This window comes from Megalops cyprinoides, chromosome 10 (assembly GCF_013368585.1).
Source record: "Megalops cyprinoides isolate fMegCyp1 chromosome 10, fMegCyp1.pri, whole genome shotgun sequence".
NCBI classification, from domain to species: Eukaryota; Metazoa; Chordata; class Actinopteri; order Elopiformes; family Megalopidae; genus Megalops; species Megalops cyprinoides.
Genome location: NC_050592.1, coordinates 12,983,774 through 13,035,498, shown reverse-complemented (window position 1 = coordinate 13,035,498; position 51,725 = coordinate 12,983,774). Strand labels below are relative to the sequence as shown.

Below are 51,725 nucleotides of genomic sequence, written 5' to 3'. Positions count from 1 at the left end.
ATTAAGATAATATTGTCATTTAATTTACACCTTTTGCTTTTTATTCTTTCAGTGCAATACATAAAATCATGATCCTTTCACAGGATATCGGTGTTCGGGCAAATCAAGAACAGCAACACATTTTAAACATATTCTGCTACCACCTTTGCTGGTGGGAAGTAATAGCACAAATAGTCCAACAAGACTGGCAATGCGTTATAAGTTAGAATCCAGATACTTGCTTTAGACTATTGATTAGAAGTTTTTTGAGGTGCATTGCTTACTCTGTTTTCTCTCAGACATCAGAAAATACAATAATTTTCAATTCATAACACATGGCTCAGTCGCCATGTACTGTATAACGTCTGATTGTCTTTATCGCTCTGAAGATGAGAAACCTACCTTTCAAGTTTTGCTTGGAATGCATGTCTGGACAACAAACCCTCCTGTTGGCCTATGTGACTGAAAATGTACTTAGCCCTGCACCTTTTTAGTTTTCCAGGGAGGAACTTTAAAAAAATAACCCAGGACATTGTGTAACTGGTGTGATTAGAGGAGAGTAGGGGATTTTAACATCAACAACATTTGCAGTAGCATCATCCAGCTGGCTATGCACAAGAATGCTGTAAATGGAATGCAGTCACTTTGACTCTTTACTTCCTTGACAGTAATACTATTGCAACATTTGTGATTCGTGTCACTTTTCCCATGGTGGTGTGTATTGTTCTCAAAAGGAGCTTTGTTTAGCTTTGGATGTGAAAGACCAATTTCACCGCATTTATGATCTACAGCGTCCTGTGGGAGAGGCTTGACGAGGACACACCCACAGAGGAACAGACAGGAAATGTAATGTGAAGCAGGCTTGCCAATTTATTCTCATTGAAACTGGTTTACTCTCAGGAAATTCACACATACAACTGCCCTGTTTGACCATGAGTTTTTTTTTTTTAAATGAGTCCTCATGTAGAAACATATTTTAGGTTACTTGCTTACATGTTTTATTTGTGTAAATGGAGCTATTTGTGTAAATGGCTAAATTCCTCAAAACTCTGATGGATTGATTGATGAAAGGAAAGCAGAAAACCGTTGAAAAACACCAGTATACAGCACGTACTGTAGGATGAAATAGCTGGGTATATGTATGTGAATGAGTCTGGATACTATATTCAATTCCATATGATCCATGTAGTGAAATAACTGTCATAATTATTAGGGTTGTTATTGTTCAAGTCTTTGTCAATAATATTACCATCTTCACGTAGACAAACAATGCAGCCAAATGTATCATATTTTTTTTTATTCATCTTACATGTTCAATAAACTGAATCATATGGCATAATTAATTCAATTCAGTACATGTACACATATTTATACTGTATAATGAATGCTGTTCTCCGAAAAAAAAAAAAAAAAAAAAAACATACATAAGTATGTGTAATGAAGGCATGTTTCAATATCACAAGCTTTTGGCGCATATTGTTTCGGAGGCTACCCACGGCAAACACGACTCTAGCCTTTGAACTCTTCAGAGCACAAGAAAAAAGGATGGATCTCCTCTTTTGGGGCTCGGAAGTAGCTGCCAACAGTTTTCTTAATCTCCAGTGCAAACATATCCTTCAATGCAAACCAGTGTAAATCAACAAGTACATAAATTGATTGGCCAAATTTGGCCCATGGCACCTTTTGGTTTGACCCTTTCCAGGGGAAGCACACTTGGGCATTTGGTTGTATCAGTCATGGTACTGCATGGTGGTACAAACACGTACAGTCTTGTTCATGGTCAATAGAAGGGGTTTACAAAAACTAACCAGGAGAACTGGAAAATATCTAATTATTGAACTCTACAGCAACCAGATTAATTAATTTCTTGCTTGCTTGAATAAATGTTGCCCGAACTCTTGAATATCTTGGTCTAAGAAGAGATATATTGGACACTGGATGTCAGGAGTTGTGTGTACTGCTGTAGAGCAGCGGAGCTCAAACTATGGCCCAGGACTAAAACAGACCTGTGACACTTCTTGGTTTGGCCCTCTGAAAGGAAAGCACACTTGGACATTAATGTCAGTTTTTTGGCCGGACTGTTGTGTAAATTCTAACATATTTCCTCCCCAGAAAAACATTAATCTGTCTGATTCACAATTGTGGAAGAAAAGATTTCATGTCTTTGGGCAAGGGAGAAACTTCTAAACTGAAAATGGGCACCGCTGCCTTGGAGCGACTAGGATAATTGCAAATAGTAGCCTGTTGCATTGTACATCATGGTAAAGATTTGCAGCTACAAAAGCAAATCTGTACACAAATAAAGTGCTCATTGTAAATTCTCGCCCTCTCAATTGCTGAGTCCTTAAAGTTATCACAAGCACTGTCAAAGTCAGTAATCATGTTAAATGGTGATCAATTTTGTTTTTAGGTCCTGTCATAGACAAATCAGTTGTATTTTATCTCTACACTATTATCTGAAACATGATCTTTGCCCTGGAAAATCATGTAAGGCTTTGCAACTGGTCTTGCGGGTGGGTTTGCCAGTTGCACAATGGTTAGTCTCTTATGGTATCATCTTTTCACAGCTTTGCAAACACTGGCTTAGTACACAGGAAAAATGGCACAAACAACATTGAGCAATCCAGGGCTGTGTGTGAAAGTGCAGGTGGAATTCAGGTAATCAACAGCAAATAGAGAAAGAGACTTTTAAAAAGTGTCTGTGTGTGCATATGTGGGCGTGTGTATGTGTGCACACGTACATGTTTATTTCTGTGTGTGCAGGTGCTCTGCAAGTATTTATGTTTGTGTGCGCGCATGTTTGTATGTGTGTGTGTGTGTGTGTGTTTCCACAGTTTTATCCAGCTGGCCTGGATAAAAACATTTGACTGGCCTGCGTGAATGCATGTGTACATGTATGTTTATGAGACTATGTGCTTGCTTGGGTTTGTGTGTGTGTATGTGTGCATGTGTGGATAGCATGACAGCAAATTGGCAAACAGGCACACAGAGCAAAGTGAACTGAAGCAGCAGGAAGATGAGGTGATTTGACATAGTTTGGATTTGGAACATTGAACTGCCTGCCATGGAGTGCACTTAATGTGATACCCAGACAGGGGAAACAGCAACACAAGGCCTTCAGAGAGAAAGACAGAGTCAGACTGCCTAGTGTTTTCCTTCCAACCTGGACCCACTCCAAGAATGTTCGTATCTTTTGGCATAGGGTGGGTTGCGCTATCTCCTTTAAGTATAAACATATAAATTGAGAGTATGATACCAGTTGAGCAAACACTGCAGTTTTGAAAGTTTAGTTAAGAATACCTTTGGCACATAGTTGGGTCACACCAATTGCTACCTCATGCCCAGGGGTCAGAAAATTCGTTTATGGATAGGAGATAGCAGCTGCTGATTCTGATCACTGAGTATCTTCTAATTTCCTCTTTTAAACCCTACCTTACATTCCACAAAATAAGATACACAAATGTTGCCCTCACTATGAAAAGATTGACCAAAAAATTATACATTCAATAAGACCAACAGGCCAAAATGCTTTATAAAAGAGGATAACCAGTCACCCGAAATATAGTAACATTTTTACCAGCTACTTTTTAATTTGTCTGGCTGTAGTCTTTCTCCCCAGAGTATGGCTGCTATTTCCTGTGCTCCAATTAAAAAATGATCTTGTTGAAACTTACAGAGCCTTTCTTTCAGCATATTAATAGGCATGAGTATAATATCTATTTCAGTAGAATTCCACTATGTAATGTTTTCCCCTCTGAATATCACTATGTAAGTCAGTGACTGTTTTCAAGCCCTGCTGTCATCTTAACAGCATTAGCACTGTATGACACTTGAAATATATAAGTGTAAGCATCACATAAGTAGGTAGCAATGATGGTATCAGCACTTGCATGATAATCAGTTATTTCTACAGCATATAACTGCAAGTCACTTTTTACAGTGACGACAAAACGCACATCTATATGTTATCTACACATGTTGTTTATTTGGCTTCAGCTGCCATTTATCAGTGATTTCATGTGTTATTGTAAATGCTGCAGTGTATGAGTTTTATTACATTTTCATCAAAATACGAGGGGGCTGCACTGTTGGATCAGGCCTTGCGCAGCCACATTGCTAGGCCTGATCGAGCCTCTCTGGTTCTTCCATCAGAGTTCATCCCCCGCATCACGAAGATGGGACTCTTGCCCAGGATCTGACTCAGGCCTCATGCAGTGCGCAATGCCAGCTTCACCAGCTTACTGAGCCTGCATCTACTATATTTTGTGCTTGGTAGGTATTTAACGTACATATTAAGGCTTCTTTTTTTTTTTCAAAATGATTGAGGCTCTATGTATTTCAACAGGATTTTTTTTTCCCTTGGAGCAGCATACTAGCAGTTAATATTCCACAAAGTGGCACAGTCAACTTTAACTTTAAATCTGTACAAAAACACAACAAAATAAATCAAACAATCAAAAAAATTTAGCCTGGCAATGTGGTTCACCAAACTCTTCAAAAATTGGCTCTTTTGAGTCTGAAAGCCTTGGTTCGCAAAGCACTCGCTACAGTACTTGGAATCTGATCCCACTTCTCTTCTTTTATGAGTTATCATAGTAACTAGGTGATGTCTGTTTTTTTTTTATTCAACAACAGACAAACAGACACTGCTTCAAGTAATCCCATTGCTTTTCTAGTGACACCATTTTAAGGGTAGATCACTATTAAGGCAACTTTCTGCACTGCAAAAGGACTTTTTTTTTCTTATTAGTATTATCTAAACATCAAAACAAACCCCAAAACCGGTCACCTTCCCTTGTCATGTTTACCAAAGCTGCAGTTTAAGTGCTCTGCGAACCTGACCTAGGCATCACGACTCTTTTGATGGCACATTTCGTAAGTAGGGGAGGGGGGTTGGGAGGTTCTGAAGGCCTACATCAGCCACAGTGTGGCTGCAGCCAGAAGGAGGGAGGGCGCCAGGGTAGAAGCAAAGGAGGCGGGAAGGGGCCCACCATTGAAGACCAGCCTATAGGAGACCACCTCTTCCTTGTAGCCATTCTCCAGGGCCATGCAGCGGAATACGCCTTCCTTGAGGGGCAGATCCGGGGTAGGAGCTAGCACACAGGAGCCCCCAGTGATGGAGCAGGGGTAACGTTTGATGCAGTTGTCCTTCTCCCAGCCGTAGGTGGCGTGGTAGGAACGCACAGGGCAGGGCAGCAGGACTGGCCCGTCTGAGTCCACCACCACCTCCTTGGGAGATGTGCTGTGGACCTTCAGGGCTGTGGTGGAGTCAGAGCTAGTATTAACAGCCTGAGTTTATAGTTCTTAACATGAACTGTTAAGAAGTGCTTAGTAAATATCAATGTAGACATTGATCATATGTAAAACGGAAGTAATAGATGTAAAGATGTAAACTACTATTGTCTGTCAGATTGATTGGCAGCTTTCAACCACAATATGGAATGTCATGTTCCATATGTGAATGTTAAAGGAACCTTGGATTGAACTCTTGACACAGCCACAGACACACCACTGTCCATGAGGACATTGCTTGTAATTCTTCTACGTCTCCTATCCTGTGCCCTTGCTGGATTTTTGTACTGCAGAATAAAGTAAAACATGGACATAGACTATGTTCATGCTGTACCCACCTGTAGCTTCTCCACAGACAGAAGTGTTGGACTGGTCAAGGCTCTGGACAATTGCACTATGGATCCAATGAAAAAAAAAAAAACAAAACAAAGACAATTAAGGATAGACAGTTAGAAGAAGTATGCTCTGACTGTCTGTTGCTGCTTTACTATATTTAGGAAAACTGGCATTTTTGCTGACAAAGCTCCTGCTTGCTGAGTCCAAAGTTTTTCAGTTCTGTACCCAGTGCTGATGTTGTAACCAGCAGGGATGGGGGTGCACTTCTTCTTTGCTGGGTCCCAGCCGCAGTAGGGATCACGTGAGAGGACGCACTCCCGGCAGGTGTCTCCATAGCGGCTGCAGTCAGCCAGTGGCAGGCGTTGGATCTCTGTGGCTTGGCTCACATAGAGATGGCCCTGAGGAGAGACAAAGCTGAACAATGAAATCTCTGCACCTCAATGCTATTGCAGGTTGTGTAGAACATCTGTGAGGGATTTTTAAAGAAAGTATTAGTGATGCAGTGTCACAGTGTGGCTACTGCATCGGAAGGAATATTTTAGTACTTGTGTGTACTGATGGCTTACCCCTTGAGAGTCAATGGCCATTGCGGTGATAGGACCCTCACTGTGGAACAGGGTATATTGAGAGATGATGAAGGCCTCCTCAATGGTATGAAGGATCTTGAGGACTTTGCCCTTTTCTGAGAGGAGAAAGAAAGAGGAAGATAGAGAAGGAGGTCGAGAAGGAGGAAGGAAGAAGTCTTTATGGGGTAGAATTAAAAGATCAACAGGATACAGATAGTACAAGAACAGACTTAAATCAGGATTAGTGTTTGTTTGGTCAAGCAAAGCACAGCCAAATAGACATACACAACATCGAGCCAGCCAAAATTGCATTTTTGGAAAAATATTTTTGAATATACTTTCAAATTACTTTATTTTTAACAATGTGTACAGGCAACTTATGAAATTTCAGACACAAATTAGAAACAACCAAAATGCCTGCCCCTACTCCACTCTGGTTCTCTAGACCATGATGCATGTCATATCTGGCCCTGTGTCCCAGTATATGTCTAGCTCCAGCTCACCTGTTCCCAGGTATAGCACACTGTAGTGCTCATCATTGACTGCCAGCACTGTGTCAGCAGCTGTCTGGGTGAAGTGGTCATCGGTGGGCAAGTTCAAAGGTGCTTCCCCAACTGGCCTGAGTACATCCTCAATCTCTGGGTGGTCCTTTATCACTGCCAGGGTCTTGGTATTTAGTGATGATGTCACATTCTTAAGGACACACTACAGGGGGTTGGGGGGATGAGGTGGTTGGGAGAACACCAGGGGACTGGGTTACAATTGATAAAAACAGTATGTGAAGTCATCAAAATGCATTACTTCTCAGTTATATTCTATCCTTTGTTTTTAGTTGTTGCTGGAACAATAATTAATAATCAACAGATAGGAAACGTTTTTTTTTTCTTGTCTTAGAGAGACTGTGGTCAAATAACTGTTTTAGGTAAAGGTTTTGCTCTTATGATTTCCAGATGACACTCTTCTTGTCTGTACCACCATATGCACATCATCAATCACAGTATATACTATGTTGTGGCAGCTTTACCGTTCCAGGGCGGTGTCCTGTCAGGGAATTGCTGTAGCCCTTTAGTTTAGAGGTGGAGAAAGCCTTGTCAATGTCTTCAATGGAGTAAGCACACACCACAGTGGTGTCCCTGTGAGAGACAGAACACAACACAGAAGTTTAATCATTAAAACTAGCGGTTTTGTTAGATCATGACTTCATAATTATGACTTAAAATTACTCAAGCCTAGCAACAGCTTGAGAAGTGAAGGCTGCTCACAACACAGATTTTATTCACTTATTTAACCTTTTTTGACCAGGTCTCTTGAAGTTAAGAACCTCTGTTTTCGAGAGAGGCCTGGCTAAAAAGTCAGGAGTGAAATGCAGTACAATGTGCACAACACAGTGTAATGTGCATAAAAGACAAACAAAGCAGAAAGCAGAAAAATGACCAGCCCTTAAACGCAGATCAGAGAGCTTAAACATTATGAACCTTAAACAGACAAATGTTTCTGATTACATCACTAAAAATGGAGTAGTTCTTTTTGGTTATGCAATTGAGCCATCCATACTTACACTTACTGATACAGAGATGAAATTAGCTAAGCCCCCACAGACCAGTCCTCCATACTAGTTAGCCCAGGCTATTGAATCCGGGGAGCAGAAATGTGGTCTTACCAGGCATTGGAGAACAGCCCATAAATTATGCCCATTCTCCTCTCTTGTGCAGTCAGCGCAAATGCCTGTCGCAGGTTGTTGTACTGCCTAGGAGTACTGCCTACTCCGCACATCACCCGGGCCTTTAGGAAAGTGGTCCAGGAGTCAGCTAGCATGTTCTTAACTCCCCCCTCATCCACCTAGAACAAACACAGTGTGTGAGCATCAATGGCCTTGCCCCGTGGATCTGTCTGAACATTCCTAACTGAAGCATACAGTGATACACTGCAGTACAAAGTGGTGATAGCAAAGATTACTGTTCACTCTGCATGTGTCTCTACAGTGTTTTTTTTTTTCTAAAATGGCATTTTATACAACTGTTTTGAACATTTATGTTATGTGTTACCTTTCTTAATGTATCTGGGTGATCATATAACTATTGGCCAAAGAAGAGTTTAAGTATCAGTACATAAAAGCAACTGTATTTGCTCCTAAGTGCAGTAGGCAATTACAACAATACTGTCAGAGGTAGTTGTTTCCTTGATTTCTAAATAATGATAATGACGGTTTGTGTACCATGCAGACGCGTCCAATTCGGGCCCTGTAAGGTTCCTCATCAACAACCGCCGTCTTATTAAACTCACTGAAGAAGAAGTAAATCTCTTCCTTGTGCTTACGGGACCCCGGGATCATTGCTGCACCAACAAACTGAGGATCTACAGTGAAAAATGCACCATGTCAGGTAAGGGGTTCAAAAGTATGGGCCTCATACCAGTGTTTGCTCTTAACAGCACCAGACTCTTACACTTTCAGTAATCCTAAGTCTAAAAGGAATTCATTATGGCTTCAGATAAAAGAGCCTGCAAGCCATAATGAAGGGATGGCCAAAAGACTGTGGCTTCTCTTATGCATTTGTGTGCAACTAAAAAATACGTCTTCGGATTTGTCTGCTGTAAATATCATGACACGACTGAGAGATCCAGTCAGACAAATACATTTCAGGCCAGCTATTACAGTGAGCAGGTTGAAATAACTTGCTAGCTAGCTTCAATACAAAGCTGGTTAGCTAGCTGGCTATTTATCTAGCTGTGTAGAAGTGTCATAATTCACTTGCTAGCTAAAATCAGCCTAGCTAGGTATAACCTAGGATAGCCAATTTATAATCAGGAGTTTACTATAGGAACTAGCTTGTTATATTTTGTGATAATATAGCAATTGATGGTAATTAGATGTTGGTTTGCAGGCCAACCATGGCCTGTTACTGATTCCTTAGCTGATTATTGCTCTTTCTTGGAATGCTTGCAGGAACCATTAATCACAGAAATAAACTTAACAGCTTTTTTTCTGATGAAAAAAAATTTAAACCTACCACCTCACCCCATTCTTTACCGATTGTAGACACACTGGCCCACTCAGTGACGTCAAAAAATACTCACATTGTTTTCTGTTCACGGGGATCCAGTAATGTGGACAGGGAAGAAGGCACTGTTTAGGTGCAACCAACATAATTCCACACTCCACCTGCTCCCCTTCTCCTTCCCTCTGCAATGAACAGCTCTCAGCACTGCCTCCCCTCTGACTCATCCCACTCATCCCCTACTCCAAACTCTACCAGTCTCCCCTGCTTTCATTATCCAGCATCTACAACTCTGTCCTGCCAACCCTGTCCCACCTCCACTCAGCCCACATCACCCCAGTCTCCACCTTGACCTTGAATCCTGTCCCACTCTGCCCCACTCACTATGCAACCACTTGTTCTCAGTCTTCAGCAGCTTGCGGGAGCCGAAGGTCCTGCGGATTGAGCCGGGCTGCGACCCTGCGGCTGACAGGGCAGAATAGAGGCTCCCATCTGAGCGGAACAAGCAGAGGACTGCTTAGGGCACTTGTCACTGTACAATCTTAACATTAGTCATCAACATAGGGATTATATCACACACCACAATGTGGAATTAAAAGTGCACTGTGCAGACTTTTTACCCTCATTTTCATTTTACAGATAGGAAGCAGAAGTCATTAATCTAGAGTAACACTGAAGCAAAGAACTAGAGTAGCACTGAAGCACCATCTTGTTACTATAATATTGGATATAGAGTAGCAGGACCTTCCTCTATTTGGAAAATGCGTGTAGAATCAAGATGGTCTATCAATTTGTACAACAATTTCTTATACGAACCTAGTAAACAATCAAAACATATTTGAACTTTTTCTAAAAGTGATTAACAGAGGCAAAAAACTACCTATTTCTGAGTCATTTGTATGTGGCGCTGGTGTGGAATAAATGAGCTTCATTTATCTATCATCTTGTCAGCCTGAAACATGGGCATTTGGGCATAGAAGGCTCTGTGCTGAAAATCATAGGTTCATGCCCATATAAGGGTGAGAGCATGTCTCTTGGGACTGTATATAAGGTCATACCTGTTGACAGACTGACAGACCTCTGGGAAGGAAAGGGTGAAGAGATATCAGATGGTGTCATCTGCTCGCTGGCTACATCAGTCAGCACTGTGTCATTCACCTGAGCAGAGCAAATAACAAAACAAATTAATATGTGCACTGAAACATCTTTTAAGAATTCATAAGCTGCAGACAATGCCCAAGCAACAGCAGTTTACATGAATTAACAAACTGAAGGGTTGACAACTTGATCAGAGGAATAATCATTCAATACCCACCATTTAAGATAAAGGAGAGAAAGAAGGAGGCAGAACTCAAAGATATAGGTATAAAGTCAAACTGTTCACTGTATACTGACAGAAGTGGTAAGAACAAAGAATATTCTAAAGTACAAACAACTTACCAACTGCCAGCATTTAGGGGTGCCTGCATTTGTACCACAGACCACAAAGGCATCACTGACTTTCTGCATGACAGTTATAAAATTGTCACACTCTATCTGCAGAAGAAAAGACAGACAAGGGGATTAACTTGACAAGGGACAGAGTCAGGTTGAATATCATGTAAACACTACCATAATGCATTGATCACATGATACTGTTTAAATGAATATTCACCACAAGATAGTCTATATTTGGCTCAATAATTGGAGCAGCTCAGGCAAGCCTTGCCTATGAGCAAAATTGTAGTGTGCTACTGTAGAAACCTCTTAATTCTTGATGCATGCTGATCATTGCACACTCTACACACTTCTGCCAAAGAATGTAGGGTTTTTAGGGTGATGCAGGGTTTCATTTGCTCTGCGAGTTTACTTTTGTGGTCAATCAATTTCAAATGCTGTGCAACAGCCTGTGCAAAACGTGACGATGTCACACACTTACATCACCCATCATTTGCATTCACATTACATTTAGAACTGATGATGTTATCCTCTCACATCAGCTGTGTTTTAGCATCTCACCCACCTGTGACTGCGATTTGGAGAGGCAGGCCTCCTTTGCATTTTCATCTGCTGGGACTGGAATCTAGAGCATCAGAGCGGAAAGCATTAGTTTACTCCCACATTCAACGGTATGCAATTTTTCTATTACATAATCTGTGTCATTGGGCAAGCAAGATATGCCTTGCGAGAAAGCAAGAGAGAGCATTTTCACCTTGCAAAATTTCAAAATCAACAGAGTGAATAGACGCTGAAAATTTTTGGAAAAGAAGAAGCAAGACTTTCATTACAGTCTTGAGGATCATTTGGATAGCAATCTCTGGCATGATGCAAATGAGGTTTGATAAACAGATTAAACTGATCCATAAACATATATACCCCTGATTATTCAAACAGTGACAGGATAGCACCATTGGCTCACCCAGTCTTTACCTACCTGAGTCTCTTTGACCCCTTTGCCAGTGAATGTCAGCATGTAAATCATTGACTGAGCCCCCACATAGAGCACATCTCCTCCCTCCTGGAGGTACAGGGTCATGTAGTGTTCTGGTTTTACAAAGTGAAACCTAGTCGGCTCTGCAAGAAAGTTCATAGAGGGGTACAACATGTCTATGTATTTCATTCTCAATTTCAAACAACATGGACATGCTTAACTCTATGACACACAGCACATTTTTCCACAACTGTAAGCACAGCTTTTGTCATCTTATATGACTTGAAGCCATTTTTTTTATTTTTTTTATTTGGGCCTGACATACACCACAAGCTGGTGTAGTATGGGCGGTAGTATATTTTAATACATCTTTGGTTATCACTATGAGCATTATAAAGCAGTATATTTTCCCTCTGGTCTTCTCAGGGGCATTAAAACACAGCACATGACAACAGGACAAAAAAATCCAAAAAAGATAGAAAATAGAAGAAAATAAAGCATTAAAGCATTAACATACTGCAACCATAGACGTTCGGTTGCCATGGCAAAAAAGGTCGTTTCAACACTGCATTTCCACAGTGCATTCTGGCACTTTATTATGCAGCAGACATGATTCTGAAACAAATACGCGCTGACCTTACAGGGCTCTTGCCTTGGTACATTTCGCACCGCCTCCAGGTGTGGGCGTCAATAACGCCGAACATGTGTATATATGTTGTTCTGAAACGGCCTCCCGTCTAACGTAAACTGATCTTAGCACTTACCGAAAACGAGATTCAAATAGGGGGCACGAAATAATACAAACTGTTGAATATTGTATACTTTATAAAAAAAAAACAGTCACGTATCAAAGTGACATGTAAAAAGCTAAACGCTAGTCTGAATGGTACTACGGAGGCTATGTAACATTTCTCTCTATCATCATCATCTCAAGTATGGCCAGTAGTAGCCTATTTAACATTTTATGTGCAGTAAACATTCATGTCATACTGTGCGTTTAGAAAAACGACGGTCAACACCGAAAGTTCCAAGCCGAAATGCATGAAATGTAATTTCTATTCAGCGTTGGCGTATCCGAATTAGAAAATTGTCATCCTCTATTGATTTTGAGCATATTGCGAGGCTCTGCAAGGTATGGAGGCGTGCTTTGAATAGTTAATTGCGCTCCAGCTGGAAGTGTGGAATTTTCCACAGCTATGCCGATGCGTCTACGGTCGCGATGTATAATCGAGGTCGCTGATGCCGCTCCATCCTCGCTCAGAGAGCTCTGCTACCGCAGTACCAACCCTATCAGCGCCAGCACCTGCATTGCAGATTTGCAGCGCTAGTTACGTGGATCTCCGAGGCACGTATTTTTACAAAACAGGCTCCGTGCTACTTTCCGCTGCTTGTTTAACGATATATTTTGCTGTGTGTGGCTATGAAATTAATTCACCGCGACATTAAGGTTGTTTTCCTCATTATTCATTATATTTTAGATTTGTTTTGGCGGACTCGAACAATGTGAAAATTACGCATTAAGTTGTTTGAATTACGACGATGGACAAGCGTATGATAGTGTTTACAAGATCAAGACCTGAACTCAATTATCAAACGTCAAAGTTTTCCTATTGGTTTAACAACGAATGTAATCGGTTTCCATGACTACTGCTCAGTAACTGTTGGAGCATTTCCCACATTTGAATCCTACACCCCCTAATAAATAATGGAGATGTTAAAGTTATGCGGCAGGAGTCTGCTGTCTTACATCACATTTTGTCAAGGGTGCAATTGGATGTACGCACAACTGTTTCACAGTTTTGACACGCACGTGATATGTTGTAGACACAAACGGTGATTAGATGACAAGAGCTATTACTGGGCAAAAATGCACGTATCTACATCACCGCACGTAAAAAAAAAAACACTGAAATATACATCTACTTGGCCTTGCTTATTCATTGTCCTAATTGATGCATCTGCATTTAGTGCTTCACTAAACCGCCGTTGCTATAACTGACAAAATCATACATCCTGGATGCTGAAACTGAAAGATAAAGTAGATCAGCTGCGTTAATGCATTCTACATTAAACAGTCAAGTAAGATACTGGGTCCCAAAGTGGGTGATATTTCTCCAAGTACATCAATGCATCGCTCAATAATTCAAAAAATAAGGGCTTCGAATATTAATTTTGCAACGTCACACTTTGACTTTACCAAATGTATTTGGGTTCAAGGTGCAATACCATATCTCTGATTAAAACATAAAATCTGCTCTTAACAATAATCATAATGATCGTCAACCTTGTCATATTTTCTAGTGACCCATAGCCTCATTCCAATTTAGCCTACTACGCCCTATATTACAGCCAAGCAAGCCATTACGAATGCCGCAGCTATGCCACACGCATGTCGAATGCAACATACCAATCTGTAGGCTACACACTTGCTTACACATTGAATGCAAATACACTGTTCATTCATTCATTCATTCATTCATTCATTCAACAGTCTCGTTTAGTTTGCATGCCTACTTCAGTCTAGTAATATATAAGCAAAAACAGTAAGCAAGAAATCGGCCAAAATATTAAATAGCTATTCCTTCTGGTATCAACAATAATGTAAAGCATTACTTAGACACCTACCTTCGACAGTGAATTTTAGCCTTGGTGACGTCTCTGCATAGACAAGTGAGAAAAGCCAAGCTAATATGATATAATTCATATTCGTTGTCGGCAGGTGTTATCAAAGCTGATTTAAAACCGTCCCCTCTGGACGCGATATCTCTTTCAAAAGACGTCGGAGCGTTCTGCTGATAACAGAGGTGATGCAGCTATTTTATATGCCGATATACAATTCGCTCGTCTGTGTCCCTCGCCCTCGGTCGCTTATCTGGTATGTCTTAACCACAGCGAAATCCTAAGAAATTGGGGTAGGAGGCTCCACCTCAAAAACACACACAAAAAAAAAAAAAAAAAAAAATTAAGGGGGGAGGAGGGGGGTGCTAGTGGTGGGCCAGCGACAGGAAAATAGTGCGTTGTAGTGAACATCTACATCAATCAGTCTCATGGTAATGTGAACATAATTTGCATCTTTACGAATATCAATGGGAATGAGTCGATGATATTGTTGCTTTTATACGCATTTCTGTCATGATTCTGTCGTGAATTATAGAGAAACGTTAGAATTTTGTCCAGCACACATTGAATTTGTGGAAAATAGTTGAGAGAGTGTTATCGTTAATTAGAAATGGATTTATAATTTATTGGAGACGTTATGGGCAGAATTTGTTTCCCTGATGCTTTTAGTCCCTTTTGAATGATTTTATGACCGTGTGACGTAAGCTACGAGGTGATCATTTCTGTGGTTATGCTACTGGCTGTTTTATTTGGTCAACTGTGATCAGATAAAATACCCTCCCCATCATAGCCCTATCATTTGCTTTTCTTGCTTCTTCCAATGTAGCCTGTAGCTGTTTATCCTACTCAGACTGAAACATGAAAATGGTGCACATTTATGATCATTTGAAAGAATCTGCTTATAACCTAGAAACAAACTAAGATATGTAGGCTACATAACCGGCACTGGACTTAATCTTAATCGCGATGTGTCATCACTTAAACGGCTGCATTCTGCACTCTCAAGGGAGCCGTTAATTGTAGTCAATCATTATCTGTCAGTGAACTGTTGGACGCTCACAAGAGAGATGAATCGACAATATATTTCTGCCGTGTGTGCAGCTCGCGAGTTTTAATTGACTCGTCAATTTGAAAAGTGGGCTACTGTAACGTGCAATAAATAACAGATGATTCTGTTAACACGTATAGGATAGACATAGGACATTGCTGTGGCAATTTCCTGTTCATACACTGATGGGCTACTATACAAACGTCATATTCTACATTATGTGCTTGTTTTATGATACAGGCGCAGTACTGTTGTTGCTGTTAATAATAACGATTATAATTATTGCTAACAAGTGTCGGAACGAGTGTGGTCATAGTAACTATTAAAGGGCAACGCTTGTAAGGGAAAGATTGCCAGTGTGATTCACTTCTGGGGTAACTACTGCTCTTCTACCACTGATCAAGGTTCTCAATCCACAACTGCCTCAGTAAAAACCCAGCCATGTACGTGGATAACATTGATCAATCCGCATTCTGGATCATACATCTCAGAATCAAAGTGTCTGCAACCAAACTGCAATGTTGGAAGCAATGTAATGTCTCATTCGTCATGTTACTGAGCATCAGATTATTGTTACGATAACTATAATCATAAATTCTGTGAATTGTAAAACATGGTAAACCATTCACAGTATGTGCCGTTAATTTACAAACATACAATTCTGTAGTACATATAAGAGGATCTCAAAGTTATACGAGCAATATTGGAGCAACTCCAACCTCCAGGATCTAGCGCCACCCCCTGGTTGTAATCTAAATAAAGGCTACAGTATTACAAAGTGAAGGAGTGGTGTATACCCAGTGTGAATGTGCAGTAGACTTATCCCAGTGCAGAAAAGTGTATGTATATGGCCACAGAAGGGACTGGGCATTTTGTACACATTTTAGGGACATCTATCACAACAACAATTAGAGATCTTCACCCATAAAACAGAGGAAACAATCAAATATCAGTGGTGTTTATGTGAACAAACCAATAAGGTCACACTACTGGAAAGAATAGGCAAGATTCAGTGACATTAAAAAACAGAAATTCAACAAGCTAAAAACAATACTTCAAGTACTCCAACGTGTTGGAGGGAATGTGGAGAACTCACTGCAAACTACAGTCATATATTTCGATACTGCTCATAGAACTGGTGTAAGGAGACATGGTAAATATATTCTGTGAATATTTAGAATCACTGCTAATTACTAGTAACTGGCATCCAACCTTTTAAACCACAGGTAGTGCAGTGGGGGGAACTGCACGATCAACTAAATGTACATCATGGAAAAGTAAATAAATCTAAATTAAGAGACCAGACTGACACCTTTGAAAAAAGACAGCATAAATGAGAAATACATGTGAGTTGGGGAGAGACAGGACAGTTTATACAGACACATTTTAACTGGTTATGGTAAAACATTCTTATAGATTGCCATTAATGGAAGGATAGGGTTGCTTGGTGTTACTTTACTACCTGCTGTGAATTCTGCACAGTAGGAAATTTTACATGTAGGTTGAATACAATGCTTCGATCTGAAGGAATTGGGAGTGGTGTGGGGCCATGATAACACTTTGTTCACAATGCTCCTGAAACAATGTTGACAATCTATGTTTAAACAATGGATATTTAGTTTAGAATTGTATGGTGTCATATATGACACACTTGTCATATATGGCATCATACAGAATTAAGCAGTGCCAGTCAGCCAATCAGGGATTTATACCCCTGAAAGTTGGTCTGGATTCTCCAACCAACATATTGATTTGCAGGTTACAATGAAGTTGATGCAGAATGTCTGATGCGATCTTCAGAATTCTGTCATACCCCTAAATATATGAATATCACAGCCATGATTTCTATCTAGGATTTCAGGATTTTTAATACAGGGTGGTGAAACCTAAATACTGTAAACATGAGGTGATCCTGTACAACTTTAAAAACCCCAAAACACATTAGATTAACACAAGGCAGTTTCTGAAACATACTGAATAAAACTCCAGGGTAATTTGCACAGATCAAATTCTTCCCTTATAAGCGCTAAGGAAAACCAGCAAAGCATGCATCATCTCTTAATAAGGAAACAAAACATTTCAGGACTGACCAAAAGAAATTGACATTGTTTTTACATTTAAAAACCAAATAAAAATACTTGTGCTGCTTGACATCTCTTTAGAAGTAACCTACCTGTTCCAGACACACTGCTTATACATCCACTTTCATTGTGTGCATCTTCTGAGAATGTAAAATTCAATTTGCATGGTTCCATTGGGTGTATTAGACAGCCAATTGTCCACAGTGGAACAATGAACATAATTTAAATGAATGTAATGTAATGTGAGGCCCAGAAGGAACAATACACTGCATGGTTTTTTCTTCTGTACTGATGTTGTGCTTCTCTGATCAGTAGTACGGAGTAGCTTGGTTTGGTGGTAAAATGATGACCAACCAGGGAGATAACTTTTCCTTAAGAGGTAACTCTGACTTGTAGCTATGTTTATTACCACAAAACCACTTATTTGTGTATTATTCATAAAAAAGCAATTTGTTCCATGGAATGGCGGTAAAAATATTTATTAAAATGACTTTTTGGATTTGCAGCATACAGATGAAGAATTTTACCTGAATGGTGAGCAAGCCATTCATTTCATTGCTCACTCTTCACATTGTAAATAGGCCTACATTAGATACATATTTGCTTCGTCTGTTTTACAACACAGCTCATCTGGCTCAATCTGTGTAAAAGAACAAAACACTTTTATTGTTTATCTCCTGATCTAAACATACATGTAAGCAGCTGTTATGAATTTATAAACATACATTTAAGCAGCACTGAGCCTTGCCCCAGGTCAGAGTATCATCAAAAAACACCAACACAGTGTAATATGTTATAAGGGTTTAAATATTGATTTTTAACATACATTTTTAATTTCAAAAGAAAATATCACAAATATAAATAGCAAATGAAATACAGTATATACATGAAATAAATATGCTAAAATGTACATTATATATAACAACAAATGCAGTTTGTGCATCAGCCACACTAAAACTTTATTTAAGCATTATAAAATATATATATATATATTTTTCTGTTTCTTTTCCAAAACAGATGAGCTTCATGTTTACCATTCTTTGAGACAGTCTCAGAGTGTTAAAGCCACATATGTTAAGTTCAGTATAATAATGTCTCCACAGTGATAAATATTCTTTGTGGAAATATAGGTGCATGCATAAGATAGACAGCTACGACATCTTTGGGGAAAACGCAACTGTATTATTTTATAATAATTCATAATATATCAGTAATTTATAACTTTCCTCATTTTACTGGACCTTTCTGCCAATAATATGATATCTAAGCTGATACAAACAAATTGGGTCATAATAGAATTTGCAGGTTTTATTGACAGAATAAGAAGAGTAAGCCATTGGAAGCACTGTTACTTTTTGCTTATAGAATCAAGAAAATACATTTAAAGAACAGTACATTTGATCTTATTTCAAGGGTGCAAAATGTACTACATCTGCACATTGCATTAGATTCATTATTGACCATTCAGGGCAGCCGGCACGGTGAACTCTATTGCTTTGTCATTTTACTTGTAATGCTACAGGCCCTCTATTAACAAGTTAACCTTTCTTCATCTGACATAGTTCTGTATTTGGTTTACACCATACACCGGTTGCATGAGATACCTTTCTCCTCTTCATTACAAAATAGTACGCATCCTCCCCTTTTTTAAAAATTTCCACATCGTGTCTCCAGCTAAATTTTGTTCATATTTCAAAATAATCTGCTTTGTGTGCATGTAAATATGTTTACTGTCCTGCATTCAGTAAAATGTCCACCAAAACCCAGCAAATGCCACCTTCATGGTAAAACAAGCTGTGACTTGTAGCATTGATATAACAATTTACATGGGACAAAACAGACAATGAAGTAATAAAAACAAAGATAAACTCAGCAGCTGGTTTCCTGGAAACAGGATCTCTGCATGTGTCATACAAGCAGAAAGTAAAAAGTGGCACACTTTTCAATACAATCTATAAGCAAGGATCAGCTGAGGAGTTAACAAGGCCCCTGGTTGCACTTTAAATTGTGCTTCCCATTCATGCCAGTCAGAAAATCCCTAACCACCTGATCTCCTATGCTGCTTCTAAATAACATCAATGGTGGCTGCAGGCCACAGTAATGTGTGTCAATGCACATTTTGTCTTGAGAAAAGGCCACCTACAGCCCAATTTTAGATGAGTTTCATGGTAAACCTGCCTGCGTCATTGTCTCCACCACCGCTACTGCCGCCCCCCTTAGAGGCGCGGGGAACAAAGTTGATGCTGGCAGTGTGCTTGATCTGGCCCCTGCTCTGACTCCAGAAGAACATGAAGACAAAACAGATGATTACCGAGCTGAGGAAGGAAAGGAAGCCCATTGTCATGGCAATGATCAGGGTCTTGGCATCAAACGGGAAGGTGTCAGCAACCTGGGTTGAGGTGTTGGTGGCAGTGGCGCTGGAGGGTGCTGTCAAAACCTCTACAGAGGAATAAGGGGTTGTGCGGTTGAGTGGGAGGCTTGACACTTGCAGACTGACAGAGAGACTGTCGTTCCCAGCAGCATTACTTGCCATACACAGATAAATGCCACTGTCATGCACTTGGGTGTATCGTACTACCAGTGTCCCGTTGGCTAAAACACGGACCCTGCCAGTGGATGACAGGACAGTGTGCTGAGAGGTCATCCAGGTGATGGAGGGCAAGGGGTCGCCATCCACCATACAGTGGAAGAATGCTGTGCTGCCCTCCTCCACCCTGACCTCCTGGGGTTTGCGGTCAAGGATGCGAGGCTGCCGGCAGGTGAAGAGACTTTGCAGCTCGGCCTCGGTGAAGTCACGGAACTCACGGGGTTGAGCCATGTCAGAGGCTGAGCAGGAGGGCTGGCGAGTGTCAAAGTTGAGCCGAAGGCGGCGTCGCACCACCCACAGCAGACGGCAGTCGCAGGCAAGAGGGTTTCTATCTAGCCGCAGGGTTTCCAGATTTCCCACAGAGTGGAGGGCTCCCTCCTCCAGCGTGGCCAGCTGGTTTGATGACACGTTGAGCAGCCGCAAATGGGCTAGTCCCTTGAAGGCCCCTGGTTCGATTGTGAGCAGGCTTCCCCCTGCCAGGTGGAACTCCTCCAGGTAAAACAAGTCACCCAGAAGATTTCTGTGCACTGTCGTGATAGGGTTGTAGGAGAGGTCAAGGTAGCGGAGGAAGACCAGGTGGCGGACAGAGGCATAAGGGACGGCACTAAGGTTGCAGCTGCTCATGGTCAGGGAGGTGAGGTTGAGTCCAATCAGGCTTTTGCTGGCCAGCGTGTCCAGTGAGGGCCAGTGTGAAATGGTCAGGTTACGCAGGCGGTGCAACCGGCGAAAGGAGTTGTTGGGCAGCACGCTGATGTTGAGCCTGCGGAGACGCATCCGTGTGAGGCCCTGGAGCTGCGACAGCGCCTCTGTGGGAATGGAGGTCAGGTTGCAGCGGTCCAGGTTGAGCTCCTGCAGGTTCTGGAGGCCTGAAAAAGCCCGATGCGAAATGAACACCAGGTCATTTTCCCCAACCTCCAGCTGCTGCAGATTTACCAGCTCACGAAAAGCATAGTCCAGAAAGACCAGGATCTCATTCTCACTGATGTCTAGAGTACGGAGGCTCGACAGGCCAGAGAAGATACCCACGGGAATGATCTTCAGCCGGTTGTTCTTGATTCTGAGAGTTCGCAGGTTTTGCAGGCCCTGGAAGGCCTCGACCTCGATCATGGAGATGATATTACTGCTCAGGTCCAGCTCCTGCAGTTGTGCAAGGACTGAGAACTGCCTACGGCTAAGTACTTTCAAATAGTTGTGGGCCAAGTCCAAGTGCTTTGAGTCAGCTGAGAGGTCCTCGGGTACAGCTGTCAGCTGTCTCCTGGAGCAGTTCACCTCCATTATCTCTTGGCGGCACTGGCACCTCTGAGGGCAGAGCCACAGGGGCTCAGCCAAAGATGCTCCCACCACCCACAGGACCAGGATGCTACACACCCCCCACTGGATAACAGCCTCCACAAACATATTGTCTCTCACCTGCAGTGGGCAACACAAAGAGATTACAAATGTGAAACATTCATTAGTAATTTCTCTGCTCTCTCTCCATGTTACAGAATATAACTGCAATTCCAATACCATCCTTAAATCTACTTTACCAGGATCACAGGCAAACATAGTGGCAGATGTCTCAATATTTTTGGAGCTGAACTGCCGTAATGGCTCAAGTTAATTTGTTGAAAATTAACAAATTGTATAAATTCAATTCATGAACAAAGTATACTTGTTTCATACATGGAGTAGAGCTTTGAATTTAAACAAGAAAATGGCACCCTAGAGCAGCACCCACGGCCTGTGCCATCACATTTGTGGATTTGCTAACTGACTCACCTATTCAGGTGACTGCAGGCCCTCATACCAGGTTAATTACAGCTGAGATCTGGCCTGAGGTCAGTCTTCACTGGACCACCCTTTCATTTCAAATAATGTTCATATGTCTATACAAAATACCATAATTATTAGGTAATATTTTGTATGCACATGCATAAGCATATTGTACAGCATGAAGTAAAATGTCCAGCAAAACCATGTAAATGTCATGTTTGTGGTAAAATTTTAAATTTAAAAAGGAAAGTCCTTGCACCTTACAGCACACACATCATGTTTGTGGATTTGCAGGCTCTCATAACAGGTGAATTACAATTCACATCGAGCCTGAGTCTTCACTGGGCCATACCTTCATTTCAAAAAATTTACTTGCAAGAAGCCTGGAAAAGCACCCCGCAGACAGTTTGCTCTCTATAACCTGAATAATCGTCACCAATCAAGCACTAAATGTAACATTTTTATCAATCACATCAGTCCATAAAGAGGTGTTGATAAACATATTTATTTCTCCTATTAACTGTTAAAAGGAACATTTACCTAGATCTTTCTCACCTAGAACAACTATAATTAAAATGATGTTTTAGATGTTTGTGGAGTCAGAATTCATTTACATTAAACCCAGAAAAAGTTTTTGTTGTTGTTTTGACTGTCTACAGTGTAAACACATGATTTCATTACATCTAACATTAACCTTAAATTCATTTAAGTTATCAATGTGATACATATTACAAAGTCACATGTTCAATCAGGAAAATGGAGAAATAAAAATAAAACTCTGTCATAATCATTACAGTACATTTCAAGCAACAGACATTCCTCAGCATTTACAAAGGTCAGAAGATTATAGTGAGTTTGGTGAATTCTGATCCATTATAAGGAAGAAATGTCATGCTTTAGGTTTACTGGATGAACTTCACTAGCATACAACAGGATGACTATACACAGTAAAGCAGACAATAAAACAAGAGACAAAACTCATTACTTGCCTAATCAGGGTCTACCCCATACGTACATATCATTACTTAAGTCAGACTTGGCCTGACAATTTACTGTTGCCATGGGTTTACATATGCTCTTGTGGCATCCCACGTGAACAGAGGCATATCCTGTGGCCCCGTCATATAATTCCCCCTTATCTCCCGCTGGGACAGGACAGTCATCTGGGTATACATTTTAATTGGGACTAGAGCCAGAGCTGTTGGAATGTAAGCCTATGCATCTAATTTGTCACAAGTGGTTACATCTGAGGGTAAGGCAGATGGGGATCAGTAACACTAGGCCTTGAACAAAGGATGATTAAGACACCAACTCCAGGTTTGCAGGTTTACCTTTTCAGAGAAAGTGCATCCTCTCCCGGGTTTCAGGTCTACTTTTTCAGCCGTTAAACTTCAGCGCCCACTAAATGGCCAAAGGAAAACAAGAAGGAAGGAGATGAGGAAGACCAATGGGTAAGACTATTCAGGACAATGCTGGGCAGTAACTCTCTGTGAGGTCAACTTGTAGCTTTGACTCAACATGAGAAAAGGAATCTGTAAACTCTCAAAGCTCAGAGGATATGTTTTGCCTTTCTCCAAAGCGCAGAAACATCCTCAAAGACTTCATCTGAAGTCTGAATCTGAAGACTTTATCTGTTCATGCTTATTCTTGAATGAACCTTTCAGTTGAAAAGTCTGAAACAAGTACAGTCATGCTTACAAATCATTTTTCCTGTGTATGATATATTAACTATGCCCACATAGTGAATGGTTATGGTTATATAATTAGCATTGTAAAGCCACATTGTGACTCATTATTAACATCATTCATTTGTGGAATTGATATTCCTACCAATGTTACAGCTAATTTCCAAGCATTGGAACACAGACATCGATCTTTTCATGATCCTGTCAGTCAGACTTTGTTGAAAGCATGAGTGTACAATTTGTAACACCCACACCGTCTGTGTGCTGCCAAAGAAGCTGCATCAGACTTGTTAAACACAGCCGCCATGCTTCCCACATGGCCCTGCATAAGACACTATGGGTCTCAAATTTATTACATTACAGTGTTTATTCAAAGTAACTGTGAGGCCATGGAGATACAAGCACACTGCTTTCCAGAAAACCTGCTCCTGGATCATCATTTGTCCTTAATATTGACCTACAATTACATAAAACCTCTCCACAGACACAGTTGAAGGAGAATAAATACAAATTATGTGTTCATTGTGAAAATGTAACAATTGTATTCACTGAAGTGAAAGTGAAGGGTAACTGTTGATTGAATTCATGGGTATGAACAGGCAAGGCTATGGTTAGACTGCTGGCAACTAGTAACTTCTTAAGACGTCTGACTACCATTAAGTTATTTAAAACCACTGGACACCACACATGTCGACAGAACAGCTTTCCCTTCACCCCGCTTTGATAGCAAATCACTGAATTTTTCAGAGACAATGAGTAAATATATTACATACTTTTTTGTTTTTTAAGAATGATTACAGGAAAGCTACATATCTCATTGGGAAATTCCAATACAATAATTATTTTATTTGCTTAACAGAGTTTTATTTTTTCATTTTTGATGAGTTTACAATGTGTTTTGAAGACTTTCGTATAGCTGAAAGGCCTGACCACAATAACTATATTATCATCTTTCTCTTCGCTTCCATACACCCCACAGGACTACAGTAATATTAAACTATGATCGGCATCGCAAACATATTAAACATATAATTTAAATCATTAACATATTACCAGCATATGCAGTAGTGCACACAACAGAGTGTGTGTTCTCAAACCTTGGTCTCAGCGGAATATCCTCTCCAACAAACCAACACGAAACTTTTGACTTTTGATGCAGACAAACTTCGATGTGAGGCGCTTGACAACGTCCCCACGACTTTCCGATCTTGTACGTTCAGTCAAGTCTTTCTCGATGGTTTTATACAACGATAGAATCGCTGACTCATAAAACGCTGTAGGTTTGTCAGAGTTCGGAACCCCTTCTGCCATTACAATATGTACTTTGCACGTACAACTGTAGAGAGCTTACATAAATGAAAAGTGTTGATCCCATAGTGGTGACTTGCTAGAGACGGAGACCGGCAGGTGCACGAGATCACCGTTATTATTACGGCTAACGGCACGGCTTTCACGCTCTCCGCGGGCACGGATAGGATTCCTTACGAGGTATTGTTTTACCAACACTGTGAGGCCAGATAATGACTCACCACTTCTATAGTGCATGATCGCTATAAAATTAATACGGAGCAATAAATGAGCAAAGAAAATACAACCAACATTATGTCGTTTCACATTTCACACCGATAAATATTGCACTAATATTCCTTTTCATTATAATTGAATATTTCAACTTTGTACACACATTCAGTTCATTATTCGGCCGTTGTAATATATCGATACTGCATTGTGAACAGCTGCAACCTTGTCTTAACAAAAAAAAAAAAGTTGTACGCCTTCCATCAATTGCTTTTCGCCCGACTGACTGGACGTCTGGTGCTCAAGTAAGCCCTTTGTATAACACCTAAGCTCACCAAACTCCAACACTGGCCAACAACTTATCTAACAAATACACCAATGGCAAAGACAAACAATACCTGAGCCAATCTGATACAATATCCACTTACAGAGCTCTGTCAGATCATCCTGACATCACCCACTGATCTTGTCAGAGTGGTGTAAACAAATAAGTATTCCACTTACTTAATGCTTTTTTCATATAACTTAATCCCACATGATTTACCTGACCTTCTGTTCTTAACTCCAACATCAACACACAAGTCTAATCAGGTTTTTGGAAATTTCATCACATTACATCCAGATCTGTGGATCATTGCTGGCCTTGTTTGAGTGTTTGAATCTTGGCCCACAGAGTGTCCACAGATACTGCACCAAATGATTGATCCATTTATTGCCCATGTTCTCCTTGGTGTTGTATGCTCTGATTAAGCTGTCAATGCAGATCATTCACATTTATTCTCATGTATCAGTCACAAAACTATTAAGTAATTGCCAACAGTTTAATTATATGTATACACATATCCAAAATGTTTATAGTAACTTCCCATATTTTCTTTATAGATACCCTAGCCATTACATTACATGAGTGGATGTTCTTGCCGAATGGACACGTTTAGTCAGCTCTAGCCAACTACATAACAGCAAACATGCAATTTTTGCAATTATGAAGCTTCTCGGGTACACACGGTATTAAAAGCATGCTTGCAGATTTGAGGCTGTTAATGAATGAATTCTGAATGTGTACTGTAAATGGACCAAATGTTTGAACTTTATTATCTTCTGATATCTGGGTAGAGTATGGAAGTTTCATCCGTTTTACTCGGAAAACAACCTCAAACAACGCACCAAAGTAGCACTGTGCCCGTGACACACAGTCCCAATGTCAGTTCCTCTTTTCCCACAGGCAAAGCCTGAATACAATGTGCAAAGCAAGCTGCAGCCTCTGACACTTGCTGAGGGGCTATTCTTAGTTTGCGAGTGAGAAAGACTGGAAGCCCAGCTCAAATCCCCAATTAAGATTTTTGAGATGAATCAACAATGGAAGATCAGTGAGTGTTTGCATGTGAGGGAGGTTGTTTATGACATTTGGCACCTGACTCCCATACTGTCCCGTCAAAAATGTAACACTGTGCCTCAATCTGGTATTAAAGGGTTTTAAAACAGAGCAGCTGTAGAGGGGTGTGTGTGACTGGAAGAGGATTGCTGGCATTGTGTGGGTGTTTTGGTGATTCTTCCTTTCAGTCTCTCAAAGCAATGAGGCTTTGAGATTGAAAGTGCTTGACAACAAACCAAGTGACTCCTCTTGTGATAACACAACCTCTTCCAAAAGCTATTTTATTATTATATTATGCTTTATAATGAGCTTTCCAAAATTGTATTGTATATGTGGTAGATCTGAAGGGGAGAGAAAGACAGAGAGAGAGAGAGAGAGAGAGAGAGAGAGAGAGTACCAGCATGTATGTGCATGTGGTGTATGTGTGTGCAGAATACACGTCTCAACATGTGTGTGTGCCTGTGCGTGTGTGTGTGTGTGTGTGTGTGTGTGTGTGTGTGTGTGTGTGTGTGTGTGTGTGTGTGTGCCTGTGCGTGTGTGTGTGGGTATGTGCACATCTCCAGTCCTTGGCTGACACAAGGCAGCACAAATGACCCACTATTACAGTCCACTCAGACTAGCCTTATCACTGAGTGACTGCTCTGCTGGAGATAAGACTATTTATATTTATGGAGCAAGCTGTTTATTAATCTCCTTTACAATGTGCACAGTATGCAAAAACGACAACAGCAACACCAAGATGAAGTCAATGAGTCATGGCTATATCAATACATTAAGTTTATTGGAATTGGTTTATGAGACATTTACTCAATTAATTTCATTTAGACTGGAATGAGAGACAGAGGGGGGCATGGAAACAGTCCCAGCATGTGAGAAATTTCTTGAAACTGTGTCCAAGTTTTTTGAGCACACTCTTGTATTTAGAGACACTGTAACGATAAATTGATTGTTTTACATCTTTTAAACACTGTTAAATATTCTCTGTCCTAATTGTCATGTATTTGACCATCGTTCAAGTATAAGTGAGCTCCACTACCAGTTTTAGCTGTTTACCTGTTTTAGCCTTACAATTGATTTAATCACCAGAGAGGATTATTTAATCTGAATCATGTAAGTAAGAAGCATCACTAAATTATTTGTACTGAGTGCTTTTGCAGAGAATTTAATTAATCACAAGGAAATGATCATTTTGTTTGTGTAAATAGCTATCCACTTTCAGAGCATGATTTCAGAATTTGTAATAAGATATTTCATTTCTAGAAAGTTTGTTCATAACAAATAATTAGACTCATCTCCACCTATCCCAATTCTCTAACTCATTAGGAGAAGGAGTGTTCTTTCTACACTTGCCAGGCAGGTTTGAAATAATAATAAGACGGGCAGTCCAGAATCATAATTTGATTCCAAAACAGATTGCCACCTGTTTTGAATTAAATTACAATTTGAATTCAAGGCCTCAAAATGCTGATTGCTGTATCATTTGCCATCTTCTTAGGATGAGATGACAATCTGGGAAAGTGGGATATAATACTACATTCATCCAGTCTGCAGACAACCAGTCACTGGAAAGCTGATTGACCAAACTATACTCACATCTACTGTACTGAAGAGGCATTTTTAATGTACAAGCTGTCACCCCACTGATATAGAAGTATTCTCCACAGGAGATCTCAAGGAAAAATGATTCAGCATATGAACATGTCAAGTTATCCATTTATTCATATATTCTTCATATGTCAGTACAAACACGTTTACATCATGTCTCAAAGTATTAGCACAATTTCCCCCTTTATCTAACATATACTGAAAAGACTCTATACGTTACCAAATGTTTCCACCATTCTTTCAAGCAACTTGGCCTTGGAATTTGCCATTTCAGTATGAACAATCTGTTTTCCCCAATACTGTGTAAACTGAGAACAAAATACTACAGCCGGGGAATAACAATCAATTCCTTGGTACGAAGCCAAGGAAGAAGACTTTAATGAATTAGAAATATTTTAATACAACATAATGTATGCTACACTGCCAATATTTGTCCAAAATCAGCTGAATGGATAAATAGTCTGATGAAAAACAAAAAACATTCCACCCTGCTTACTGTGCTTGTAATATTAACCTTAATGTTTTGCAATCTGCAGGAGTCAGCAAACTTACAAGACATTACAATAATTATAAAGGGCTGAATATTTAGGCTATCAAAATAGGCGACATTGGCTACAAAAAATATTATTTCTATCTTTACATGATTTTTACTGCATTTCAATTTTACTGCACTATGGCGCATGCCCCTTTAACCTATAATTGGTGCACAGTATACTTGCAATCCCGATTAATTTTCCTTTGTTCCTGTCTGTAGATAACATAGCTGAACTGGTACCTTTACTTTCCTCATGGGTTCGGTGTTACAGTCCAATGGGAAAAAAATTAAAATATCCCTTTTACTGTTCCATAAATAATAATATATTGATAGTGACAGAAATAAGGGAATTACCATAACACCCAGAGTTTGCTCCTAGTTTTGTCACCAAGAATTGAACAGATCAAAAAGGGGCAGCTGGAATGACCTTGAGTCTGATTTTGGCTAGTACTGTAATATTTTGCATAGATGACAGATGAGAGGGCAGAACCACTGCCCAGGACAGATTTAAATGAGTGCTCCCTCCAAATGGATCCAGTCAGGGCCTGTGAGGATTAAGTACATAAAAGCATATAACAAATTCCTGTCTGGGACTGCCAGTCAAGGACGAGGAGGGGCTGGGAATGGGAATGCACACATGGCTCAAAAGTTTTGACCTTTTGATCTTTTTGGTCACTGATCTGTGACCTTGAGCTTGGTCATCAATAATCATGTATTGTATGTGTACATGTAGGCCTATGCATTAATGAGTCAGGTTGTGCTAAGCAGTAAAGAAGCATGCTCTTTTACGTCACATGTGACTACCCGTGTTTAGGGAGCATGGCAGACAGGAAGGCTGAAAGAGTGAATAATTCTTCTGGCTTTTTAATGAGATGGGTTTCAGGACCTCACAACTGTCATGTTAAAGGGAAAAGTAATTAATTGGACTGTTTCCACTTTTGACACAGCCTGCAGGCTTTAGGTGTGTGATCTACACACAAAACCATACCAGACAAAGGTAATGTTATTGTTTTCTAAATTCTTCCTCTCCCCTCTTGATTGAGTCTTTGTCTCTGGTTGAACATAAAAAATAAAAAGCAACATAAATACAAGGTGAACATTGTCCATGTGAACAATGCCTCAGTAATTAAATTGAACATTTGGATCCTCACCAAACCTCTCTTCCTTGTCAGTAAGATTTAGTGTTGAATCCTCTTTGTCACACTTCACTTTCGGCATTTAATCTGGCACCTTTTTCAAAAGAAGATTAAGATGAACTATTCTTAAAGAGTTTATTCTGATTGAAATAAACTGAAACACTAATCTGAGCTAATCACAAAGTGCTCAAGGCGGAGGTTGTCAAGCCATTATCTGTCCTGAGCCTGTAATTACCTAATTGCTTTTGCGATTTGTTTGATTGGATGTGCTAACCATCGCTGTTGGAAAGCTGGACATGCAGCAGTAAAATATGCATGTGACATTCTGCACAAACAGATGACGCTTTACGAAATATGAGACTTATGCTTGGGTGGCTCAAGTCAATGTCTGTCTGAAGTCACCGCCCCACATCCCTTGGTTGAAGTACTAACCATAAAATATTTAAAGGACCATTTATTTTAGAATGCCCTCATCTGAGCAGAACAGCTGTTGAGGATGTTTGATTATTCTGTTGAGATGTCCAGAGACATGTTTTGCTGTTGATCCTGGGGAAAATGCCTTCCAACTTCCAAATGTGGATGAGTACTAAGCTGCGGCAAAAATTCTGATCTGCCCAATTCCCTAATAAAGGGAGATAGTTAATCTCCTCACCAGTTTACCACTCTGAGGCATATAGGTAGGGCTTGCAGGTACCACAGCAGAGTGAAGAGGATAGGGTTACATATCTTAGAAATAATTAGAGCATGTATGTGGGTTAGTGGAGCAGTTTTCTCATTCAAGGTTACAGTTGTTGTAATTCTCACTACTGTAACCAATTCTAATATAAATGATGGAGTAAATATATAAAACATCAACATCAATTAATCAGTTATTCATTCAAGTAATTAATCCCTAAGCTCTTCACTTGTGAGCAGCTACATATTAAACATTTACACTGTTGCTACCAGGAATAGAATGAATATGCAGCTACACAAAATGCCTCATAGATCAAGGAACTATTCACTATTCTCAACTTACAAGTGATATACACTATATGGACAAAAGTATTCGGACTCTTGACCATTACATTGTAATGACATTGTATTCAAATACATATACTTTAATATGGAGTTGGTCCCCCTTTTGCAGCTATACCAGCTTCCACTCTTCTTGGAAGGCTTTCCACAAGATTTTGGAGTGTTTCTGTGGGAATTTGTACCCATTCATTCTGTAGAGCATGTATGAGGTCAGGCACTGATGTTGGACGAGAAGGCCTGGCTCTAAATCTCTGTTCCAGTTCATCCCAAAGGTGCTTGGTGGGGTTGAGGTCAGGGCTCTGTGCGGGCCAGTCAAGTTCTTCCACACTTGAACTCATCCACAAACTCATCAAACCATGTCTTTATAGTCCTTGCTTTGTGCACTGGGGCACAGTCATGTTGGAATAGAAAAGGGCCTTCACCAAACTGTTGCCACAAAGTTGGAAGCATAGCATTGTTCAAAATGTCTGGGTATGCTGAAGCATTAAGATTGCCTTTCACTGGAGATAAGGGGCCTAGCCCAAACCCTGAAAAACAGGTGTGGCCACATACATACTTTTGTCCATATAGTGTATATCAAAAGTACAACGATAATGTGTCTGGAGAAACTATGTTTACATATGAAAGTATCGCTTACTACATTTTATGAGTCTTAGGAGATTGAATGCTTGTGAGGGTGCAAGTCGCAGAGGGATTGGTCATGGAAGGAGCAAGTATACAGGGTGGGATAGTTATGCTGAATAGGTGTGGTTGAAGGGGGTAGTAGTGAGTGTGGTATGAGATAATATTGTAGGTACAATCAGTTAAAGGTCAAGACAATGAGCATGACATGGCAATGCTTTTTCGCCCCTACCTGATTCAAGGAGTAGATGTTCATTCAGATTGCTTCTGACATTTGATTGAATTTTATATTCAGATTATATAATCAGATTCAAAGGTGTGGTTTTAGACTATTTTTGTTACAAAGGCTTCTTTGGTAACTAAATAAATGTCATGGGGTACCTCTAACTGGTGTGGATATACAGGTGGGGTGTGGTTATGCTGGGTTTGTGTCAATGCCCTGGGGGTAGGTATGACTGGGGTAATTACACAGGTTTTGGTATTTATGGCAGGGCAAGTGGGCAGGATAACCTGTGATTAGAAGATGTTGGCAGTCATGGTGGTATGGGGGTAGATATCCTGGAGATAATTATAGTTGCAGTAAGGGGCACAGTAGATCTGCAGGGTGGAGGTAGATATAGTGGAGAAGCTATGCAGGGTATGGGTAATTATGGTAGGTTGTGGTTGATATCCTGGGGGTAACTGGTACAAGTGTAGCCCCTGGGGGACTTACTGCATAATTGGGTTTGTTATATGTAAAGGATAGTAAAGCAGGATGGGAGCTGTTATGGATGATGTTATGTAGTACAATTCTGGTATGTTGAGTGCAGGTTAGGGCTGATTATGTTGGAAGGGGGTAGAAAGCCTAAACTGATGTCAATCACCATGATATGCATTTGGTAATCAAGCAGCAATTGTCAATAGTTAAAAAAAAAACACTTAATACAAATTGCTAGCCTTTTTTGCAACAAAGTTGGATTTACAAGTGACTGTCCTTTACTACAATGTAGATAGCCCACTGAGGTCAGTTATAAACAATGAAACATTTAAATTGCTAATCTGAAAATGTAGAACTGGAAGACTAATGGCAGTGGGGCTCTAATGTTAAAGTAATGTCTTGTGCATTTCTTTATATTTATATTTCACACGCAATGTTTCTTCCTTCACATTGGTTTAATTGTATCACACACTGTCCCTCAATTTCCATACTATGCCTGTAAAAAAGGGGGAAGATCAGTGGAGGAGAGGATGTGATTTTTCAGAATTGCGTGGTGTGATTACCAAATTTCAGACGAGTATTTCAACATTACTAGTTAAGATGGTGATTTGATCGCCAGATGTCACTGCTTCCTCCATTTCCCTGGTTTGTTGTCATTTTTATGGAGTCACTGTTGTTTTGCCACAGTTGTTGCGAGGCACAGCACTGGAATGATGAAAGTGTAGTGTGTTGCACAAGCCCTCCCAAATAACGCCTATACCTTACCCCTCAAGTACTTGTGTGATGGCACTCGAAATGTGCACTTGCTTGCACACTTGAGGATTGCACACTGTTCACAAGTAAAAACAGATCACTAGCCAGCAAAGGACACTGCTGTACCTCTTAAAACTCAAACTGTCAAGCTGAAATAAAAATTAAGACAAGATCTCATATAGGGCCCTGAGATAGCTAGTCCTGCTGTTGCACAATGGTTTATCATTCATAGGAATTATATGCATTACCATTTTGAATATAACTACTGGATATAAAAACACAGATATCTTTTTTTTTCATTAAAAAAAAAATTTATAGTCTTGTGACTAGGAACTACATGAACTGTTGGTATCATTAACACAATTAACATTCAAATAAACAAAATGTTTCTTAGATTGAGGAACCTGATACTACTCCTAATATAAGTGTTTATCTGGAAATAAAAACTATACAAAATGTTATGAATATATCATTATTTAACTGTATGCATGTAATTATCTGTAAGGTGACATGGCATTGGATAGATGTGGAACAGAAATCCCAAACAGCAAGTAGCACAATGTGTCCCAGACGAGATTGTCTGTTTTTAAATCCTCGGTTGTATTTAGTGTAGCATTGGAGCATATTTGATGCCGATTGTCAATTTGTCTGATTATATGCTGATTTGAAACAGTGATGGTCAGGACAATAGTTGAGGATGGATGAGAAAGAACATGTGCATGAGATGTGCAACGCCACTCCGTCACGCTTCCTCTTGACGTCGTGAGGCTACGGACAATCTGGATATATTGGATTCTTATTGGTAAATGGGGCAGAACGATTAAATTATTGTAGAGCGAATAAGCGGCCAGGTTTTCATGCTGACCAGTTGTGGTCATCCCTGCATCTTATTTAGAGGAAGTAGATTTACATTTGCAATGTGGCAATATAGTGATACACTGGACTACAGTGAAACCATAAAATCTAAATTATAAAATGGTAAGCTATACAGCCCACTGCAGTACTGCTACTAACTACTAAATCAATTCTAAGTAATAATAATAATAATAATAATAATAATAATAATAATAATCACCATCACCATCATCATCATCAAACAAAAAAAACGGATCTTAATGAACTGACAGCTCTTTGTTCTACATTTGTTTGTGAAGGTAACACAGTAGTTGTCTTATCTTCTCAGTGGGTTGAGGCTCATACTAGTCCGAGCTTCACTGACGTAACATAAGAAACATTTGATTAGAGAAGAAATTGATAGGAACAACAACATCAGTACCGTTTAATACTAAAGAAGTGGATAGGAACTGCAGCCTAAATCAGTACAAATCGTTCAGACGTACTTTGGTTAGTAATATCCTGTTGACAAGTAAACACAACACATGCGAAACATGGGAGAGAAATAGTTCATAAAGGCTTGAAATAGAACTCACCTGCAGCAAGCATCTCTTTAGAAATGAAAGTGAAAGGTTTTCCGTAATTTCCTCGCTTCCCCTTACAGATATGAGACTTTATCGTCTTAGTTTTCTCGCCGCTTCGTTTTACTTTGCAACTTGAATATATCTTAGTGCTGATACACCTGCTGTCTCTGCCTTTAGAACCGGTGACAACCCCGAACCTTTTTTTAAACTCAGCTTGATTCCTCATTAATTTCTTTGGTCTGTATCCGCTAGGGATTAGCACATTAATTGTGTTACTAAAATTAATTTGGGTCAACTTTTTTTCCTGGTCGGCGCTTTAGGATATTCGTATCAACCAGCTCGTCTGTTGTACTGTTGTGCGGTGCCTCCTTTTGTTCGCGGCATAAATTAAAGAAATGCAAGTAGGAGTGCGCCGAAGGTAGAACGCGTCAGCAGCTGTTAACCTGAGAGATTTTATTAAAGCGAAGGATGTTAACAGTTAACTTAGCTGATAGTTTTGTTCATAACAATGGCAGTATTAAAATGGTGGAGAGAATTCCCGTACCACCGATATCCGGGCAGGATTTGTGTTTTTTATTTAATAAACACAGTGATGGAATCCAGCCAGGACAGTACATTACAATTCCGGGCACATTTTTAAAGGCATGATGGGTAGATATTGACGGGTCAGGCAAATCTGGGGATTTAGGTAAAACCGCCAGCTGGATACAAAATTAAACTCCGGTGCTAGTGGTGGAGACATCGAATCCCAGCATTATTCGCGTTTAAGATGAACCCTTGAATAGTCAGTCAACTCGTACTGTAGCCTGAGCTCAATGCGGGAGCTGGTCGAAGGTGGCAGACACGTTCTGTCACGCGCTGTGGCTCGAAATCCCCCTTTCTCCCCTTCTTCAAACATTATCTGGTCATAACATGCATGCTATATTAATTGGCCCAAAGTATATACTGTAGCAGTATTGGCTCTGTAGACCATGTACGATGTGCATGTACGATGTAATCATTCAACTGTTGCGTGCAGTAGACCTACATATTATGTAGCGTAGGACAGGAATGTACAGGGCTTTACCATTGCACAAAGTAGTCACAGGGTAAATACAAGGACAGCTTGGGGTAGGCAGTATTAGCTGTAGGGAGGTTCATGGATAAAGGGTTGTTTCTTGATCTTTGGGGGTTAATATCTGCTCTGCCAATCTGAATATTTGATTAATTGCTCTAATCACCGTTCTTTACATTCACTCACCCACACATTACTATTGAATAAGTGTCAACCTACAATATCCGCATGTTATTACTGCACTTGCATACAAAGGCACAAATTGCTTAATTATACTTACCTCAGATTATTCAGTTGTTTTGGTCATTCAAAAACTAGCTGCTATGGATCTCTATAGCGTATATGGAGAAATATGTATGCAAAACAGAAAGCCATTTTATGTCAGATTATTACTCAAAAAATACAGTAAATCCCTTTAAGAGGTCTTCAGGAGGTTAGCCTACTACATTTGGAGTTGGGAAGCTGCAACACTATTTTGAAGTTTCATCAGTAAGGATCTGCTGAGTTTTTATTCCACAATAGCTGAATTGTAAGTGCATGCAGAATGCTTGAAGAAGTGTCATGTGTTTATTTTGTGGAATTTTATATGTTAGATATGTTTATATGTTAGATATTTTAGCTTGACAAGCAAGTGTGTGAAGAGACACTATATATACTATATGCAAATTTTATACTGATGAAATGAAAATGTCTTAGGAAATCTGTGCTCTAGGTTCAGTTCAGACCAGATGCAATGCTGTTTCTCCATCTTATGTTGATGGATGTTTTAGTGCACATCTAACCAATTCAACATAAATGTGCCTGCAAGAATTGAAATGCAACTTATGTTCAGGTACTTATGTCTGAAGGGGTAACTGTGACAGAGGGCTCTGTCCCAGGCTGTGGTACTTTTAAATATAACAAGCTAAAAATCATATTTACATGCTGTGCTCATCAAAATGCCAAGTGGGAGGTTCCATGTGTGTGTGCATGTACGTGTGTGTGTGTGTGTGTGTGTGTGTGCATGCGTGTGTATGCTGATAGTTTATCAAGCAGAAACCTAGTGTGGTGTCCATTAGTGTTTTGCGAGGACAGTGGCGGACTTGGCAAATCTTGTAGGAATTTAATTAAATCTGGCCTCTGGAGGGAAGATATCTAAATTGAAGAAATCAAGTGAGAGCCAATTGCCTTTTTTCAGAAAGGGTTCACCTCTGTCTCTGTTGGGAGCTAAGTTTCCAAATCTCTTTTAAAGTATCTGAACAAAAGGGTAGCCTAGTTTTTCCATCTCAAACTTATACTTGCTGTCACTGTTATATGGAACAGACAAAATACATTCAAGTAAAGAGATGTCTGAATTAACATTGAAAAGAAAAACAATGGAAGATCAGAATTTTCTTATATATTAAAAGTGGGATAATTAATGAAGGATGGTATTGCTTAAAATTAATTACTCTTCTTATGTCTTCAGTCAAGAAAGAAGAAGCTGTGAAAAATAAAGAATTAACTCCTCTCTGGTATTCAACTTTACTTTTTCTTTTTGAACAACCTCTGACAACAGTCCTTGTCTTGGACCCACGGTTGTTTTTGCAAACATGATGATTATGTGAGGATTATTAGTATTTGTTTTAGGTGGCTGCGGCCTCTCATTACATGTTTTTTGTAATGAAAGGAAGGGAGATCAAATGATTACAATATCAAGTAACATAAAAATCTGTTACTTGAAGAATCCATTGTTGGCTAAACCTCTACAGACAACAACCATGTTTATATCCTGCTAAGTAATTTTTTAAGGAATCAGTGGCATAGGTTATTTTTGGTAGTATGGAACATATTAACTATCAAGCTACTTTTAAGGGTGAGTAAGCGAATAGCAGCCTAATCCCCCTCCTCTCCCTGAAAACAATTCCACACAGTTCCACACAGATCAGATGTTACATTTATATCAATAACATCTGGATGACAAATATGGCATCCCACAAGCTATGGATTAGAGAAGTATTTCACTACTTGTACCACACTGAACGTTTCAGGGTTAACTACAGAAATAACCAAAATAGCCCCGAGGTCTCAGTCCAACCAACAAAGATTTACTTTCGTGGCATCCATCCTCAGTTAAAAACAGACATCAATACAATAACAAAATAATTCCCTAAATTGTGACCATTTTCAGTTTTCTTCCTTACGTAATGTTACATCTTCTGCTTCTTCTGCATTGTAATCTTCCTTCCACATTGTATCATTGGTGATTCTACAGTACCTGTAATAAAATTCAGTCAATAGTCACATCTTTACATTGTTAGTTAAAGTTAAACATAACATTAGCAGCTGGACACTTTATTTTACTAAGTGTATAGCTATTAAAGAAGAACAAATGTGATGCTATTTCAGTCAAGAGAAGTCATCAAAACTTGATGACCACCATCTTTGTCATCGATTAAATCTTGTTGGCTACTGGACAAATAAAACACTAAAATTGGCTTATACGTTAGCTATGCATTACAGTGTTGTGAAGGGCAGACTATGTGACAATGCGTCACATGGAAAGTAATTTTAATATTTATGAAAAGTATATTCCATAGCTGATCATATTGTGCTTCATTGCCATTTTCTAAGGCATTGGTCCACTGACATCTGCTTTTGCTTTGCAGTTAGTCAAGGTTTGCCAGAAACATTTTCCAGTCCTCAATGACTGGCTCTGTATCCACATTTATGTTTACATGAAACTGTTGTGTCCAAAGAACTGGGTTAAGAGAAAGAAATCCATGTAAAAGCACAACAAATCACTGACTAGGAGCAATATTCTTGCACAACACATGTTAAGAGTTATTATTTGGCAGTACAAAAGAAGTAGAAGTAGTTTGTCAAAATATCAGTATATGTATCAAAATATATGTAGTCTGTTGCAGTCTTCTTCTACATTCCTTATTTTCACTGAGGCACTAGATCTAAAAATATACGTCTTGGACTGAAGGATGAGTTCCCCCTACTATGACTAAAGCTCATGTTAGACTAATCACTAAAGCTGGGAGATCACCTAGCACATGATAGTTCTGCAATCTGAAAATTATGAATGTGCTGGCAGTGTGTGAATACGGAATGGGCTTTCAGTCTGTTCACATGACACATTGAAGTTGGTGACGCTGATTTGCACAACCACAGTGAAAATATGCACAGTGAGGAGAGGAACAAATCTACAGTCACATTTACATTTGCATTTATTCCTTTGGCAGATGCTTTTATTAAAAAATTGATTTGCAAGTGAAGCAAAATGCAACACAAGCAAAAAGCTACATAAGGAGTCAACAATATTAGAAGCACTGCATGACCAAGTTTCAAAAGTTGGCCAGACAAGGTACTAGCTGGTAGAGATAAAAGTGCATGAATCCATAGATAGAACATAGAAAACAATCCACCACTGGTTGTGAAAAATAACAACCATAATTGCTCTGTATTTTTGTTGTTGTTTTTCACAACCGCTTCCTATGGTAATTGTTGGTAGCTTGTTAGCTGATCTAATGATTGCCTAAACACAGCAGCCATGGGAAGTTTTTTTTTTTTATTTAATGTTCCAGTTAACTTTCTGTTAATCTGCTAACTTTCAACTACAACTAATCATTGTCATAATTCCTGCCACCTCCAACTTCTAGTTTGTTTTAGTATAGTAGATATTCAGTCTTTCCTCTTTGTGGTTTGATCTTATGATGCAACAATTGAAGCAATGGATAAGTTACACTTTCTCCTGACCCTGAAAATGTGTTTGTAAAGTTTTGTTTAACTCTAGAAAGTTACTAATGAAAAAAGTAGGGTGCTCATGCCGGATCCATCTCGGAGGAAGAGTTATTGGACCCAGCTGTTGACATCTCATTCAGAACCTCAGTATAGAAAAGGAGGTAGGTGATGTTGTGGTGGAGAAAGAGAAAGGTTAGGTAACAATTCAGTAGGTAATTTATTCACACTTATACACACAAAATAACTGGAAAGACTGGTTTGGAGCATTAGATATATGAGTTATCTGACAATCTCATCCCTATAAACATTGTGCAAATGGACATGCAAAATGTGTTACATATATTACAATATGTTAAAGTTTTATTCAGTAAATAAGGGCATATGTTTCTCTTGAGTCACTCAAGGCTGCTGTTGCTTTTTATACAGTATATGCCTTAACATTACATTGCTGGCATTTAGCAGACACTCTTACCCAGAGCAACTTACATCAATTACAGGTTTTTGCAATGTTATCCATTTATACAGCTGGATATTTACCGAGGCAATTGTGGGTTAAGTACCTTGCCCAAGGGTACAGCAGCAGTGCTCCCATGAGGAATCATACCAGCAACCTTTCTGAGTCCTGCTCCTTAACCACTATGCTACAGTGCCTTAAGTTCTTAGAAATGTGCAAGAGAAAGTGCAGTTGATACATTTTCATATTTTTACAAGTCATAGAATATAAGATACAGTTCATATGGGCCACAATTATAAACTGTATAAATCAAAAGGAATAATTAAATGTCTATCACCTACAATAAAGGCCTTAAATATGATAAATAACTGCTAATTTGAAAGATACCTTGTGGCTTGCTGAAGACATTAAAAAAGGACAACACGAGAAACTTTCTGAAACAATGCCATGGTACGTGATAGGCTTAGCCAGATTACACAACCTTGTCACGGGACTCATCATATGACCAGAGCAGGGAAGCATGGGAAGCCTGCCTCTTCCAGTTTTATGGCACCCTGTAGCAGAGTATGCGCAGTAACAGGAAACAGATGTGGCTTCAGAAGCTTTAAGGCTCCAGTCAGAGGCAGAGAGATTACTTTTTTAGGGAAGAGGGAGGTCCACATCTGATATGTGCTAGTGCCTTGTACTGGATTTTAGTCTGTGTGATGGTGTTAGCCTTGTTTGCCACTCCAGAAGTTCGCAGATAATTGTCTTTAATATCCCCTTACCTAAAATCACTTCATATTGTTTGGAAATGACAATAGAATTCTGAGATAAAAAAAAATCAATTTAGTACCACAACCTGCCTAATATCTGTAGATGTTTGCCTGTGCAGCAAAGTGGATATTCACACAGTTCATCAATGGCTAATGAATACGTATAATAATCCCAACACTGATTTTGCTATTGCAAAAAAAAAAAAAACAAAAACAAAAAAAAATCTAAGAATATGTGTTCAAACTTTAACCTGTCATTCGTCATTCAAGAGGTTGCTCTGTAAAACAGCTTTGTCTTTCTAACAGAGAGCTGTGCATCCACATCAAATGTGATAGCTAGCCCCTTAAACCCATCTGAAGTAAACATTCTGCAATGAAAGTTGGATGACGATCATTTCTCAGGAAGAGGGTACGGATCATTGAAGCTTTGGCCCAGGATCATTATACAGAGTAGTCTCCTTGATGAACTGTTAAAAATACAGAGTCCTAGAAGGACTTATTTGAATCCTTTACACCTCAGCAATGAGCCATGAAATCCTGTGTGCTTCCATTCCAACACTCTTGACCCTGACAAGGATATTGTGAATACACACTGAAATGGTTCTGTCCATTTGATTGCTTGGCAATGAATTAGCTCTACCGCCAACCTGCATCATCTTTACTGAGACAGAAAGGACAATAACAAAGGAGTTACACTGTCTGTCATTGGCAATGCATTTGGTCCTGTTCAGAGTGAACATACTGTGCATTTCTGGTGTTAACCTCCAATACTCTGGTCTCAGTCTGTTAAACCAAACACTAACTTTTAATGCATCAGAATTAGTATACTTAATGGAATATTTCCAGATTATTTCTGTCTATCTATCTACCTGACCATCCATCTGCATCATATTTATCAACTCAGTCTAAAATTAAAAATTTTCTCCAAAATAAGTCTTTTGATCACAATTTAATCACTTTTAAATGGAGGTTAGTTATCCAACTCTGTTGATTTCCACATTATTTCTGTAATATCCAGTATAAATCTACTTTCTTAGCAATTCCTGACCTACTACTTAAGACCCAGTCCAAAGAAGGAAGAAAGAGGTGAAACACACAGTGATGGGGTGACTAATTTTGCTTTGTCACTGAAAGAATGTCACTTTGTCACAAAGGAAACCTTTTGTTATCCCCATAATTGAATCACAACTGTTCCCCCATTGCTTATTACACCATATAAGAGATCATTTTTCTGTTGGTTGAGGTTATTGTTATTGAGGGGTGTATTGCAGTCTTGTATAATTAAAACTGGATCATTGCTGACTGTCATTGTAACCAAAAGAGCTAGACTTGAAACTCTCAGTTTGGTACATATATTGGGTAGAACAAAGTTTTCATAAAGGTCACAAACTGTGTAAAAGTGTAATTTATGCTATTTTTAGGGAGACCACTGACAAGATAGTGCACGTCTCCAGCAGGTTCTGACCTCACATTAGCTCACTTTTACAGTCTGGCAAAAGAACTTATTTGCAGTAATTAGATTTTACATGGGGCTTATTAAGCCATTTTGAAGGTATCCTGTAATGTAAGCTTAGCTCCACAAGGGGGCAACATTAATGTCACTCCAGCACTTGCCATTCATAATCTTCATGAGAATGGGTAATTTTGGAACATGTGTACACAATGCAACGAATGTCCATATATCAAACCTCTGTTCTGTAAAACAATGTGCAACATAAATAAATGCAAAGTCCTTATACCATGTAATAATTTCACTTGTAAGTTATCAAGTGTGTGTGTGTGTGTGTGTGTGTGCGTGTGTGTGTGTGTGTGTGTGTGTGTGTGTGTGTGTTTATCCATTAGGCTTTAGATAAATGAGATTTTTCACACAAACGTGCTATATGACTAATCATCATGCAACACTCCTCTTTTTTTTGGCTAAACCTCTGCCATGCTCAGCTATCTGAGGCATGCTGGTTTTTAGAGGGGGTGACTTCATTGCTTTAGCAAATGGTGACATGGCTGCCTGTATATATCTACACACCACGGGACAGTGGTCATATATACACAGAGGCCTGACGCATGGCCCTGGGACCACAGGGGGTTGAGTAACATGAGGAAGTTGACTGGCGCCAAATCCAGACTCATGACTCTCTCTGCTGGAAAGTATGCAACCATGCTACTTGATAACTAGCAAAAGCTGTTTGCAGGAGTTACTTAATCAATCAAATTATATTTGGTTTAGCATATTTTTACAATTTAATTGTCTGAAAACACTGATCAGAGCATATTTTCCAGTGGCAATCAAAAAACAGATGCTCCAGAACTAACTGGGGAAAAATCTGAAAATGACTGCTTGTCCCCAAGGAAAGAATCAAATGCTGTCAAAACCCAGAACAATTTAATGCACTTCTGCAAGAAATATGAGAACTGTGAGCTAACCTGAATCCGAGTGGCTGCCACACTGCGGTAACTCACCACCGTTAAATAATGACATGAGTTACTCTGTAGTGCCTATATGGTTGTGATGTAAATTAATATGGTTTACAAATCATTATGTTGGTAGTTACCATTGAACTAATTTGTATACTTCAACTACTGATCTGTTCCAGTCGTTGAAGGAAAGCCATCCTAAAGTGGCTAGTGGCTTGATGTCTACCAAACTTTAGTGGCTTAAAGTTAGGTTAACCATACATTTTCGCAAATGAGAACAAGACAAAACAGCTCCCTGAAATAAGTTTTGTATAAAATACTATGTAAGCAAGATTATGTGGGACAGGTTTCACATGGAAAACAGCTTTTTCTTAAAGGTCCAGATGACCTTTTAGTTTTATAGAACATCTGTTGTGAAGTCTCTTGCACCAAATTGCACCAAAAGGTGAACACTACTGTGGCCTGCATGATGCAAGTGTAGAAAAGAAGTGTTTTGTATGAGACGGAATATTAGAGCTCTTTCTTGCAAGCAGTGTTTTCTTGGCTTTTTGTAACTGAGAGAAACGTAAACCTGTCCAGCCCCACCTCACCACACTAATGTGCGGCAGTTGAAATTCAAAACTGTGTAGCAACTCATGGCTATGTGAATATTGTGGTTAATAAGAAGGTCCCACGTTTAAGATATTTTTGATAATGAACGGGGGAAAACGGAATTATAACATCCGATGTCTACACGATGTAAAAGCATCAGCCTACACCATTACCTCATGGACTCCATATGGAATTCCGCTTCCCTTAAAAAAAAAAAAACTTCTCCAACTCGTCGGTATTCGGCAAACTTCCTGAAAACTGCTGAGTATATAAAGAAGGCTCGTCTGACCGAGATTTAAGGACCTCAGCTTGCTCAAAGAAAGACTCTTCTCCTCTCTGACTGCAAAACTGGAACCGAGGTAAAACTTTTAACTACCTTTTCGGACAGTTGCTATTCGAACGACGTTATATATACACACCATCCACAGGGATACGTTGTTTATAGTATGTAGTTTTAATGTAATGCATTCAGCTATGTTTCACTTCTCAGTGTGACTTGCAATCGTTGTTTTGTTCATCCGTTCAGTATCACTGGGGTGGGGTGCCGCGAGAAGCTAACTCGGATTACAAAGAAAAATTGAAAAAGAAAACACTTGTCGCAAATTACAAAACAACATTTGTAATAGTGTATGTATAAGTCTGATTTAGTGTAGCTAACTTTATTAAGCGGAATTCATTGGTTACAGTAGTGCATTTTTTTCCGGCACGTGACAGATCTTTTAGACGCATTCGCCGAAATGAGCTAAGGCTTTTTTTTTCTTTATATAACAAACTTTTTTTTTTTTTTTTTGCCTCAGATGTGAAGTTGCTAGACTCCAGCATAAAATGACAAAGTGTCTGAATAACCCACTTCTCTATAAATTGGAAGAGTGATGCTTCAGTCGAGGCTGAGCATGAATATTTGCAAGAAATACCAAACATGCAAGAACATACTTTGCAGCCACAAGCTAATTGAAATAATGACCATAAATATAACGATCCTAATAATGTACACAGTTCTCAGTTTAGCTGGGATTATACAAACTAAAACATAATTGTATGAGATAGTATTAAATGTGATCTGGGTATCTATAGAAGATTACACTGTACAAATGCTGGGTAAATATGGGTTATTAAAGTACAATAATTAAATTACTTGTTTTAATACATGTTAAAGTGAAATCACTTGTTTGGTACTCAGACACCAGTGTATATGCGTAGGTGCAGCTCATTTTTGAAACAGTCACAAATGGCAACAGTATTTGTCACAGTATAATGTGAAATAAGGACCGCATATTTGAACAGTTGTAATGTGTAAAGATCTTAATAAATACATACTGAAACATTGCTTGGCACTTCTGCTGTGTGTCATCCAAGTTTCCCCCTGCCAAAATACCAGTATTTTAGTTTTAGTATATTTCAGTCTATTTAGTTTGGTTTTATTGGTTCGGTCGAATTGGCCCAGCTGAACTAAATGCAGGTGACTTCCTGTATGACATCTGCATCACCAGGTAGTAAGAACAAAACTCCTTAGAGGTACCTCGTTACTTCATCTTACGGTCTGAGGTGATACCACCCTGTTACATCTCCTGTGTTTTCTCCAAGAATGCTCCTGTGTGGAACTGTGTTGATGCTGCTAGCTTCGGCTCTGGCCTACTCAGAAAGACTGTACCTGGACTCAGAGTGGGAGAGCTGGAGGACAGCCCACAGGAGGGAGTATAATGGCTTGGTAGGTCCATGCAAAGTGACTGACATTTAATGAGACTGATTATCTTCCATGTCTTGCTGGCTGACTAGCTGGCTAGACCTGGGACACGATGGGCCCTATCAGGTAGCTAACAGGATGACTAATTTGGTATATACAGTGAAGGATAGTAAGGTCCTGTATCTATCTCTCTTATTAATGCACTAGCATATGTTAATGGGTATAAAGTTACCTTAGGCCTCCACTTTAATTTGAAACAATGCACTTTAAAAAACGGGTGAAATGGGAAAGCCACATGGGCATCCATTGGAAGCTGATATGGAAATAAATACAATTCCAGATCCAAGTCACAAACATATCAAAGTGTTACTTTTTCAAGCCTGATACAACATTGAATTTGAAATTCATTGAAATTAATGAAAAATAATGTGTAAGATAAGAGGCAGAGTTGGACATTGCTTGACCTTTGACGTGACAGGGTGAAGAGGAAATCCGTAGGACCATCTGGGAGAAGAATATGCAGCTGATCGAGGCCCACAACCGTGAATATGAATTGGGCATTCACACCTACGAGCTGGGTATGAACCACCTCGGAGACATGGTAAGTGCCTTTCTCTAATCTGACTATTGTTCAACAGCCTCATGAAACTTTGTATTTTTATAGCAGTATGAAATCAGAAACAGTGTCAGCATTATAACAGTTTTATCAGCATTTATTCAGAGTGATTTATAGTGCCTCAATATGTTCATTTGAAGCTTGGTGCGAACCTGTTGAGTTGCTTTTATTTGCATGTATTAGACCTGGCCATGTGGTCCATGACCCAATACTTTGAAACTAAACCAGGTTTAATGGATTTGAGCACTCAAGATCTAATGTCCCAAAATGTAGCAGAATGCAGTCCTGTGCAAGGAATACATTTATATACTACTGTAAAAAATAATGGCTAGTATGTACCCTGTTTAAGTCCCTTGATGTGATTTGGATTTGTTTATATTTGGCTTTGTTTATGCAGGTGAGCCTCTACACCTCATTGTCGAGGTTCACACAGAATTTCACTGGCTACTGTATTGTGAAAGCACTTACCTGCAAAACACATTCTTCTTTTTCCTTTTATTTCTGGTTACAGGAATACCAGCGGATTACCATGTTTCTGTTGCTGAAAGCAATATAAACACATACGTATAAAACTGTTCTCTTACCGTACTGCAACACAGATTTGGTCATAGGCAAGGCAAAATTGAAGCATCAATACATTCTAGTTGACTGTGTCATCACAAGAGTATATGAGTGCAATAAAAACAGATGATTTGAGGGTCATGTACAGTACGTAAAGGCTGTGCCTAAACATGCAGTCAGATGGTTTAATTACCAGAGTCTCCCACTGAAGAATGTTTGGCTGAGAGCTCAGCTCCTGTATAAACACACACTGTAGAGCATTGTAATGATAAGTTGATGCCCTCTAAACTGGTGCAACATCTGTACTATTTTGTTGACAAGGGAAAGTAAACAGGTACACCCTCATCTCCCCCTGATTTTTTTTCTTCTCCAACCAGACCTCAGAGGAAGTGGCAGAAAAGTTGACTGGCCTACAGGTCCCGCTGTTCAGGGATCCCAACAACACCTTCATCCCCGACTACAGCATGAGGAAGCTGCCCAAAGCCATCGACTACCGCAAGCTCGGCTACGTCACCCCTGTCAAGAACCAGGTCAGAGGAGAAAATCAGGACAGTGCGACATTTAGAGCACTTGCAGGTTCAGGAGTGATTCAGAATTTTTCAGTTAGGCTGCTTTTCGCATGAGATTGTAAACCTGTTTGGAATCAAACAAAACAAACAAATTTTCAATTTGTTAAAATTGTGTTTAAAAAATAAACCTAGACTAATAGGATATATAGCTCACTGTATTTTATTTATCATATTGGGTATAGAGCCATGGACCTTCTATGAATAAAGAAACTAAACTATCATAATAGTGCTCAGTAATAATAAACTGGACTGTAACTCATCAATGTAAATAGCCCTTACCTGAAGTACACAAAATTAAATGTTTTTGTCATACAGAAGGATTCCTGACAGACTCAGACCAGCTCATATGAATTGAATATCGACTCACATTACATGTATGTTAATATTAATGGCTTACTCTACCAGCAGCAGGTCCATATTGTGTCGAATTCAGGATTCAAGATTTAAGAGTGGACACTGTGCTCCCTCTAGTGGCAAATAACTACTACAGCATCTGCTGTGGAGTAATCATTTGAATTTGAACCCTTTGTTATTGTGTCTCATAGAGGTCCATCTTATGTTGGATATGTCTTATATTTTTATATCTTATCTGATAGATCTTATCTTAGTCATAGGTCTGTCTTTATTGATAAGATATGGTTGCCTCTGCAGTGTAAAATGGGCAAGGATAATTCTAACTAAAGTATCTAAAAATATTCCCAAACACAGACACCACAGGACAAAAAAAACGACAGAAATAAGCACATTTAAAAAGTCAAACAGAAACTGGCATATGACCACTGCCACCACAAAACCATATGTTCTGTTCAGTTATCTCGTCTGGTGCCCCTGCCAGACACTTGTGTTTAAATTAGTTTAATTGGACAGGTGTAACTAACTTGCATAGACAATGGCTGGCCCTTACTCACACACATGCACACAATGGCAATCACAATTATCCAGTTAGACATTAGTCAGATAGAATAGATATGCTGTTGGCAAAATGGTAAACACATGCTGATTTAAGGTCCTCAATTTAACTTTTAAGGAACATTGAAGAAACCATTCACTACCATACCACTTCCAACATTTTTAAAGACTGCAGTTTTTTTAATACAAGTGAAGGCTCTTCTTTCACAAATACACAAGCTTGTATAATCCATGCACATTGCTTGTGATTCTACTATTTAAGGTACATTAATTGACTCTGATCATGTAACTATGCAGGACTGTATCTGTGCTCAAATAAGCAGACATTAATGCTGGCATAGATGTACCTAGACCATCCCCAAACATCCTGAATAAGTCTCTACCGCATCTTACACAACATATGTTGGGGGGATTAAGATGAAATATAAAATAAATAAAGCTAATTGGCTGCTGGGGGCAGAAACTACTTGACTGGGAACTGTTGGTCCTGCAATTTGTTATCAGATGCTAGCATGCCACCTGGTGGACATATAGGAGCAATGCAGTCTGACATAAACGTGATTGGAATGTTCCAGGGAGCTTGTGGATCTTGCTGGGCCTTTAGCTCAGTAGGGGCCCTGGAAGGCCAGCTGATGAAGACCCAGGGAAAACTGCTGTCCCTCAGTCCTCAGAACCTTGTGGACTGTGTCACTGAGAACAATGGCTGTGGAGGTGGCTACATGACCAATGCCTTTAAATATGTCAAGAACAACGGAGGCATTGACTCTGAGGACAGTTACCCCTACATTGGACAGGTAGGGTTTTATAGTTTGTATGACATATAATAACTCATATATATGTATATTTAAACAAATAAGAGTAATAATTCGAATATTAATATTTATATATATATAACATACTCTTTCATTAGGTGTTGATATAAAATACATCTTACATCTTTTGTACATAAAGTACATACAGCTTCTGCAGGTGTATTCCAGCTTGTCTAAAAACATCAGAGTGTGTGCATAACCTTTTTGCTTTGTGACCTATATTTGTTTACATGTCACTGAAGTGAGATCAAACCTGCCTGTGCCATTCTAGAACACTTAGAGTGACTCTTAGTGCATATCTTGTCAGGATGAGCAGTGTGACTACAGTCCATCAGGAAAGGCAGCTGAGTGCCAGAGCTACAAAGAGGTCAAGGAGGGAGACGAGCGGGCACTGCAGGCCGCTGTAGCCAAGGTGGGGCCTGTCTCCGTGGGAATCGATGCCACCCTCTACAGCTTCCAGTTCTACAAGAGGGGTAGGCTGCATGCATCTCTTCTAAAGCACTGTGCTGGAATACCTAATAGGACTCTTATTAGGTCATGCGTCATACATATCAGTACCAGTATCAGTACCAGACCTTATTATGATTGCGGTCAAATAACATGATTTGTCAAATCATTCCAAATGAATGATGAAACCTGGATCAAATGAAACCAGAGTGTGATGCCACAGGCTGTTGTAAATGCTGATGAGTAGCTCACTTCCCCTGTTAATTACCTAGGTGTGTACTATGATCGCAACTGCAACAAAGATGACATCAACCATGCAGTGCTGGCTGTAGGCTATGGCGTCAGCAGCAAAGGAAAAAAGTACTGGATCGTCAAGAACAGGTGGGTGTGTGTTTAGCCACAGAATGATTGAGGAAGGATAAAAACAGCATTCAGCTGTTGTATCTTATCTTACTAAATATATTGTCATCATTGTTCCATAAATGATGCCCTTCTCATCTGTCTCTTTCATACAGCTGGGGTGAAGAGTGGGGAAACAAGGGCTACATTCTGATGGCACGTAACCGTGGCAACGTGTGTGGCATTGCCAACCTCGCCAGTTTTCCCATCATGTAACTTCCAGAGGGCACCAGGACAGGAAGGCAAGGGAGAGTTGTCCAAACAACCTTGAAACGTTTGTACCCAACACGGACTGAAACATACCACATGAGAACTAGAGCATCATAAATCAAAGTGCTGATCTGGAGGCTGGCCTGCAGGTTGACCTTAGTTGTCTTACAGCTTCCTGCCTTTATGCTACCTTCGTTTGCACCATTGTATTTCCCAGTGTTCCTCCACAAACATTTTTATTTTGTACCCCTTTGTTGTTGTACTCTGCTGTCTGTTCAGCTGTAACGAGTGTGGCTGCAATGGTGAAATGGAGTGCATGAATGATCCAGAACGCTTAAAAGCATTACAACATCAAGACCTTGCAACTGGCAAACCTGGTGACTTAATATCGCTGTGCACTAGGAGCGTTCTCTCACTCCCTGAGAAAATGCAGTGGCATTAGCCGAACAAAATGTTTCTGATTGTGTGCAATATTCGTCATGGTGTATGTCAAACTAGGGTCCTACTGGTGGGGATGCTGTTTTTGTCAACTCTGTATTGTTGTTGTTCAGCACTGTTCTGATGAACATGCAATTTTATTTTCAATGTTTTGAAAAGCCATTAATGTTTATGCTACTCAATAAACCATGGTTCATTATCTTTACAAAAATGATTTTCTGTGTCAAATATTAATACTCTCCCTAATTTGTTTACTATAATTTGAGTAAAATTCTAATAACGTTTCTGTTTTTCTATACTTCTATTTTTTATTCTATTCTATACTTTATTCTATATTCTACTACATTCTTCTTTTATTCTCTATAAACAGAATTGCAAATGTCAACGACTGAACGCAACACATGTTAAAAATAATTTTAATGATAGTTTAACATCAACAATAAGAAGTCATAATGATAATAACAATGTTGTGTGTTTTAAATGACCTCACCCAGGTCCTCTGACAGTTGATCCTAGACAGGAAGGTTGCAGGGTCATGCTGCGTAACAAAGATTGATGACAAAGTATATTTTCATTGCAAACAAAAGCATTTTATCTATTGTAAATCCCTTGTTTGTGAGTCACATAAAGAACAACCCTTGACTGAAGTAATTTACAAAAGTTGGTTCATTAGTCATCAAGCTGTGTAAATGCATTATGCAATCTGTAAGGTGCACTTGATCAAGGTGTTAGTGAAGCTAATAATTTAATGCTGTCCAAAGACTTTCATCTAATATTCCGATAATGCTGGACAGGTGGTGTGTAAAACAGCAAAAAGACATGAGGAAATGAGGTAGATTGATAATGATGGCTTTCAATTACAGCCTTAATGAGTTTTTTTGACTCATTATTGGAGCTGCTTGACTCAATACTTCAATCACCTGGTCTTTGGATTGAATCCACCTGTTCTAGTTTCTAGAGCAATCTTGGAGTCACAATATATTGAGGTGGAAGGCTTCAGTCCATATTCATTGTGTTGCTTTTTTCCTTCTAGGTATTGCATAACATCTGTTTAGCAATACTCATTCAGGTAAGTGGGGTTCTGAGAGAAGTAACATAATGGTGAATAACTTGAAGTGTTCCAAAGTATAATTTTTGGTTTAATTTTGTATACGCCTGTGGTGTGCCTTTCTCTCTGCTGTGTGTACCATCACTAAAATCAAGACAAGCTCTTGATCATTGTATGGTATGGTAATGGTTTGTCTTAGTTTAGTTTGCTCTCCCCAGCACACCTGTGCCTAGGTCCAGGTCTTGAGAATGATGTTTGGGAGCCTGTTGACTGCAATGCTCTGTGGGGCAGCAGTGGCCCTCATCAGCCCAGATCTGGACCTCTACTGGCAGATATGGAAGGACAGACATGACAAGGTGTACCTGTTTGAGGTAAAGGAATACTCTAAAGTTGGGTGTCTTGTCAGTTCTAGAATTGGCACTGAACTGTTTGTCCATAGGCTGAAGAGATGGAACGGAGGCAGATTTGGGAGAAAAACCTCCAGCTGATTGCACTACACAACTTGGAAGCGTCCATGGGGATGCATACTTATGACCTGGGCATGAACCACATGGGAGATATGGTGAGATTTTTAGCTACCTGAGGCTTAATGCTGCAGTGGTTTGGGCCCACATCCTCCCACTCCTTGTGGTCTCCTCCCCTGTCTACAGACCACAGAAGAGATTCTTGATTCCCTGGCTTTGACCCGTGTACCATCAGATTTCAATAGGGGCTCCTCTCCTTTTGTGGGCTCATCCAGAGCCCCTCTTCCTGACACCGTTGACTGGAGGGAGAAGGGGTTTGTTACTGAAGTCAAGAGCCAGGTATTTGAAATGGGCTTCTCAATCCTTGGCTAGTTTGACCATTTGGTTTCAACAGCTGCTATAGCTCCCTCTGGTCCAGGGGCTGTTAAAAAGCAGTTTACTATGTTGAAGGCATTTTATGGTTGCAGGGAAGGTGTGGTTCCTGCTGGGCCTTCAGTGCTGCTGGGGCCCTGGAGGGCCAGCTGATGAAGACTCGGGGAAAACTAGTCTCCCTCAGCCCTCAAAA

The 51,725-nt window shown here is 39.7% G+C and overlaps 4 protein-coding genes across 4 annotated transcripts in view; 2 read left to right on the top strand and 2 right to left on the bottom strand.

Moving 5' to 3' along the window:
* Positions 1-2,744: 2,744 nt before the first annotated feature.
* Positions 2,745-14,494, bottom strand: si:ch211-113g11.6 (uncharacterized protein LOC559008 homolog). Its single transcript, XM_036537858.1, has 14 exons — positions 14,205-14,494; positions 11,583-11,722; positions 11,172-11,231; positions 10,610-10,705; positions 10,228-10,327; positions 9,554-9,661; positions 8,389-8,528; positions 7,834-8,012; positions 7,198-7,306; positions 6,677-6,878; positions 6,174-6,289; positions 5,833-6,005; positions 5,610-5,665; positions 2,745-5,237 (listed from the first exon to the last, which is right to left on the bottom strand). The coding sequence occupies exons 1-14, from the start codon at positions 14,281-14,283 to the stop codon at positions 4,891-4,893; spliced, it is 1,905 nt and encodes a 634-aa protein (XP_036393751.1). The 5' UTR covers positions 14,284-14,494; the 3' UTR covers positions 2,745-4,890.
* A 4,985-nt stretch (positions 14,495-19,479) lies between these two features.
* lingo4b (leucine rich repeat and Ig domain containing 4b) lies at positions 19,480-34,195 on the bottom strand. The gene is made up of 3 exons (XM_036537860.1): positions 34,042-34,195; positions 23,001-23,070; positions 19,480-21,324 (listed from the first exon to the last, which is right to left on the bottom strand). Exon 3 carries the CDS (start codon positions 21,310-21,312, stop codon positions 19,480-19,482), a length of 1,833 nt encoding a protein of 610 aa, XP_036393753.1. The 5' UTR covers positions 21,313-21,324; positions 23,001-23,070; positions 34,042-34,195.
* Positions 34,196-43,291: 9,096 nt separating this feature from the next.
* ctsk (cathepsin K) lies at positions 43,292-49,703 on the top strand. The gene is made up of 8 exons (XM_036538488.1): positions 43,292-43,362; positions 44,588-44,711; positions 45,166-45,288; positions 46,242-46,394; positions 47,918-48,136; positions 48,462-48,627; positions 48,874-48,982; positions 49,117-49,703. The coding sequence occupies exons 2-8, from the start codon at positions 44,589-44,591 to the stop codon at positions 49,214-49,216; spliced, it is 993 nt and encodes a 330-aa protein (XP_036394381.1). The 5' UTR covers positions 43,292-43,362; position 44,588; the 3' UTR covers positions 49,217-49,703.
* A 967-nt stretch (positions 49,704-50,670) lies between these two features.
* LOC118784012 (cathepsin S-like) overlaps positions 50,671-51,725 on the top strand; it is a 2,035-nt gene continuing 980 nt past the window's right edge. The window contains exons 1-5 of the mRNA XM_036537981.1: positions 50,671-50,717; positions 50,915-51,067; positions 51,136-51,258; positions 51,347-51,499; positions 51,628-51,725. The exon at positions 51,628-51,725 is cut by the window's right edge and continues 124 nt beyond it. Coding sequence (XP_036393874.1) covers positions 50,945-51,067; positions 51,136-51,258; positions 51,347-51,499; positions 51,628-51,725 — 497 coding nt within the window. The 5' untranslated portion in view covers positions 50,671-50,717; positions 50,915-50,944. The remainder of the gene's footprint in view (positions 50,718-50,914; positions 51,068-51,135; positions 51,259-51,346; positions 51,500-51,627) is intronic.

Bases quoted from the DNA above. Each gene is read 5' to 3' on its own strand.
- lingo4b (XM_036537860.1), bottom strand. From the start codon at position 21,312: ATGTTTGTGGAGGCTGTTATCCAGTGGGGGGTGTGTAGCATCCTGGTC.
- si:ch211-113g11.6 (XM_036537858.1), bottom strand. From the start codon at position 14,283: ATGAATTATATCATATTAGCTTGGCTTTTCTCACTTGTCTATGCAGAG. The intron at 11,723-14,204 runs GTAGGTGTCTAA...ACTTTCTTGCAG, and splicing joins GCTAAAATTCACTGTCGAAG to AGCCGACTAGGTTTCACTTT. The intron at 10,328-10,609 runs GTAAGTTGTTTG...TGCTCTGCTCAG, and splicing joins CCCCTAAATGCTGGCAGTTG to GTGAATGACACAGTGCTGAC.
- ctsk (XM_036538488.1), top strand. From the start codon at position 44,589: ATGCTCCTGTGTGGAACTGTGTTGATGCTGCTAGCTTCGGCTCTGGCC. The intron at 44,712-45,165 runs GTAGGTCCATGC...TTGACGTGACAG, and splicing joins GGAGGGAGTATAATGGCTTG to GGTGAAGAGGAAATCCGTAG. The intron at 48,983-49,116 runs GTGGGTGTGTGT...TCTTTCATACAG, and splicing joins TACTGGATCGTCAAGAACAG to CTGGGGTGAAGAGTGGGGAA.